Here is a 72,089-nt window from a genome sequence, read left to right as displayed (position 1 = left end):
TATGTTTTCCAATTTAAACATCTGCATTGGACACATTCACAAAATACATGTTCAGTATTTTTAAAAGTAATTTTACTTTGTACAATATAACAGTAGTGATTATAATGGTCTTTTATTAAGCAACTACTATGATATAATAATGTAATTTTTAGTTCCTAAAACAATCCTTCAATTGAGATAGCATTTGCCTTGTTTTAGAGATGAGAAAATTAAAGCTCTGAGGGATGAAGTAACCAGCCCAGTGTCACTCAGCTAGCAATGGTGCAGCAGAATTCAAAACAACATCTTTTTGGCATAGAGCCTGTGCTTTTTGGACTGTACATTTCTCATATATATGTATGAGAAAAGCCAAGAGTTTGGTTTGTACTAGTTATCTTTGCTTTGGCTCTGATTTAAGCTGAAGCTTATACAACATTTAGGGAGGAAAAAATATGTACTTTTACAGTTTTGTAGAAATATCAGTAATTAGTGAGACAGTTAACACAATGCCATGGTAACAAAGTTAGATAAATAGTATTTAATTCTTTAGGCCGGGTGCGGTGGCTCACACCTGTAATCCCAGCACTTTGGGAGGCCAAGGCAGTCATATCACTTGAGGTCAGGAGTTTGAGAACAGCCTGGCCAAAACGGTAAAACCCCATCACTGCTAAAAATACAAAAATTAGCTGGCGTGGTGGTGGGTGCCTGTAATCCCAGCTACTCAGGAGGCTGAGGCAGGAGAATCACTTGAACCTGGGAGGAAGAGGTTGTAATGAGTAGAGATCATACCACAGCACTCCAGCGTGGGCAACAAAGCAAGACTCTATCTCGAAAAACGAAGGAACGAAGGAAGGGAGGGAGGCAGTGAGGGAGGAAGGAAGGAAGAAAGGAAATTTATTTATTTCATATGGAAATATTTACTTTGTTGAGAAGGGTAAAATATTAAATAAAGAAAATAAAGGTGGACACTCTAGTTATATAACCATCTTGGTTCTTAAAACAACTCAAACTGATTTATACTAGAATCACCCCTCCATCTCCAAGTTCCTATTATTCATCATATTCATCTCAGTTTGTTGAGTTTAAGTTATGTACTGAACATTCTCTCTCCTGTTTTCTGATTCTTTTCCTCCATTTCTTTTCTAGCACCTGAGGAGATTGAGTTACATATATTTAGTCACACCTTATCCTACTACTTTTTCTGATTCTTTTTCCTCATTTCTTTTCTAGCACTTAAGGAGATTGAGTTGTATATATTTAGTCACACCTTATCCTACTACCTTCCCTTGAAAATATCCTTGGCTGTGACTGAATATATTTTGCATAGCATTTTAAACAAAAATAACAGGGAGCCATAATGACCTCACTTTCAAGACGGTTTTCCTCACAAACCTCTCTGCTTTCCTGACCCTTCAGAAACTCTCATGCAATGTGTGTTTGCCTAGAACACCTCATAGTCTAATGTAGAGATTATAGATAAGGCATTTATAAAAGTACTGAATACTACTGTCTCTAAATATACCATTGAAATCTGAATATTCGTTCAATACTTTTGTTCTGGAAGAAAGAAAAAATACAGTGTTAGAAAGCATATTATAAAATTACATGAATTATGATATTATTCTGCATATAAAGCCACATGCATATTACAGAAAGCGTTATTCGTGGTTCTCTAGAGATTGTAGAATTCTGGGTGATTTTTATTTTCTTTTGCACACTTTTATCCCAGACAATATCATTCAAATTAAAATTTATTGTTGTCATTATTGTGGTCATTTTGATGTTGATGGTTTAATATGTCCTTTAAAATCATGCAATAAGTGATAAATACAGGCTTTTTAAAGCCAGTAAATTGTAATCTGTTGCACATGTATACTAAATCAAATTGGTTATGCTTTTATGTATTGTTATTAAAGAATAGATTGATAATTTCTACTAATCTCTCACTGTTCTGAAATAGTGGGTGGGGTGCAGCTACAGATGAAACTGGTAACTAGATTCCTCATAGGAATTTTGTGGGTAGGGATAGATATTGCACATAAATAAAATATTTGATCGTACTGTACAAATGTAAAATATTACTTGAGATATATTTTAATAAAATCACGAAAAAGTGAACATGAAGCCTACCCTAAGAAAATAAAGATTAAGTATGTAATAAGGGAGATTACTTTCAAATGAAATATTAAGTTTCATGGATTGATGGAGAAAAGTGGATGAAGTTTGCCTTGCAATTGGAGAAAATAAAATGTGTAGGGCTGGGATTGGTGGCTCATGCTTGTAATCTCAGCACTACGGGAGGCTGAGGTGGGAGGATCCCCTGAAGTCAGGAGTTTGAGACCAGCCTGGCCAACATGGTGAAACACTGTCTCTACTAAAAATACAAAATTAGCCAGGTATGGTGGTGTGCACCTGTAGTTCCAGCTACTTGGGAGGCTGAGGCAGGAGAATCATTTGAACCCAGGAGGTAGAGGTTGTAGTAGGCTGAGATGGTGCCATTGTACTCCAGCCTGGGCAACAGAGCGAGACTCTATCTCAAAAGAAAAAAGAAAAGAAAATGTACAAAACCCAAAACCAAACAAATTAAAATGCTTCTAGAACAAGTATAAAAGCATGCAGATTGTCTTGCTTGGAGGTAGAATCCATATCAAATAAGTAAAATCCCTGGTAACATGGGCAGAGAAGGAACATATCAAATGGACAGAAAAACTGAGTATCAGACAGGCTATAAAAAGGCATTGAAGCAGGGTTGTATGTTTTCTACTGCTAGACTTTCTGGGCATTTGCAGAGTTTTCATTCTAGATGCATAGAGTAAGCTAGAACTTGGATGAGACATTATACGCATAGAAAACACAAGGCATCTGTGTATACATCAATCCTATGAAGGACGTTGAACATGGCATAGATAGTAGTATCAAAATTCTTTTTCTTTTCTTTTTTTTTTTTTTGAGACGGAGTCTCGCTCTGTCGCCCAGGCTGGAGTGCAGTGGCACGATCTCGGCTCACTGCAAGCTCCGCCTCCCGGGTTCATGCCATTCTCCTGTCTCAGCCTCTCCGAGTAGCTGGGACTACAGGCGCCCGCCACCATGCCCAGCTAATTTTTTGTATTTTTAGTAGAGACCGGATTCACCGTGGTCTCGAACTCTTGACCTGGTGATCTGCCCGTCTCAGCCTCCCAAAGTGCTGGGATTACAGGCGTGAGCCACCACGCCCAGCCCAAAATTCTTAACTGCACCTTTCTAATAGTAAAATAAAATGAGCATATGTCCTAATGTATATTTGGCAGTATTTATAAATTACATCTATATATGTTTTATATATATATTTGCACTTCAACATAATGTATTTGGAGATAAGCTCATGCAAATATAAAAATTGAAAAGTAGAAAATACAGATATTTTAAGTGAATTTTACCTGATAAGTGTCTTAGTCTCGTGTTGTTTTCATAATCTTTAATAAAGTCTAATAAGATTCTAGGCTTTATATTATTGTATATTTTTTGATGTTTTTATGAGAGCAATGTGATAAAATGTACTCTATTCATTCTGAAATTTTGCTTTAATATTTTGTGCTACAGATACTTGAAGATGGAGTTATAATTTCAGTTTGTTTTGGTACTGGTTTTAATGGCTATCAAAGTTGAAAAATACACCATAAAAACATGTAAATCCAACTAGAACAAGTTTACTGTGTTGTGTTTACCTTGTCACCACATTGATTTTTCAGTCCTATACACTAATTACTAAAAGCTGATGTGTTGAAATTTTCATTCAATTACTCTTGTACTCTTATCAAAAGTTTTATTTTAGTAATAGGTTTAAAATATACAGGAACTGTTTATTTGAAGACTACATTCCTGAGTTTTTCAACTAAGTGGATTTGTTTCCTAGGAGATACATGTACATTTCTCTCAGCAACAAAACCACATGATGATAGATAAACTCCCAAGTATCCATTTTCAGAATGACTTTTTTTATAATATGAATTGTTTTACCAAAAAGCAGTTATTTTCTCAATGGCTAAAATGTCATCTATACTTTAAAGGGACAAAGTATTTGTGTCTACACATCTGCTTCAAAAATATATACATGCATACAAAATTTTGTTACATAACACCTTACTGACAACGACTTTACCTAACTGGTCAGCATATGTAGAACACTGTCTTTTTTCTTAAGCTTGGCAATTCTTTCAAGTAATTTGCCTTAGACTAAGGACAAACCTCTGTGTTGTCATATGGTTTTTATAGTCAGTCCACTTCTCATTGCAAATAATGGCAAATATCTAGAATTTAAAGATGTGTGTTTATGAAATTTACCATTTCGAAAGCATCTTGTAGTATGTAACTGTTCAGAAATGCTGAAAGCAATGGTTTAAGGCATCATTATTAACCCTTTTAGATGGTGTGAATCCCACTGTTTTTATGAAAAACTCATGTATGATGGATGGACATATGGAAGGCTAACAAAGGGACCAGGGGTCTTACCCCAAAATGCAAATCTGCATATTAAAACTTCATAAACTGTATTTTTCTAGTAATGTGATAAAGCAGTGGCACACAGTAGTAGATGGATTTCAGAGATAGCAGTGGTAGGACTGCATGAAATGACTAGGACTTAGAGATCAAGAGAAAAGATGGCTGCTGGGTTTCCAGCTTTGGTGAATGGGCTAATGAGTTTTTGATGCAATATAGACATAATAAAACGAAAATATTGGGGGTAAGAAATGAGTTAATTTTGTGATTCATTCATTACTTTGATAGATACATAATTGATACATCTTATTGGCAATAGAACATTTGAATCTAAGGCTCAGCTAAGGGATGTGGACCATATGTGTGAATCTGGGACAGATCAGCCTACCTGTGGTCACTCACCAGATGGAAGGGACAGGAAATTCAGGGAAAGGGTGTTGGATAGGAAAATAAAATGACCTAGGACTTTTTCCAGAGGAGTAGGTGGGCAAAAGAAAAAATCCCACTGTGAAGAGAAATCAGACTAAGCAGACAGCCAGGAGAAAATGGTGTTAGGGACTTCAAGTGAAAATAGAGTATCCAGAAGAGAAAATGATAACTGTGCCAAATGCTACAGAGATCACAGATAACATGGTCAGAAAATTGGTCATTCATCATAAAAAGCTATTGATGAATTTCTAAAAGCAGTTTAAGCTTATCAGTGAGTGATAAAATCTAGTTGTAGTGAGTTGAGAGGAAATGAGATGAGAGCATGAAACTCAGTAAAAATGTCTTGCTCCTATATTTTTGAACATACCATTCTCTCTATCTGAAAAATAACTTTTATCTTCTCTTTTTGTATGTTTATTCCCCCTCATTTTTTTCTTCTTGTATTCACTTTTGCTGTGATTCTCCAGCTAAATGCAATTACTTAGTATTCTGCATTTCTATAGCACCCAGGTGTTAGCCTCATACTCTGCTGAAGACATTTCAGTTTATATTCATTTAACTGGTAAGAGGAGAAGCTCCTTCAGAGTCCGTGGAACATCTGGGATAGAGCCTGTCTTTCTGAAGTAGGGCCTTTCACCTTTTCCAGATTATGGCATGAGGAGTTGAAATTAAAATTGAAATGTTCTTGAAGACATCGATATCAGGCTTGGATATAGATATATAAGTGTTCGATGTATTAAACAATAAAAATAAAAATAACTACCTGCAAAGTATAAGGAAAATACCGAGTTATGAATTTGTATCAAACTTCAAAATAATTTTGTTTCAGTTTTTAAGAAGACATTTGAGATTCCTGTGCACATATTTTTGTTTTTATTTTTCTTTAAGTCAGGTTTTATGTTTCGAATGGCTAAATGGAATTCTTCATTACTTTTTATTTGCTAACTTCTCCACACTTTTGTTAGTTTTCATCTATGAAAAACTCTGTTCACAGAAGTTAGTAATAAAAATGTCAACTGATTTATATAATTATTTACTTTTCCAGATTTGAGATTATTAAACAATTTGTCTTTTTAATTGACAACTTTAAATTGAAATTTCTTGTAACAATGGGTACAGATCTTGGCTGTAATAAAAGTTGTTCATGTTGAGTATTAAAAGAATAATGATTCTTGATTTACACAACTCACATGCATTGTTGGAAGAGTCACCTCGCCGCCAACATGAAGCTATTGCAAAGCACATCAATTGCAAAGGGACAGAGTATCTGAAGATAAAATTTAGGGGTGATCAATTGAAGAGCCACCTGTTAGGAAACCCAGTCAACTTCCCTGTCCTCTGACCCTCAGTTGATAGTGCCTTGGGCTGAGTTACAAGCTCCATAGGCATCTAGAAGAATTCCTTAGAAGTTTCACAGCCCTCTTCTGTAATGGGCAGTGTTCTGCAGCTGGCTATGTGGTGGATCCAGCCATGTAGTGGATCACCTTTGTGGTTGTCCTCTGGACCTTGCAGATGAGCAGTGAGTGCTAATTATCCTTCAATATGATAACTGCCTGTGAGACAGTAGATAATGACTCCAGTTCATCCGAATCTCCCTTAGAGAAGACATGGATAATTCTACTTTAATATAGATTTGACTGACCAAAAAGTTTCTGGAAGCTCCAGTCACCATTTGTTTATCCCCAAAACTGAGGTCAGTATTCTACAACACACCTATAAGCCTTCCACAGCCTATAAGCCTTTTATTTTATTCGCAGAAGAAAAGGGACAGAGGGAAGAAGAGAGAAGGGGAGCGGAAGGGAGAGGAGAGGAGGGAAGGGGAGGGTAAGGGAGAGCAGAAGAGAAGAGAGGTACAAAAGTTTGTATGATTGTTGAACACCTACAATGTGAAGATGCTGTGTTTTGGAGGAAGATACCAAAGTGCATAAAAGCACCTGCCTAGAGATATAAAACTCACAAGTAACTGTAGTACAAGATAGAGTGCTGTAAACATAATGAGGGTAAAACTCAGTTCTGTGAGAATCCATTTAAAACTGATTAGTATGTATCTATCGAAATTAAATAATCTCAAATATGTAATGAATATATAGTATGAAATAAGGGTTTGACACTTGAAAGATTCTTTATATTTTACACAGCAAAACAATTTGTAAATTTTCAAATAGCCAACAGTTTTGTTTATAAAAGATAAATGACAAAAAGTAAAGCAATGCCTGAACACAATATATAATGTGTATTTATCTGATTCAGAAAAAAGTATTTTAATTATTTTCACTGGTTTGGTTATACTCTAGGTATACTAATAATCTAGGTATAGGAATAATATGTGTCTAGTCTATGGAACAATTATTAATTCTTGTACTGGCTTGTAAAAACATACAAAGATTGAAATTCTTCAATAATTCAGATACTCTGAAGTAGTCAAAGAAGACTTACATTGTATTAGAAGATGGCACATTGCCTCATACTCCTAAATGTTATATTATTTTCATGGAAGAGTAATACTAAATTGTGATTTCTACATGAAGGAGTGTGAACTTTACAGAAAGCTCTTCACATTTAAATCAGGTAAACTTTAAGGTACATACTACCTTCAGTATAGTGGTAAGGACATGTTGCAATGATGTAATCATTTGTCAACAGGAGACCACTGACTTCTGTCATGAAATAAATATATTGCCATTATATAAGTTTGTATATTGACTGGTTTGTTAATGAATTGCAATAAACAATAACTTGAAATGTTAAGTGGCATTTTGTGCAGATTTTTTATTATTGTTGAATGCTTTTTAATAGTTAATATTAGGCCTTCATAATTCTTTATCATAGCATTTGATAGTCATGAAATTCCCTTTGACTATATATAAACATTGATATTGGTCTTTAAAATCTACTATTAAGACAAGCACCAAGATAATTAAGAAACACAATAGAGGTACCTCTTAGACCCTTTGTGTTACTGTTAACAACGTAATAGAGATACTGCTTAGTCCCTTTGTGTTGCTATAAAGGAATACCTGCAGCTGGGTAATTTATAAAGAAAAGAGGTTTAGTTGGCTCATGGTTCTGCAGGCTGTACAAGAAGCATAGTGCCAACATCTGCTTTTTGTGAGGGTTTCAGGCTTCTTCCACTCATGGCAGAAGGAGAGGGGAGCTGGTGCATGCAGAGATCACATGATGAGAGAAGAAGCAAGAGAGATACAGGGGAGGCGTCAGGCTCTTTTAAACAACCAGCTCTAGTGGTAACTATTAGAGAATTCACTCACTACTACAAGAAAGGCACCAAGTCTTTCAGGAGGAATATGGCTCCATGACCCAAACTCTCCCATTAGGCCCCACCTCCAATATTGGAGATCATATTTCAACATGAGAACTGGAGTGATCAAACAAACTGTAACAGGTACCAAAATATTTTCTGAGTATTTATTTCATTTATAATTAAATCATACATTACATATTGAAATTTATTACATAATTAGAAACAACACTTAATATATTCAAAATATTTTGCTAATTAAAAGATATCTATGCTAGTATTGAAAATGTTTTGTAACTTAATTGCATTTCTTCCTAAATATGTAACAAACTTGAAATCTTAATTTTTTATGTATTTTTAGAGATCTAAAACTCATTGTTACGAGTTTCCATATATAATGTACTTATTAGAATATTACAGTTCTAAATACACTTAAAATTCTCATCTGCATTTTTAATGTAATTTTTGTTTCTAGTTTTAGATTTACAGAGAAATTATAGAGTACAAAAAATTTCAGAAACTCCACACCAAGTTTCTCCTCTTATTAATATTTTGCATCAGTAAGGTACATTTGTGGTCTATATTGGTAAATGTTCCATGTGCACCTGAAAAGAATGTATATTCTGCTGTTATTGGATAGAGTATTTTATAGATATCCATTAGATCATGTTGATGATAGTACTGATCACGTCTTTATTCTTACTGATTTACTTCTTGCTGGATCTATCAGTTACTGAGAGGGGAGCATTAAAAGCTCTAACTATTATGGTGAATTTGTCTATTTTTCATTGTGGTCCCATAAATATTTGCACCAAGTATTTTAATGCTTGTTGTTAGGTACATACACATACAATACTTTTGGAGATTTGACTCCTTCATCATTATGTAATGCCCGTCTTTATCCCTGATAATTTTCTTTATCTTGAAGTCTGCTTTTTCTGATATTGATATATTGATCCCCAATTTCTTTTTATCAGTTGTTAACATGGCGTATCTTTTTCCACTTCTTTATTCTTAACCTAGCTCTGTTTTTATATTTAAAGTGCGTTTTTGCGGGCAACATATAGTTGGGTCTTGTTTTATTTATGTATTCTGACAATCTTTGTCTATAATTAGAGTTTTAGATCAGAATTAAATATATAATAATCTATTTTATCATCTAGGATTTAGAAAAAATTTTGAGACAGTAAATCTAAAAGCTAAGATATAAAAGGCATGTCTATGCATATGTCAAGTGTTTCTGATTGTGAAAGTATTTTATGTGTTCTTACTATAAAAAGAGAATTCATAACGGTTTGAGAAAGTGATTATGTGCATTTAAAAGATTGATATCTATAATGTTCAAAATATTTTTACAATTCATAATTCTAATAAAGCCAAAGGAAAATGGTATAGACAGAAAATTCAGAAAACATTATATATAGTGAGGTTCTCTCTACTGTCCAGAAGTTGGACAAACAAAAATTAAAGTAACGATGAGATATGACTTTACAATGTAACATTTACACTTAGCAGTTTGAAAAAAATTAAACAGTACTAACACTTTGTACTAATGGAGATTCAGCACTCTTATGTATTAGTTGTTTAATTAAGTAATACTACAACCATTTTCAAGATCAATCTGGCCATATCTACTAATCTTAAAAGTTTACATATAATATGAAGCAATCTAAGTCCTATGGAAGTATCCCAAAGGAAAAAACGTATCAACACATCAGATTATATACAGAAATATATTGGCTGTAGTGTTGTTAGTATTAAGAAGGAAGCAGAATGAGTGGAAGGAAGGAAGGAAGGAAGGAAAGAAGGAAAGAAGGAAGGAAGGAAGGAGAAAGAAGGAAGGAAAGAAAGAGAGATAGGATAAATGTAAAGAAAATAAATGGATAAATTGTGGCATATGCATCCCGTGGAGTATCATGAATTAATAGAAAAAAATGTGTAAGGGTTTTTAGTCTGTTTCAAAAGTGAGAAAAACAAAATTTAGAGACAAATATATTATGATATTATTTCTATAATACAAATGATGAAAATGCCTTAAATATGTGAATACACATATATGTACATATGTACACACATGTAGATATTGTCTATATGTGTGTATGTATATTGCTTATGAACATATAAGCATATATGTGTGTGTGATTAAATGCATATTTGAGGAGTGGTATAGATGATGGGAGCAAGGCTATTTACAGTTATCTTGGAGTAGGAAGTTGGAAGGGTAAAAAAGGGGAGGCTGGGAGGAAAGAAGAGTGGGAGAAAAAAGCATAATATAAATATCCATGATAGAACAAAGAAGAGCATATATAATATGTACTTAAGTTTTATGTTTTTATGTAACTCATAATGAGATTTATGATAGGATATTTACCAAAACATTTATTATTTTATCAGAACTAGTCTAATTTTAGGTGATTTTAAAAACTTTTATGTTGTATAAATTATTCACAAATTATTCTATTATACTTATAGGTAAAAGTATATCATGTTTGTAATTTTTAATAAGGAAATTTTATGTGTAAAAATAAATAAAATATGAGTGATATTTTAAATGATTTGCAATTCATTGAATTTGATGAAATTTTGGATTGTACCTTGATCTTTCTGATTATTATGGGTAATTTTTAAAAACTTTTAGATTATATAGCTAATTTTTTAATTGATTATATAGTAATAGATATTTTATGATAAAGCAATTAAAATGTTTCTGTTTATCTCCTATTTTGGTTTCTGTCTCCATTTACTGACATTGTATCTTCCTTATGTAGATTTTCTGTTTCCAGTTTTTATAATGTAGTAGATATTTCTGTAACGTAGACTTCTTATTACCTTCGCCTTAATAATTGTGTCTATGTTAAAGGATCAGTAAGAAAATTTAATTAAATTCATTATTTCCTTCAAAAGTTAAAACTGGTAAAATAATTCTACCTAACTTAGGTGCCTTACTATTATTAGCAAATCCACTTGTACTTTACAATATATTTCAATATTACAACTCTTGTTATTTCATAGAGAAAATAAACTAAACAAATATTTTCAAGTTTTGATACCTCCAACTAGAGGAGCGGACTCTAGTATTTCAAACACACTATCTTTGAAAATAGAATTGCACATGAAAATACGATTGTTTTTCTGTATTTTTCTAATTCTCTACTTCTACATGTTGTACAGTATTTAAACTCAATGTACATAGGCCATGACAAAGTTATGATTCTGATTGCCAGTATTTAATTTTATCCATTTCCTTTAAAATTTTCTACCACGGCCATCTATTGGCAATGGTACCTTTCAAAATAGTCCATCTATTTTAGTTGCATGATGCGATTTAAAGGGTTAAAGTGATGGTTTCTGTTTCTGCAGAGGTAGAATTACTATATGACATGATATCAGATCCATGTTAGATTGTAATGCTCATGCTATCACAACTAGCACTAGCGTACAAAATACTGCAATATAAAAATGATTTAAAGTAATTAACTAGTTGAAAGGGCTGCCTTGTGGATGCTGTGCCATTTCATCTTAAAATCTGACACCTTTACATGAACATGATGATCGGTTTACTGAGCTGTTTCAGTCCAACAGTGACCAAAGCCCAACCACTGGGGAGATAAATGCTTTCAGTTATTTGAGGATTCACTGGAGACCCTGTGGAGCAGAGAACAATTAAGAAATAGATAAATCTAAGGCATAGAATAAAGAAGTCTAGGTGTCAAGTATAAAAATGATGGGGTGTTAGTAAATGCTAAGCACTGAAAACCTCTCCATTTTAAGCCAGCTTTGTTATCTATTCCACTTAAAATCAGATCTGTTAATTCCTACTTACAGACTTTTAAGTCACCAACTTCTGCTGCTAAGTGCTCGCTACTTTTTCTGATTTCTTAATGTCAGCGATGTCTAAACTAAATTCATTAAATCGGTGGAAATCCTTATGAATACCCAAGCAATGATTTAGATTAGCATAGTTGTTTCGTTTGTGCATGCTGAAACTGTAATGCAATAACATTTTATTCTGGAAATGGAAAAGAGTCACTCATACCTTACAATCCTTCCAGAGCAATAGTAGTCATTCTTGCATATTCTTTTTCAGATTTTCTATATATTTGTAACTATTGTCATTTTAAAACATTCTGCTGCTGGTATTTTGAATATCTGTGAAGTTCCTTTTGTGTTGTTATTGGTTATACCCACTGAACAAGAAAAGAATCCTAAAGAAAGAAATTTAAAGGGGTAAACTAGCAGCTAGAAAAAATAGCAGAAAAACCCTGCACTGTACACCTGACCCCAGATTCACATACCTATCATATACTTCTCTGCTTATTCTGCATTTTTTTCTTCAGTTAATGTCTAAAAACAAAAATCAGTGAGATTATCAAATGAAATTACATAGAAACAATACAATAAATATTAAGATATATGAATATTAATTGTTACGAGAGCTCTAACTCTGGAGGAAGCTTATAGAGACGGTGGAAGAACATCTGAGTGTGTGTGAGTGTGTGTGTGTGTATGTGTGTAACTATTGTTCTTACTAAATTTATCCATTACTTCCAAATGCAAATCCAATGTCTACTGTTAGACGACTGCTTATATTCTGATTTTGATAAAGACTGACTCTTGATCACATGTAGAAAATTGACATGTCAGTATCAATAACCACAATTGTCATCACAACCAAGTAATTGCCGGTTATGTGGCCTTCAGATTACATAAAAATGCTTTTTTTAAGCACTGATAACTATTATTTTCTTTTCTTACATTTCCTCCATTTCTTTCAAATAACAAATACACCTTACAAATTCTTACATTTATGCTTTTAATAGTTTTCTAGTGCAAATTTAATTGGTCTTGCTTAATACTGCTTGATACAGTTTTGTATAAATCCATCTGAGCCACAATATTTAAAAAATCTTCTTGAATAAAATATAATAAATTAAACTCTTTGTTAAACCCAGGAAGAAATCACTGTGTTAACACATGATCTTGATTTTAAGAAGTGTCTTTCTTTTTCCATTCTTAAAAAGAAAAAAGTTTCATCAATTGGCATTTCACCCATACTATTAATGTTTTTAAAATTCTATATTTTATCACAATGTGATGCATTTACTTTAATTGAAAAAATTACAAATAGCTTATTTGTAACTATATTTTTATAAAGTAATTTAAGAAATATAATTTTAGAATGATTAACACAATTTTCTCTATCAAACACAATGTGTTATTAATACCTTTGTATTCTGTAAGTCCTTTAAACATGGTAACTAAAAACAGAATTTGTTCTGGGCATGATAGGATCATTTGAAAGGAAGTTCTAAGAGCTTATAGTCTGTCTTCCTCAGAGTGTCTCTATTTATTTATTTATTTTGAGATGAAGTCTCTGTTGCCCAGGCTGGAGTGCAGTGGAGCAATCTGGGCTCACTGCAACCTCTGCCTTCCAGGTTCAAGCGATTCTCCTGCCTCAGCCTTCTGAGTAGCTGGGATTACAGGCACGTGCCACCACACCCGACCAATTTTTGTATTTTTTTCACAGAGATGGGGTTTCACCATGTTCGCCAGGCTGGCCTCGAACTCTTGACCTCAAGTGATCTGCCTGCCTAGGCCTCCCAAAGTGCTGGGCTTATAGGCATGAGCCACCGCACCTGGCCCCTTAAAGTGTCTTTAGATGATTTAGATGATTTAAAGTGTCTTTATGAAGGTAAGAAGAAGCAGTGAAATGGGAAGTTTAAATTATAGCACTATAGAATAAACAGTAGGAAAAACAAAAGTCATTGCTAAATAAATTCTACTTTTATAGAATGTCAGATTTATTTTCTTCAAGTCCCAGATCAGTTTTTGGATCTTTAATATTTCTTGAGGTTACACTATTATTTCAAATGCTCAATATTTTATGTGTGTGAAACATGACCGGGGCATTTTTATGGAGCTAAGTAAAAAATAGTAAATGGAGAATACTCATTTTGTCTTTTCTAAGGAAAAAGAAAAACAGTTTTGAGTTGTTAGTGTGGTTAAATTAATACTCTTGAGAAGTTAGCATTATTTAGACAGTCTGGTCAATATGATTCATTTGCAGATTTTTAAATATTCTCCTGTAAATTAGGTACTTATTTTTCTGTTTTATGCTATATGTATGTATTATATAGTATAGATACAGATGAATACACATTCTGTTTTATGCTATATGTATATATTATATAGTATAGACACAGATGAATACACATTTGTGGATGGATGTTCTGATATCTGCTTACATGGAATGTTTCTGGAAACCACTAAATGTATAATGCCTGATAATGGAAAAACATTAAGTAGATGGGGCAGCAAGTGCAAAAGGCACGAACTGGAAGGAACTGTGGTGACTTACTTCCACAAAGTCAACACAGTTCCTTCCGACTCATGCCTTTTGAACTTGCTAAAGTGTAAAAGGGCTTCTACAAAAGCCCATTCAGCTTAATCAGCTAAAGTGCAAAATGGGCTTCTTTAAAAGCCCATTCATCTACATCCATTTAAAAAGAGTTAAATAGGGCCGGGCGCGGTGGCTCACGCTTGTAATCCCAGCACTTTGGGAGGCCGAGGCGGGTGGATCACGAGGTCAGGAGATCGAGACCACGGTGAAACCCCGTCTCTACTAAAAATACAAAAAATTAGCCGGGCGTGGTGGTGGGCGCCTGTAGTCCCAGCTACACGGAGAGGCTGAGGCAGGAGAATGGCGTGAACCCGGGAGGCGGAGCTTGCAGTGAGCCGAGATTGCGCCACTACACTCCAGCCTGGAAAAAAAAAAGAGTTAAATAATTTAGCTTTGGGTATTGGGGAACCTCAGTGTTAGGAATTGCATTTTGAATCACATTTTCCTCTTTCTGTTGATTGCTCCAACATTTAAGGCAAATTGTAGCCAGACTCCAACATGTATCTAAGACTTAAGGGCATGCACTTTGTGTACAGACTTCATTCCTGGCTCCATCAGTTTTGCAAAAACTTTTTTCTTTGCTTTGTTTTAAAAAATTTATTCTAAATGTACATTATGTCCTTCTGCATCATTGGTGTTCTTGTAAGCCATCTTAATCATTTTTGAATATGTGGCATAAAATAAAAACTGATACGAATTAAATGTTAAAGAATTTATTGATTTTGCAATAAATGGTAGCAGGTAAAATAGAATACTTATTAGAATATTAGCCAAACTGGTAGATAAAACATGTAACTTAAAACACTTATCAAACAATTGGCACTGGCACAACTACCACCACTGTATGTCCATGATTAATAAACAGTTTCTCTTCCAACTTGATTGCTATTGCCACATTATCAGGAGGCCCAACACATATTTTCATCTAAGGAACAAAGAATGAGTAGTTATTTATGATATGGATTTCTGGATACTGGATATGTAAAGGTTAACAAATTATGACCTTATTCTTTAGATAATATAAGACAGAGAAATTTTGGAAGGGAGTTTTACAAATAGTGATAGTAATCACCATTGGTAGCAGCAGCAGCATCTCTCTGTCATGACATATACCGATAAAACACTACAAAACTGGCAAAGAAGAGAAGACTTGCTAAGGCCTATAGACCACGAGAATCATCCTGATACTTATCATTAAAAAATTGGCCAATCAATTGATGTCCTACCCGACGAGAAGTTTTTACTGGTATGCCAGAAAGCTCTGTTCTCAAGTTTATTGAATATGTTCACCAGTGACTTGGATGAAGAAGCAAATAAATGCTCATTAGCTTGTGAATAACATGAAGCTAGGAGAAATAGCAAAATGCAGCATGATAAATCAGTAACCACAAAGTTCTCCATATAAAATAAACTAATAAATATCTATCCAAAATAGAGCAGACACAACTTAGTAGTAATATGTGTGGTACTGGTTTGAAGATTTTATGTGATAGTAATTTGCTAAAAATAACTATATGATGTAATTGTTTATAAAATATCCAGGCATTCTTTGACTATGTTGGGTGAGTCAGACATAGAATATTGTGTTAGTTGGCTTGGGCTGCCATAGCAAAATACTACAGGCTGAGTGGCTCAAGTAAAGGAATATTATACCCACATCTAAAATTTTATACCTACATAGGATTCACTACAGTGCCATGCATATATATATATATATGCATATATCATTCAAAAACTTATTTGCAAATAAATTGAGTTGCATTTTTAATTGCTGAATTAAATAAAAGAAAATAAACAGACTGAATATTTGATCCAAATTCACAGGCTCCATTTATGTTAAGGCCACTTTATTAAGATTACTAAACTATTTCAAAAAAAGATTTTCTTCAAAATTCTATAAAAAGATTTAAATGCAATTGTCATGAAATTTAAAGTTCTTTCTTCCAATCTCCCTACTCACAAAGTTGATAGTGGCAACCTTCTTGATTAGTATTTCATTTTCAGGTATTGTAAAACAAAATGGTTCAATGAATTAAATATTGTGTAATTTGACGTAGATAGATTAATGTTTAGAAGTCTTATTTTCCTAGTTCAAATTTTTCTCCTAAGGAAACATGTTAAATGAGACCAGTGATGTTAAAGGTTTTAGATATTTAAGGGTCTAAGATTTGAAATATACCAAATAAAACATGAGAGATGATCTCACTAGCAGGGACTACAAGAAGGCACTGAACCAACACTAAAATAATAAATTTAAATGTTCTTATATAAACGTTTATTTTATCTGGCATACTTTACCTAAATATTTATTTACATATAGGATTGGAAGAAAGTCTATATTCTTTATATAAATAAGCTAGGTGCTAAAATTGTCATCCAGAAATAGTAAACCAAAATATATTTAAGTCATTCTAATGCCTTGTTCCTATTATTCATGTGTTACTTTAGAGGTATTAGTTTAATTCAATTTACTGAGAAATATAATTAACAAATCTATGTTTTTAGTTGAAATATAAACTATAATGGTTCTGGCACCTTTGTAAAGGCAATTACATTAGGGAGTGTGACAATGTCAGATTGTAATAAAACATATGATTTTATAAAATCAAAAAAAGAATCATTTGGTTGTTTCAATAAGTCAATCAAAATATTTATTAGGAGTCTACTGTAATCAGTTCTTAGCAAACTATAATCCATTTCCTGACAGTACTATTTCAATTTGAAAATAGGTTCAGGAACTATCACTGTATGAGTTATGGGAGATCAACATTTTCCACATTATCAGCATAATATAGATAAGCTCAATTAATTATACACAAAGCAACCCTCTTTTTTTATACAGGGTAAATATTTTATATTTATATAGGGTAAATATTTGCAACTCTAAGGAAGGAATTGAAATATATAGAGAACCTATATAGACAATAAAAACATATTGCCCCAATGGCACATATGCATAGTTAATAAAAGAGTATACACAAATACAAATTTAAAAATGCTTCACTTCACCAGTAATAAAAGAAATGCAAATCAAACTCACAAAGTTGTTTTCATACTCATATAATGAGCACATATTTTAATTGAGTATTCAAGACCAGCGACTTTAAGATAAGATAAATACGTCACTAGAGAGCACGTAACCAGTAAAACTTTCTGAATTATTCAATTGGTTATTCCCCTTTTTGTGATCCTCATTCTCTTTTCTAGTAACTAAATAATCAGAAAGTCAATATAATGTATACATGGAAATGATTTTCTGTTTCATTTGTGACAAAAATTTTGGAAAAGATCACATAAATGCTCAATAGGGAAATTATGTCAATTCAAGTAAATATTATGAAGGCTTTGAAGTGACGTTTATGAAGATCTTTAATGATGGGAAAATGTTTATCATATAATGTTGAGTTTTTTAAAAGAAGACAAGTTAGATAGATCACAAATAAAAATAAAGTGAACAAGAAAAAGGAGATGAGAAACAAAGATGCCAAAGTGCAAAAACTAGTTCCTCGATGCAATGAGGTTATGGGTGTTTGCTTGTTTTTTTTCTGAGTCTTTACGTGTTTATGACTTTTCCAACATTCTGCGATGAATATTGCTCTAAAAATCGGAGGGGGAACAACATAAAAAGATATTTTATATCCAGATGAAAATAAGCTTCCACTAAAGACATGGTGGGATAGTCTCTTCAATAAATTGTGCTTGGGAAGCTGAATAAACATATGCAGAAGAATGAAACTAGCCCCCCAATTCTCCCCTTATGCAAAAGTCAACTAAAAATGGATCAAAGACCAAAATGTAAGACCTGGAACTATAAAACTACTGGAAGGAAATTTACGGGAAATGTTTCAGGACATTGGGAAATAGTTTTTTGAAGGAGACCTCAAAAGCACAGGCAACAAAAGCAAAAATAAACTAGTAGGATTATACTAAACGAAAAAGCTTCTGCACAGAAAAGGAAAGAATCAACGGAGTAAAAGGACAACCTACAGAATGAGAGGAAAATATTTGAAAACTACTCATCTGACAGGGGATTAATATTCAGAATATACAAGGGACTCAAACATCTCAACACCAAATTCCCAAATAATCCTATTTAAAAATGAGCAAATGATCTGAGCAGATATTTCTTAAGACATGCAAATGGCCAACATATATATATATATGCAAAAATGTTTGACATCACTAATTATCAGGAAATGCAAATCAAAACCCTAATGAGTTATCATCTCTCACCAGTTAAGATGGCTATTTTCAAAAACACAAAATAATTACTAATGCTGGTGAGGATGTGGAGAAAAGGAAACTCTTATACATTGTTGGTGAAAAGCAAACTAGTACAGCTACTATGGAGAACAGATGCAAGTTCCTCAAAAATCTACAGATAGAACCACCATATAATCCAACAATCCCACTACTGGGCATTATTTATTCAAAGGAAAGGAAATCAGTTTATCAAAGAGACATGTACACCCCTGTGTTTATTACAGCACTATTCATGTAGGAAAGATATAAAAACAACCTAAGGGTCCAACAACAGAAGGATGGATAAAGAAAATGTGGTACATATACACGGCAAAATATTATGCCATGTATATATAATAAATATGCCGTGTATATAATAAATATGCCGTATATATAATAAATAAATATAAATTATTTATATGTAAAAGAAGGTAAAAGAAACACATGGGGCCATTAACAGTAATTATCTCTGGATGGCGAGATTATAGATGACATTTTTTACTGTATTTTATTGATATTCAAGTTTTCAAAAATAAATATGTGGTATTTGTTTGGTTATTGTAGGACATATTTTAATAACCTTTATTTTTTAGAACAGCTTTGAATTTATAGAAAAATTATACAGGTAGTACAGAAAAAACTGCCATGTGTCCACAGGCAGCTTCCCCTATTACAGTCATGTTTCTTAACGATGGGGATGCATTCTGAGAAATGTGTCCTTAGACGATTTTATTGTCATGCGAACATCATAGAGTGTACTTACCCAAATCTATATGGCATAGCCTACTACACACCTAGGCTATATCGTGTAGCATACAAACCTGTACAGCATGTTACTGTACTGGATACTGTAGGCAATTGTAACATAATGGTAAACAGATCTAAACAAGAAAAGGTACAGTAAAACACCCCATAAAAGATAAAAAATAGGCTGGGCGCAGTGTCTCACGCCTGTAATCCCAGCACTTTGGGAGGCTGAGGCAGGCAGATCACGATATCAGGAGATGGAGACCATCCTGGGCAACACGGTGAAACCCCGTCTCTACTAAAATTACAAAAAATTAACCAGGCGTGCGGGCGGGCACCTGTAGTCCCAGCTACTCCAGAGGCTGAGGCAGGAGAATGGCGTGAACCCGGGAGTCAGAGCTTGCAGTGAGCCGAGATTGAGCCACTGCACTCCAGCCTGGGCAATAGAGCAAGACTCTGTCTCAAAATAATAATAATAATAAAAAAACATTAAAAAACGCATTTTCTTGGCACAGAACTAGTTAAGACTTATTCCCCAAATAAAATTCTTTCTTTTGAGCAAAAACTTCAGAGAACTTCTAAAGTTCACCCTGTTAGATAGCTACCACAAACCCGTTTTCCCCTCTTTCTCCAAAAAAAAAAAAAAAAGATAAAAAATAGTACATCTGTATAGAACACTTATCATGAATGAAGCGTGCAGGACTGAAAGTTGCTCTGGTTGTCAATGAGTGAGTGGTGACTGAATGTGAAGGCCTAGGACATGAAAGCACACTACACTAGACTTTATAAACATTGTACACTTCAGTAAATGCATAAAAAGAAATTTTCCTTTCTCAATAGTAAATTAACCTTAGCTTACTATAACCTTTTTACTTTATAAAATTTTGCATTTTTTATACTTTTTGACTCTTGTAATAACACAGCTCAAAACACAAACACATTGTGTAGCTGAACAAAAATGTCTTCTTTCTTTACGTCCTTATTCTAAAAAGTTTTACAAGTTTTATTTATTTGTCTTTACTTTTAATACTTACTTGTTAAAAACTAAGACACAAGCAGACACAATATTAGCCTAGGTCTACAGAGGGTCAGGATCATCAATATTGCTGTCTTTTACCTCTATCTTTTTTTCCCACTGGAAGGTCTTTAGGGACGATAACATGCATGGAGCTGTCATCTTCTATGATAACAACACATTTCCTGAAATACCTCCTGAGGGAGCTGCCTCAGGCTGTTTTACAGTTAACTTTTTTAATACATAGAAGGATTACACTCTAAAATAATGATTAACAGTATAGTATATAAATAAACCAGTAACAGTAGTGTATTATTATTGTCAATTATTATATGCTGCACACAATTGTATGTACTATATTTTTATATGACTGGCAATGCAGTTTACACCATCACCACAAATGTGTGACTTTTTTACACCATCAACACAAACACGTGAGTAATGGATTGCTTTACAACATTACCACAGCTACTACAAAGTCACTAGGCTGTAGGAATTTTCCAGCTCCATTAAAATCTCATGGGGCCACCATCATACATACAGTTCATCATTGACCAAAGCCTCATTATGTGGCACATAACTGTATTAATATCCTTCATTTGTATATTACATTTGTTACCATTAATGATACTGATGCATTATTATTAACCTAGGTCCATAATTTGTTAAGATTTCTTTAGCTTTTCCCTAATGTTCTTTTTCTGTTTTAGAATCTTATCCAGGATACCACACTGCCTTTAGCATTTATATCTCTTTAGAGTTCCCCTTAGCTGTGACAATTTCTGAATTTCCCTTGTTTTTGATGACCTTAACAATATTTAGGAGTGCTGGTCAGATATTTTCAGAGTACTCTCAGAGGTGGCATTTGTCTGATTTTACTTTCACAGCTAAACAAGGAATATGAGTTTTGGGGAGGTACGTCATATAGGAAAAGTACCATTTTTATCACATCATATCAAAGGTATATATGAGGGAGTGTTTGTCAGCTTTTTCTACTGTGGAGTCATTTTCCACCCAACTTTGCCTTCCCATACCATACTCTTTAGAAGGAAGTCTCTATGTATAGCCCACATTTAAGGACTGGGAAGTTAATTTCCACCTTCTTGAGGGCAGGGTATCTACATAAAATATTCCAAACTCTTCCATATGGGAGATTTATCTCTTTGTGTGTTCTTTTTTACATACAAAATAAAATATAAAATTAATTCAAAGTTGAAATAACATCAGATAATTTTCTGAGAGATAAATATGTATCCTTAAGATCTGCTAATTACTCGTGTAAAGTACAATTTCAAGTACGAACATATATTTATTATAATTTTATTTTGTCCTTGAGAAAGAAAAAATATTACTATGTAATACTTTTTAAGTTTTCAGGACTGGGTAAAACATACATAGGAAGGGAAATAATTTTCCCATTTTTATTTAGCTACCTAGAATTTCCCTTAGAAGGATGATATCAAATGTTTTACAAACAATATAAATACTAGTTTTTCAAGAAGAACCATATACATATAATTTTTTAAAATTATATATGATCACATGGATATTTAAAAGCTACTTTTGATTATTCTCTATAGTATTTCAAATACATTTACAATTTCTTCTATATCATATCTTACAAATAATGAGTCCAGAGCCTTATAATATGACCAAACAAAAATGCAATTGTTCTATTAATGATTGTATTAATCCCTGTTTCCACATAAGAATGTTTTTAAAGATTGTATTATTATTTCACCATTTATAACAAAAGTAATATATTTAAAATAACAAAAATTAAAAATCGCAAAAAAATGGTGAATAGGAGGCAGGACTAACCTGCAGCTCCCACTCAGACGGACAGAACAGCATGTGGAGACTCACTTTGTGAAGTTTTGCTCCAAGAACCACCCCAGGAACATACCAAGAAAACCCAAAGAATTTACAGGCACTTTGAAAGAAGTGGCTTTCCACTGCAAACTCCGTGAGATAGCTGAAAAACTGAGTGCCCAAAGTGTGAGAGTGGGAAATTCCACCTCTGAACAAACATCCTCACTGGGGAACCTGAAAATCCAAATCTCAGGCAAAGGATTTAACCTTTCCTAGAGCTGAAACAGACTTAGGGAGCCAAGCAAAACATAAAAGTAGGAGAAGCAGCAGGAAGAGCCCTGTAGGTAATCCCAGTACCCAGGGAAGCCATTTCGGACTTTATCTCACAGGGTTCCTTGGGGACAGCTGCCGCTGGAACTGGGGAAGGGCCACAGGGAAAGAAAACTTCCAGCTGAACTTTGTAATAATTTTGACAGAGTGTGAATTTTCCTGGGCAGAATCCGGCAGAGGGGAGGTGGGGGTGGTGAACGGGAAGTGCAGATACAAGCACAAAAGTGGCCACAGAGGCAGGCATGAAAGCCCTGCTTGCTTTCTCAGCAGGGAGGCTGAGATATCAGCTCTGCCCACCAGCTGCCTGGATGTTAACTCAGTGCTACTGGTGGGGCATGGTGGGATGAGATTGACCTTGCTGGTTGCGTGGGAGCTGAGTGAGGCCTGTCACTGCTGGCTTTCCCCCATTTCCCTCGCAACCTGTGTGATGCAGCAGAGGCAGCCATAATCTCCCTGGGAATATAACTCCATTGGCCTAAGAACCACATCCCCATCTCCTACAGCGGCTGCAGCAAGCCCTGCTCAAAGAGAGTCTGAGCTCAGACACGTCCAACCTGCCCCCATCTGGTAGCCTTTCTCTGCCAACCCTGGTAGCTGAAGACAAAAGACATAATCTCTCGGGAGCTCTATGTTCCTGCTCATTGCCTGAGGCACCCAAATACTTATCCAGGCAACTGCAGGGCAAGCTTGTGTCCCCTGTATATTACCACAGCTCATGCTCTCTTGAAAGTGCCACTTTGTGGTTGGAGGCCAACTAACTCAAGCCATTATAGCAACTCATAGAAGAACAACTCAAGAAAGTAAAAAAAAAAAAAAAAAAAAAAAGCTAATTCCACCATCTGTAACATCCTGGCTAACCAGAGGTCCTGAGTCTGTCCATGTGACAACTTCACTGCTAGCAAAACCAGTATTCAAGAAAACCAGTGCTCTAAAAAATACTACAACCAAGGACCCTCAAAGAGTCCACTTCATTGCCCCACTACCTCCACTGGAGCAGGTGCTGGTATCCAAAACTGAGAGGTCTAAAGATGGATGACATCACAGGACTCTTTGCAGACATTCCCCAGTACCAGCCTGGAGCCCCATAGCTCCACTAGGTGGCTAGACCCAGAAGAGCAATAACAATCACTGCAGTCCAGCTTCTCAGGAAGCCCCATCCCTAGGCGAAGGGGAAGAGCACCACATCAGGGGATAACCCTGTGGGACAAAAGAATCTGAAAGCAACCCTTGAGTCCCAGATCTTTCCTCTGACATAGTCTATGCAAATGAGACAGAACCAGAAAAACAATTCTGGTAATATGACAAAACAAGGTTTCCTAACAATCCCAAAGACAATATTAGTTCACCAGCAGTGAATCCAAACCAAGAAGAAATCTCCAAATTGCCAGAAAAAGAACTCAGGGCCGGGCGCGGTGGCTCACGCTTGTAATCCCAGCACTTTGGGAGGCCGAGGCGGGCGGATCACGAGGTCAGGAGATCGAGACCACGGTGAAACCCCGTCTCTACTAAAAATACAAAAAAAATTAGCCGGGCGTGGTGGCGGGCGCCTGTAGTCCCAGCTACTCGGAGAGGCTGAGGCAGGAGAATGGCGTGAACCCGGGAGGCGGAGCTTGCAGTGAGCCGAGATTGCGCCACTGCACTCCAGCCTGGGCAACAGAGCGAGACTCCGTCTCAAAAAAAAAAAAAAAAGAACTCAGAAGGCTGATTATTAAGGCACTCAAGGAGGCATCACAGAAAGGTGAAAACCAACTTAAAGGAATTAAAAAAAAATACAGGATATGGACAAAAAAATTCCAAAGAAATAGGCAGCATAAATAAAAAATAATCACAACTTTTGGAAATGAAAGACACACTTAGAGAAATGCAAAATACACTGGAAAGTTACAATAGAATTGAACAAATAGAAGAAAAAGCTTCCAAGTTCGATCACAAGGCTTTCGAATTAACCCAACCTGACAAAGACAAGAAAAAAGAAGAAAAACAATGAACAAAGCCTCCAAGAAGTTTGGGATCATGTTAAACAACCAAACCTCCTGAGGAAGAAGAGAAATCTAAATGTTTGAAGAATGTATTTGAGGGAATAACCTAACTTACCAACAATGGATCCAAATAAAAAATAAATCTCTGAATTGCCAGAGAAAGAACTAAGAAGGTTGATTATTAAGTTACTCAAGGAGGCATCAGAGAAAGGGGAAAAAAGACATATGTCTTAAACCTTAAGACATAAACCTCACAGGGCCTGTAAAACAATAACACAATGAATAAAAAAATACAAGGTATTCAGGCAATGACCAGCATGACGAATAGAATAGTGCCTCATATATTGAAACTAACATTGCATGTAGATGGCCTAAATGCCCCACTTAAAAGATAAAGAGTGGCAGAATGGATAAGAATTCACCAACCAAGTATCTGCCGTTTTCAAGAGACTCACCTAACACATAAAGACTTACATAGGCTGGGCACTGTGGTTCACGCCTGTAACCCAGCACTTTGGGAGGCTGAGGCTGGTGGATCATTTGAAGTCAGGAGTTTGAGACCAGCCTGGCCAACATAGTGAAACCCTGTCTCCACTAAAAATGCGAACATTAGCTGGGCATAGTGATGCATTCCTGTAGTCCCAGTTACTCAGGAGGCTGAGGCAGGAGATTCTTTTGAACCCAGGAGAGGGAGGTTTCAGTGAGTAGAGATCACACCACTGCACTCCTGCACTCCAGCCTGGACAACAGAGTGAAATCCTGTCTCAAAAAAAAAAGACTGAAATAAACTTAATGTAAAGGGGTGGAAAAGGATATTTTATGCAAATGGACACCAAAAACAAGCAGGAGTAGCTATTAGACAAAACAGACTTTAGAGCAACAACAGTTAAAAAAGACAAAGAGGGACATTATATAATGATAAAATAACTAATCCAACAGGAAAATGTCACAATCCTAAATATATATGCACCTAGCACTACAGCCCCCATATTTATAAAACAATTACTACTAGACCAAAGAACTGACATAGATGGCAACACAATAATAGTGGGGGACTTCAATACTGCATTGACAACACTAGACAGTTCATCAAGACAGAGAGTCAGCAAACAATGGATTTTAAACTATATCTTGGAACAAGTGAACTTAATAGATATTTACAGAACATTCTACCCAACAAATGCAGAATATATATTCTATTCATTAGCACATGAACATTCTCCAAGATAGACCATATGATAGGCCACAAAACAAGTCTCAATAAATTTAAGAAAATCAAAATTATATCAAATACTCTCTAGGACCACAGTGAAATAAAATTGGAAAGACCCCTAAGTCTTATCCTTTTTATATCCTTGATTCCACTTTCTTTGGGTTTATTTTACTCTTTCTAATTTCTCAATATGAAAATGGAAATAATTGACTTTCAGTCTCTTTTGCTTTTTGGTATAATTATTTAAAATCATAAATTTCTGCATAAGCACTGCTTTAGATGGGGCTTACAAATTATAATACACTGAGTTTTTAATTGTCATTTAATATATAATATTTTCTCATCTTCCTTGTGATTTTTTATTTGACTCATGGATTATTTAGAGGTGCATTGTTTAATTTTCAATTTTTTTTGGCCTTTCAAGATATCTTGTTAATAATTTAAAATTTTATGCCCAGCATATAGTCTATTTTGATGAATGCTTCATGTGAAAATAATGTGTATGCTGAAGTATTGGATATACTGTTCTGCAGTTGTCCGTAAGAGCAAATTTTTCCAGAGTGTTGATTAGATTTTCTACATACTCATTGATTTTTCAAAATTACTAAGATTATGGTCTTAAAATCTCCAATATTTATTGTAGATTTTTTGATTTCTCATTTTGTTTCTGTCAGTTTTTTAGTGTATTTTGAAGCTTTGTTATTTATTGCATGCTCATTTAGGATGGCTATGTATTTGTGTTAGTTATCATTTAATCATTACATAATATTCTGTTTACACCTACCAGCTTCCTTGTGTTATGGTGTACCTGGTATATATTGTCCAATTCTTACTTTCAATTGATTTGTATATTTATAGTATGTATCTTTTGAGCAGCATATCACTTGGCTTTTTTTTTTTATTATTCTGACTACCCATACTTTTTTAAAATTATACTTTAAGTTCTGGGGTACATGTGCAGAACGTGCAGTTTTGTTACATAGGTATACCTGTGCCATGGTGGTTTGCTGCATCCATCAACTTATCACCTACATTAGGTATTTCTCCTAATGCTATCCATCCCCTAGCCCCTGACCCTGCAATAGGCCCTGGTGTGTGTTTCCCTCCCTGTTTCTGTGTGTTCTCATTGTTCAACTCCCACTTATGAGTGAGAACGTGTGGTGTTTGGTTTTCTGTTCTTGTGATAGTTTGCTGAGAATAACATTAAGCCATAAAAAAGGATGAGTTTATATTCTTTTCAGGGATATGGATGAAGCTGGAAACCACTGTTCTCAGCAAACTATCACAAGAACTGACTACCCATACTTTTTAAGTGGAGTATTTAAGCTTTTATGTTTAATATAATTATTGCTATTGTTGATTTAAAGGTTTTATCTTTGTTTTCTCTTTCTCTCTCTGCCTCTATTAACTATTTCTGTTTTTCTGCCTTCTTTGGAGTAAATTAAACATTTTAAAGATCTTATTTTACTTTATCTATTTGTTTTTGATAGTTATTTTTTCTTTCTTTATGCATTGAGATAGAATTTACACACAATAAAATTCACTTAGTTTAAGTATAAAATTCAATGATCTGTTATACATTTTAGAGTTGTGCAACTCTCAACTTAATTCATCTACAGAATATTTTCCTTATTCCAGAAAGTCTCCTTATGATTATAATTAAATCATGCTTCTGCCCACAGTTCTAGACAAGCAATCTCTTCTCTGTCTTAGTAGATTTTTCTTTTCTGGGAATTTCATGTAATTAGAAACATACAATATGTCTTTTATGTCTGGGTTAGCATAATGGCTTTGAGGTACATTCATAAAATAATATACATGAAGTTAACACATTTTGTTTTTTGTTCATCAGTTTACAACATATAGATTGTTTGCAATTTGGGGTTAATATGAATCATTTTGCTATGAATATTTGCATATTCATATCAGTTTTTGGGTAGATTCATGTGATCGTTTTTATTAAGTAGATTCCTAGTGTGGGAATTGCTGGATCATACCAAGTTTATGTTTAACTTTTTAAGAAACTCTCAAACTGTTTTTAAAAGTGGATGTGCCTTTCCGCAATCCTACCAGCAAGGGAAGAGTATATCAGTTTCTGGATATACTTGCTAACACTTGATATTATCAGAATTTTAATACAGTCATTCAGAATTTTTATTATAGTCATTCAGTATTGATTCATTTTGTGGTTTTAGTTTGTATTTCCCATATGACTAAAATATTAAGCATCTTTTCATGTGCTTATTAATTATTTGTATATATTTTTGGTAAAATATCTATCCAGATCTTTTGTCAATTATTAAAATTGGGAAATTGGGTTGTTCTTATTATTGGGTTGTATTCTGGATATAAGCACTGTAAAAATATGTGATTTGCAAATGTCTTCTCCCACTCTGTAACTTGCATTTCATTTTTATTTTCTTAGTGGTGACTTTCAGAGCAAAATTTTTAATCATAAAGAATGTGCAATTAATCATTCTATGCTTTAAAGGATTATGCTTTTGGTGTTATACTAAGAAATTATTGCTGAACCTAAAGTGACAATTATTTCCTCCTGGAAATTTTTATTATTTTGGCTGTTATATTTAGGTCTTTGATACATTTGGAATTATTGTATTGTGTGAGGTAATTTTAAAACATTTGTTTGAAATGTACATTTAAGAATTTTTATAGGCTGATATATTTTTTCATCAACAAAATTATGCAAATAGAAATGTTTTCAAGATCTTCTATTTTCAACATTTCTTTCAAAAAGTAATGTGTTCATATATATTTTAAAATAATATTTACATAATTACTTGCTTAGTTTTCTGAAACTACCGAATGGTGTACTAATTGCCACCACTGATTATCATAAAAAACTGTAAAGTTTTGAACATTTTTCCTTTTAAATAAGACAAATATGTAAGCACTTCCTGTAAGCATTTGCCACAAGATAATCAGCAAATCTTTATGTGACAGAAAACAAATTATAATCAGTATTCATCTCATTTAAAAGATTTGTTAATATTCTCCTATATGCTTAACTGTATTAAAAATAAGTTAGAATATCTTTATAGACAATGGAATCACTGAATCACTCATTTTCAGTTGATTGCAGCAGACGTTGAAATTAAAAGTGCCCGTACGTGCTAAGTTTCTTCCCTTGATTACTTTTTATTCCAGTCAAAGAAGGTGGTCTATCGATGGAGAAAATTAAATTTTCACTATAAAATATTTTTATTCAAATTAAGGAAGAAATTTAGAGTTGGATAAATGTTTTCTCCATAAATCTTTCCTTTTGTAGCTCTGAGAGCTGAAAATAACTTGTTTGTGATTAATACCCTGAATAATAGTCTGACAGAGAAGGACTTAGCTTCCTGTTTAGCAGGACCATTTGTGAGCTGAAATTTTCTCTATTAAAACTGACGACAACCATTGCTTAAGATAGATATCCAGTGTAAACAGAATGATGAGATGGTGAATCAAGGCTTCTGAATACTGGTTTACCATACTATACAACTTCATCAACAAGGCTTGGAATCCAGTCTCTGATTATACCATTAGAGGGACTGATGTACACTCAACTAAGTATAATGAAGTGGCAGATAAGGTCAGTGGTCTCACTGGTCTGCCTTATTACACAACAACAAATGGATGATGAAACCCACTGCCTAATCATTTCTAGAGGAGGCCCCGGTATTTCTGCAGCCGTAGATTTCATAAGCTACATAGTCAAAAGACTAGGGCCCTTCTTCCAAAATCTGACATCCAACTTGGATAGAGAACTCTGTATCTGCGATTTCTCTGGTTTTTGTATGTTTTTTTTTCTGGATAAATAAGTACTACTCGGTATGTGTCATTTGATCTGATATGCTTGGAAGGCCTGTGAACACAAACAATTTGTTCTTATTCTATTTTGTTGTTGAATCAGAATCTAGTAAATAGAATAAGCAAAGAGATTTTATAAATGCCTGCACGTCCATTATATTGCCACATTGCGTGTTTTTTCTAATACTGTTTTCTCATACCTTCAGTAATGTTTTATACAAGCTTCCTGACATTACTGGCTGAGACAGGAAGCCTGACTTATTGTTTTCAGTGTATATTTTCAGTCATTTTTATTGCAGCAGAAAGAATATGCATTTCTCTGATTGTGTCTTTCACTATTAAGTAATAAGCTTCAAAAAAGGTTTTTAAACACTTATCATTAAATGCATTGAAACTTCATAAAATACTGGACTGAGTAGTACATGACTTTCAGCATGGAAGAAAGAAATGCGGAAGTTTGTATTATTCTGGATTCCATTTAGTTATTCATAATATTATAAATTATATGCGTGTGTTTTTATGACATATGTGTGTATATATATGCATGTGTATATATGTATATATGTGTGTATATATGCATGTGTATATGTATATATGTGTGTATATATGCATGTGTATATATGTATATATGTGTGTATATATGCATGTGTAGATATGTATATATGTGTGTGCATATATATATGCATGTGTATATATTTTAAGCATTGCAATATATTTTATATATATATGCATGTGTATATATGTATATATGTGTGTATATATATGCATGTGTAGATAGGTATATATGTGTGTGTATATATATGCATGTGTATATATTTTAAGCATTGCAATAAATTTTTATATCTATATTTATTTATAGAATATAGCTCATGCTTTTCTGTCTCGGCTATACTGAATGCCAGTCTTATTAAGGATGAATCCTGAAGAGAATCAATATCCTCATATAAGGAAAATGCCCTAAGTGAATTCATTGTCATGTTTTTATGTAAGAGAAGCTAAATTCCTTCAGGATAGGGAGGAGTTACTTCTGATGAAAAAGTAGGTTCAAGAAAATTTATGGAGTGCAATGATTTTAGCCTCATCTCTGTCTGCACAAATATCTCTATCTGAAGTCTCAAGGTCTCATTCATTCCCAGCTAGTGCTCTTAACTTACTACAAAACACCTGGTAGGATGGTACATTGAACTGATGTTGCAACATGCACATTTAAAAATCAGATTTTGACCTGATCTTTATCTATTTCTACCCAAACAGGTGACGGCCTTAGAAAGTCTCAAGAATAAATATGAACGGCCCAAACAATTTCTCTTTACAACTTAAGTGCAATTTGATACAACAGGCTTGGTGCCATCATGCTCATCACCAAAGAACACCCTTAATTGAGATTCCTGACACCTTACATAGTACTTCTGGGTTTGAAGGAAGTTTATGTTGTTTTAACTACAATTGTAATAATTACTGGAATTACCTCATCTTTTAAAAATTAAAATGTAAGCCCCAAATATTATCCCATCTAACCCTCCTCATTATTATTATTCAGTGAGGTAGATATTATTATTCCATTTTTATAGGTCAGGGAATTTGGCTTTAGAAGGCAATATTACTGTCCAAGATCACACAGCTCACAGGCAGGCCCTTCGTTCCAAGCCTTTGCTTTCTCACATTATTTCATAGTTTCTTAATTGTTTTAAAACTAGGATGAAATAATGCTTGCAGGTTGAGAAAAGTAGATTTACGTGTGTCCCTGGGAGTACTGCCTCAATGACTAGGGTGATTATTCCAAATAAACAGCAGTGGAGAAGTTTCGTGTATATTCTTTTGATTATGCAGTGATTGATATAGAAATTATGCATTTTATTGCTGCAGCATTATGTACAGTGTTGGGTCCTAAAACAGATTATGCAAGATATCAATGACTCAGCTTTTCTCCTGAGTTACAGACTTTTTATTTTTATAGGTCAAGCACTTTATGCATATGCATTGTTTTACTTTATATAGCTGTGATTTTTCTGTCTTAACTAGCATTTCATTTTGTGATCTGAGCATTCCAGAATTGATATGCTTTAGGACTGTGAGATAATCACTATTTGATTGTAAATACTCTTTAAGTGAATGTATTTAACTTCTTTTGTTAAAAAACCATATGCCAACATTTTGATATTTAATGTACAATTTGCATATTTATCAATTAACAAAGCATTAAACCTCATTTTTTATTTTTTTCCAAAAAACTTTCCTACAACAATCTTTTTAGATTTAGAGAAAACCTTTGGGTGCAGCATTAGTCATTATTTTTAAGTATTACAATTAGTTTACTTAATTTTGTTGACATATTTGCCTTTTAGGAAATCGTTTATTTGGTTAGTTTTGTAGACATCACTTCAAAAGTAAACAACAAAAAGATTGATTAATATGTATTTTCAAAACACACATAGATATCTCTGAAATCTGATTTAGGACATTTCTGTCCTAGTAGAATACAAACTAAGTCATTCTAGTGATTATTTTCCCTTTATGTATGTGTTCCTCCTCACAAATTCTCCCCTAGGTTCAGCAAAAGCGATGCCACTCAAAAAAAGCAGTGAGGAACAAAGGAAGATAAAGTTAACTCTGACATATTTTCTCTACTCAGAGTTCTTTGGTCCACCATGGTGTAACCTCCAATCCTTAAAACTTCAGTGGAAGGTAGTATCGTAAAAAAAAAAAATCATTCTGATCACCCAAATTGCCCCTCTGGTGATGAAGATCCTGAAGCTATAAAGAACCAAAAGAAATGAATTGATTTGCTTCTAGTGCTTCTCCAGAAAATCTGAAGTCTAGGTATCTAGAGATGCCTAAAGCAGTTGAAAACAACCTTTTTACTTGTGTTAAGTAGAATTTACAGGAGGTTATTGCTTTAGAATGAGCTCCTGCACTAGGCTCAACAGACCAAACCAAAATGGAGTTACTCATGCTGAAGTTTCATATCACCAAGCCAAAACTGTTTTTTATCTGACTTTCCAAGAAATTAGGAGAGATAAAAAGATAATATCCAAATCCCCAAACAGGCCAGTTTTAGCTGACGTGATAAGGAAATCCCCGGGCTTTAACGTTTACAGTGAAAGTAATTTTAAAACACCCAATCCACTTTTGTTCTGTTTCTACTTTCTGTGGCCCCTTTCTGCCTATAAAGCCAAACTCCTCTACTCACTCAATTCACTGGAGCACTCATTTTATTTTATAAGAATAAAGCGTTGTGTGATTCTAGAATCACAAATAAAAGCCAGTTAAAATCTTTAAGCTAAATTTTTTGTAATTTTATCTCCGAAACCTAGATGCTCTAAATCTGACCTAAATCTGCTCATTGTACCCCTTTGTTCAAGATCAACTACTTGCTTTGTCAAATGAATTAGTTCTATGTTTTGGTTTTCAAACTTTCATTTTTTTCACTTAATGAATTTCAATAATGCATGAATAAGTCTTACATTTAGGACAAAGAAGGTGAAAGTTCTTACTTATTCCCACTGGAAAATTTACAATGAGAATGCAGACATGCTTGATCACAAAAGTTTGTCTTTGGGGTATAACATTGTATGTTTATATAAACATACATAAATTTATACTCGAAAGTTGTTCTGCTCAGGAAAGTGTGTCACTTATGAAAGAAGCAGTTACTGTTTGAGATAAAGCAAATGCTGCTATTTGTGGGTTGATTCTTTTCTAGTAGGTTATTACTAGGCCTCTGTGCTGCCTCCTTAGAGCTGGACTTGCTTTTAATCTCTTCTCTGGGAACTTCCTTGGCAGTTTTATTTCTTTACTACAAAGACCAATTTCCAATAGCTATGCTTAAATTAATTTTAACATTGCAGGAAAAGAACCCTTGTATCAAATTTCTCTCCCACACACAGTTATCACATTGTTACTGACATTTTTGAGGTCATTGTACATATTTGGATTCCTGACTTAACTTTAGCAAGTTGGAAATGGGAAATACCCTGTCTCAGCCTCCAGTTAACTCTACTCTCCCAGGGCTGCATGTTTCTATTCATGTCCTTATTTCATTATTCATTTTGAATAATAATAAAACAAACTTAATTTTAATGACCAATACAACTTAGATTAGATACTGTTTAACTTCAATTAATTACCTCAACTGTAGATACTAAGATGTTCCCTAAGGAAAAAATAGTACACCGTATCTCTATAGGATAGACAAAAATAATAGTTCTACATTGTTTCATATTTTCATATGAAATATCATAACACTGCCATGCATTAATAGTTAACTTTCAAGTTTTTCTCATCTATTAAGATGCTATCATAGGCCAGGTGCAGTGGCTCATGCCTGTAATTCCAGCACTTTGGAAGGCCGAGGCTGGCGGATCACTTGAGGCCAGTAGTCTGTGACTAGCCTGGGCCAACATGGTGAAACCCATCTCTACTAAACATACAAAAATTAGCTGAGTGTGGTGGTGCACACCTGTAATCCCAGCTAATCAGGAGGCTGAGGCAGGAGAATCGCTTGAACCCAGGAGGAAGAGATGGCAGTGAGCTGAGATTGCACCATTTTACTCCAGCCTGCGTGACAGAATGAGACTTTGTCTCAAAAAAAGAAAAAAAATTCAAAAAATAAATAAGTAAAAAGCGAGTTTTCATTAAGAGCACATAGGCTGGAAGGAAATGTAGTTTATTGCTGCAATTGTCTGGTGTTAGAATTTTACTCATGGAAGCACAATCAGCACAGATTAGAGAAAGATCTGGAGGAGAGACAGTGGCCGAAGAAACTAGGCTGTATCATAGTTCCTTCAACTGCCCCGTGATCCTGGGTTCATCAAAATACTGTCATGATAACAGCCACTCTATGCTATAAAGGAGGGGGTTTACCAGTGGCTTACTGCAGGCTTAAAAATTGCTGAAAACGGCTTTCTCTGACAACATATCAGACATAAATATGCTCTTTCGCTGATTAGGTATGAAACGTAATCAGGCGCAATCATTCCACAACAGGTTCTAGAACCTGCAGGGGTTGACTTCAGTGAGTTCCCTCCTGTCGTGGGTATAATCCTCGAATGCAGCAAATACAAAAGATTTGGAAATTATGCAGTAACTAGAAAAGTAATTCTCAAAGTATAGTCTACAAAGTCTCCGTTCTGGAGCTTTTAATAAATTTGGAGAAAGGTTACATGTCTACATCAATTTGAGAGAATTTTGCTTAAATTGTTACTTGAGTATCTGTAAAGACAATTTTTCTATATGGCAGTATTTTTTAAAAAAACGTTTCGGCGGGATGTGGTGGCTCACCCCTGTAATCCCAGCACTTTTGGAGGCTGAGGTGGGCGGATCACGAGGTCAGGAGATCGAAATACGGTGAAATCCCGTCTCTATTAAAAATATAAAAAATTAGCTGGGCATGGTGGCATGCGCCTGTAGTACCAGCTACTGGGGAGGCTGAGGCAGGAGAATCACTTCAATCTGGGAGGTGGAGGTTGCAGTGAGCCGAATTCGGGCCACTGCACTCCAGCCTGGGTGACAGAGTGAGACTCTGTTTCAAAAAAAAAAAAAAAAAAGTTTCAGCATCCTAATATGTATAGATTGATTAAAACTGCATTTGAGCTTTGGCTGCATCTTTCCTACATTACTGTTATTTATATAAAGAATTTCTTAATTTTAGTTATCTGGGAAACACTCATTTAGAGAGACATTTTCTTAAATCGGTGTTACCCATTGTAACCACTCAGGGGCAACAACCTCATATCGCCAATACCAAATATGATCCTGGTGGCTTCTACCCCACCCAAATCTACTTCTCCCATTCTTGCAGAGTAAGAGAATAATAGACTCCCTTCACCAGGCTCCTCTAGAGCTAGGTTTAATGACATAACTGCATTGTTGCCAGTGGAATATGAGTGGAAATGGTAAGCACCCTTCCAATTATGAGTCTTTTTTTTTTTTTTTTTTTTGAGATAGAGTCTGGCTCTATCGCCCAGGCTGGAGTGCAGTGGCGTAATCTCGGCTCACTGCAAGCTCCGCCTCCCGGGTTCACGCCATTCTCCTGCCTCAGCCTCTCCAAGTAGCTGGGACTACAGGCGCCCGCCACCATGCCCAGCTAATTTTTTGTATTTTCAGTAGAGGCGGGGTTTCACTGTGGTCTCGATCTCCTGACCTCGTGATTCACCTGCCTCGGCCTCCCAAAGTGCTGGGATTACAAGCCCAATTATGAGTCTTAAGGCATTGAATGTGCACTTCTCCATACACTTCTGTCTTCCAGCCATCTGGAGGATGACCATGTCTGTGACCCACTTTGGCTTTGTAGACAAAAACAAAGCCCTCAGGAGTGACAAAGAAACATGATGTAAGGAGCCTACCTCACTGAATTTCCAGACCAGCTTGGACCACTGTCCTTGGAACATTTATTGAGCATTTGCTATGTGTAAAGTAGAACTATCATATTGCATAATTGCACAACTGTATTCTGAGTGATTTTTAGGTATTAGATCTTTAATCTTCAAAATAATACTTTGAGTTATCTCCTTCTTACAGATAAATTAACTTAGCACAGAGAGGCTAAGTAACTTCTCCGATGTGCTGCAGTGAGGAAGTGGCCAAGGTGGGATTCAAACCTCCTCAGTCTGGCTCTAAATCTAAACACTTTATACTCTACTGCCAATCACTTGCAATAGTCAAAAGAAATTATACTTGGCTCATGATTTATAGAGCATTTATATATCAGCTCATTTCATAGAATTATATGCATGTATTTCAAGCCATATAGTTATAAATATTTAAATTTATCAATAAATTTGCAAACATATATTGATCACCTAATTTCATTCAGCATTTTAATAGCATGTGTATGAAATTTCTAGATTATTCAGTTGTGAGGTGGGTAGCTAATATATTCATAAAACTACAAATGCAAAGGAAACCAATGATGAACAATTTTTGACTATGAACAAAAATTAAAATATTAATATATCTTATGAGGTTAAAATAATGCCTAAATAATAAAACTAATCAAATCATAAGTAACATGGGTATATTACACTTGAGCCTAAAAAGAAAACCTGCCCAACATAGAATTAAAGGCAGAAAATGTCATTAGGTAGCAGTTTAGGTGAAGAAAATGACAGGGTGACTACAAAGTCTGAGACAGTAAATGGCTACTTAAAATCAAATAAATTTTAGTCTGAATATAATGAGGTCAGCATCCAATATAAGGGAGATACTAGTCACAGTATAATGGTTAACTCTTATAAGTGGCCTGAGTTAAGATTTCAAGAGTAAATTTTTAAAAATAAAACATGTTAATTATATTCATTTGTATTATTATAATAATTTTAAAAATCCTTGAGAATGACAAGAGTTACTAATTGGAAGCAATGTCAGTAGGCATGAATCAGAACTGTCCTAGGAAAACCAGCAGATGTATGCATTCCCTATTCTTTGGCTATTTGGAAATTTCTTTTTATAAATTGTTGTCTTCTGTTTATTTGCATGGATTTTGACAAGTGTTCCTAGTTTGTTATATGTATGGTATTTCTTTGCACAATCTGTGGCTTTTATTTCTCTTATTCATTTATTTTTTGATATGGTCTCACTCTCACCCAGGCTAGAGTGCAGTGACATGATTATAGCTCGCTGCAGCCAGTCTTGACCTCCTGGGTTCAAGGGATCCTCCTGCCTCATCCTCATGAGTAGCTGAAACTAGACGCATGTGCCACCATGCCCGGCTAACTTTTTAATATTTTGTAGAGATGGGTTCTATGTTACCCAGACTGTTCTCAAATTCCTGGCCTTAAGGCATCATCTCATCTCAGTCTCCACAGCACTGGGATTACAGGTGTGAGCCACTGCCCCTAGCTCATAATTGTTTTTGAATCAATATAATCAATATATTTGAATCAAGATATAATCAATATAATTGTCTTTGAAGAATGTAAGTTCTTAAATTTAATGTTGCCTAATTTATCAATTTTTGTTTATGGTAGTGCTTTCTACATTCTGCTTAAGAAATATGTGTCTATCTTGAAAAAATAAATTTGTTTTTCCATGTTATCTCCTATAGACATGATTAAACTATCTATTACATTTAGGTCTGGAATTCACCTAGAATTGACTTTTCTGGTTTCTGTGAAGTATTGGTAAAGATTTATTTTTTCTTTCAATATTGAGAGCAAATTGATCCATTACTGTTTATTGAAAAGACTGACTGTTAACCACTGCTCTAGAGTGACATCTTTATCATATATGTAGTATCTCTATGTATGCATTGCTATATATGTTTGTTTCTGGACAATATTCTGTTCCAATGTTTTATTTGTCTAGCCTTGAACATTAATACTATTTTAATTGTAGTTTTATAATGAGTGCTGATATTCAGTATTGTGCATCCTGCATTTTTTTCTTCTTTAAGTATTTTTAAGCTATTCTTTGAATAAGCTATAAAGCATGCACCTTTACAGTTTTAAGATTAGCCTGTCAATTTTCACACATAACATAAGCACACACACAAATGTCTACTAGATTTTGATTATGACTGCATTGAATTTAGATACATTTGGAAGACTATTTTTATAATGCTATTTGTTCCAATCAACAAACATGGTAGACTGGAGGTAGTTCACTGATTTTTTAAAAAATATATTTGTATTTTATTGTTTACCTTTTGTTATATTTTTTCTTGGATATTTATTATTTCTAGTGCCACAGTTGTTATCATTTAAATATACATATATTTAAAATATACATTATAGATAGCTGCTATAGATAAATAAAATTGACTTTTTAAATATTGCCCTTGTATGCAATAAATTTATTTGCTCAATGTACTTATTCATTTTAGTTTATTTGTAGATTATATTGAATTTTCTAAGTTTATAATAAAATTATAAATACTGATAACTTTATTTCTCCTTTTCTTAAGCTCACATTTCTGCATTTTTCCTCTAAGTACATTCGCCAGGACCTCCAGTACAATATTGAGTATAAACAGTGATATTTCTTGACCACTGATTGAAATTTTTCATATTTTATTATTAAAAGTATAATAATTACTGCAGTTTTTGCTGTATGTTCATTTTGAGAATGAAAATTTTACTTCTATTTCTACTTTGCCAAAATCATAAATTGGTATTGTATTTTATTAAATGCCTTTCTGCATATATTGAAATAATCATATCTTTCTACTTCATTCAATGAATGTGGTGATTTGCATTGATGCATTTTTCTAATGGATTGTGTTTCTAGAATATACATTTTTTGGATATGAAATATTATTCATTTTATACTTTGCTGAATATGGATTGCTATTCCTTTGTTCAGGATGATTATATCTGTTTGTGAGAGATTGCCTGGTAATTTTCCTTCCTCGTACTGTTCTTGTCAGATTTTGATCAAGTATGCATTGCTCATAAAATGATATGGGGGTTATTTTATCTTTTTATTCCCCAGAGATTGGATAATATTCTTCCTGTAAATGTTGAAAAGAATGAATGATTAATGCCATCTGGATTTAAAGTTTTCTTTCTGAGAAAGTTTAGATTGCAGATTTCCATCTTCAATAAAATTAAGACTTCAGTTTTTTTAGTGCTTCCTGTTAATATTGGTAAACTGTATTATCTACCAAATTTTCTGATTTCATTTAAATTTTCCAATTTTCAAAATGAAGTTTTAAATAGTATTCTCTTATAAACATTTCAAATTCTGACTGTGCATGGTGGCTCACACTTGTAATCCCAGCACTTTGGAATGCTGAAGTGGGAATACTGCTTCAGGCCAGGAGTTCAAGACTTGCCTGGGCAACAAAGCGTGACTCTATCTCTATAAAACATAAAAAAAAATTAGCTGGGCATGCTGGTGAATGCCTGTAGTCCCAGCTATTCAGGAGGGTGAGGCAGAAAGAGCTCTTGAACCTAGGATTTTGAGGCTGCAGTGAGATATGGCCACACGGCTGCACTCCAGCCTGGGTGACAGAGCAAGACTCAGGCTCTAAAAGAAAAAAAAAAATCTGTGGGATCTATACTGATGTTCCCTTTTGCATTTTTGATATACAATATATTCTTTCTTATTTTTTAACATACTAATATTGTTAGAAGCTTACCATTTTAATCAACCCTTTTGAAGAATCAAATTGTGGCTTTTTTGATTATCAATTTTATATTTGATTTACTTGTCATTAGTGACTTTGCATAAAATTTGCTGCTTTTTCCCTAACTTCTTAAGGTAAATATTTACATCACTGACTCTTAGGTGTTTTTTAAAGTTTGATATTAAAAATTAATCTCAAGTTAAAAATTAATCTCAAAAAAATAATTTTTTTATATTTTGAGATTAAAAAATTATTTATCTGTGAAGAGTTTTTAACTGTATTCTACAAGTTTTAGTGATGCATTTTCACATCAGTGAATAAGAAACATTTTCTATATTTCATTGTGGTTTTGATTTGAGTCATAGCTATTTAGAAGTTATTGCTAATCTTTTTTTTTTTTTTTTTTGAGATGGAATCTTGCTCTTGTCACCCAGGCTGGAGTACAATGGTGCTATCTTGGCTCACTGCAACCTCTGCCTCCTGGACTCAGGTGATTCTCCTGCCTCAGCCTCCTGAGTAGCTGGGATTACAGGCGCCTGCCACCATGCCTGGCTAATTTTTATACTTTTAGTAGAGATGGAGTTTCGCCATTTTGGCCAGGCTGGTCTTGAACTGCTGACCTCAGGTGATCTGCCCACCTCGGCCTCCCAAAATGCTGGGATTACAGGCATGAGCCACCACGCCCAGCTGGCAGCATACATTTTTTATAAATCTTCCATGTGCACTTGACAAAAACTGCTTTCTGGAGTTGATATATGTGTATTTTACACATGTCAATTATATTACATTGCTCAATCATGTTATTAAAGTCTTCCATATTTTTCCTGATTTTTTAATCTACTTGTGATGTGAACTTCATGTTAAAATCTCTAATGGTGGTTGTAACTTAGCTACATCTCCTTTCAGTACTTCAATTTTTCCTTCATATATTTTGAGGCTACAATATTGTGCACAATCAGAAATGCTATATCCTTCTTTACATTGAAACTTTAATACAATGTTCCTCTTTAGCCAAGTCATGCTTCTTGTCTTAAATTATGTTTATATTGATATTAGTATACCTGCTGTGACTTTCTTCAAATTTGTTTGCAAGTTATATCTTTTTCTACTTTTAAATTTCAGTGTTTTTCTATTCTTATATTAAAAGTTATTTCTCATCTTCATTTTTCAGTTTGACAATATTTGAGTATTAAGTGGGTTATTTAGTTAATTCATAGTTAATATAATTATTAATATATTCTGATTTAAAAATGCCTTCTTATTATTGGTGTTAAATTTGTTCTACTCATTGACATTCCTCTTTTGGTTTGAACAGTTTTATTGAAAGATAATTTAATAACGTTGCTATAAGGTTCACCTATTTAGCATGTAAAATTAAGTAGGATGGTCTCAGAGTTGTGTAATTATCAGCACAATCTAATTGTAGAACATTTTTTATTACCCCAAAAAGAAGCCTGTACCCATTAGCACTCATCTTACCTCTCTGCTTGCCCAAACCTAGACAACCGCTAATCTATTTTTTGTCGTTATTGCCTATTAGATTGTCTTTAAATGGAATCAAACAATAACGTGGTCTTTTGTGACAGCCTTCTTTCCAGTAGTATGTCTTTCAAGTTTCATCCATGTTGTAGCATATACAAGAAGTTCTTCATTTAATTATATACCTGAATAATACTCCATTGCATAGCTATATAATATTTTATTTATCTTTTCATCAGTTAATGGATATTTGGGTCCTTTCTACTTTCAGCTATTTACAATGATGCTGTAAACACTCATGTATAAATTTTGTATGAATGTATGTTTTTATTTCTTTCGGGTATTTATCCAGGAGTGGAATTGCCCAAACATATGATAACTCTATATTTAGTATGTTGAAGAACTACCAAACTGTTTTCAAAGTGTCTGCACTATTTTAACTTCGCACCAGCAACATACATACAAACATTTCAATTTTGCCACATTTGCACCAATGATTGTCATTGTTTTTAAAATTATAGCCATCCTAGTGTGTATAATATAAAACCATGTTGATTTGCATTTCCTAATGACTAACAATCTGTACAATATTTCTTGTGTTTATTGGTCGTTTATATTTGAAGAAATATATATTCCGACACTGTGCCCATTAAAAAATTGAATTTTTATTTTATTATTAAGACAGTTTTTATATATTCTAGATAAAAGCCACTTATAAGATATATATTTGCAAATATTTTCTCCCATTCTGTGGGTTGTCTTTTGAATTTTTTGTTGCTATTATTAGCAGCAATTTTTTTTTTTTTTTTTTTTTTTAGACAGAGTCTTGCTCTGTTGCCCAGGCTGGAGTGCAGCGGCATGGTCTTGGCTCACTGCAAGCTCCACCTCTCAGGTTCATGCCATTCTCCTGCCTCAGCCTCCCAAGTAGCTGGGATGACAGGCGCCCACCACCATGCCTGACTAATTTGTTTTTTTTGTTTTTTTGGGTTTTTTTTGTATTTTTAGTAGAGACAGTGTTTCACCATATTAGCCAGGATGGTCTTGATCTCCTGACCTCGTGATCCGCCCACCTCAGCCTCCCAAAGTGCTGGGATTACAGGCGTGAGCCATCACACCCGGCGGCAAAATGTTTTAAATTTGATAAACTTACATTTATCTATTTTTTCCTGAGTTTTTAAGTTGTAACTAGGAAACCATTAACTAACATAAGGTCATTAAGGTGAAATCCTATGTTCGTCTAAGAGTTTTGTAATTTTAATGACTACACTTAGATGTATTATCCATTTTGAGTTGATTCTTGTATATGGTTTGAAGTTGAAGTCCAACTTTATTCTTTTCATGTAGACATACAATTACTTTAATTCTTCATATATAGATTATTTTTGTTCTTTGACTGTATTCATAATAACAGACTTAAAATATTTGTCCAATATGTATAGGAGCTGACTTCCCTCAGGAACAGTTTTTATTGACTCTTTTGTTCCCCTATTAGGGACTATACTTTCCTTTTCACATGCCTTATAATTTTGCTAAAACCTGGAAATTTTGGATAAGTTAATGTGGCAACTCTTGAAATTAGAAATGAGATTGTCTCCTCATTTTGTTTTCTGTTTATTTAGTGAATTTTCTGGGCTAATTCTGTAACATTAGAATTAATTATGTTCGTTTAGCTTAGTGGTCAACTAATGATTGGTCAGAGATTTCTTGAATGTCTTGAACCAGCAAGTCTTCCTTCTGTCCTTTGTCAGTCGGCTTGAAATGGTTTGAGAACACAGTATTAACACTCAGACAGTTTAAAACTCTGCCTTGGCCTTTTCTCTTGCTTGCATGGGGTTTCCAGGTCAGACAATGGAGAGAGGCTGGAGTGCATTTTGGATTTTTCCGAGCCTGCACAAAGCCCTGCACATGTGCACAATCTTCTAAGTCCCCAGAAATATGTCAGAATTTTGCAAAGCCCCCATGGTTACCACATTCCCCAAATCTTCCTTTTAGGGGCTTTCTTATTGCTCCGACTGGTATCATAGTCTCAGTCAGCTGCAATATTACATAATTGCTGCTGATTTTTTTCTATACATGCCTGGTGATAGGGCTTTTTTTTTTTTGGTGGAACAAACTGAGTCAGGCCAGATAAAAAACAACACCCTGTGAATGGGCCTTTCTCAGGGACCAGAAATCGGTATGAAATACTGACAATGCTCTGGGATGGGACTTTTTGAAGACCTCCTCATGCAGACTATTCCTTCCTTTAGCTGCAAGGCTGCAGTTGTTCACAACTACTGCGATTGTTAGACTACTGTCTTTCCAAGTTACCACAGGCCTGGGAGAGGAAGATAGGAGTACATCAAATTAATAATATTACCAAGGCCAGGCAGGGTGGCTCATTCCTGTAATCCCAGCATTTTGAGAGGCCGAGGTGAAAGAGTCACTTGAACCCAGGAGCTTGAGATCAGCCCAGGCGACATAGTGAGACCCCATCCCAACAACAGCAACAACAAAAAGAGCTAGGCATGGGGGCATGTGCCTGTGCTCCCAGCTACTTGAGAGGCTGAGTTGGTGGGATTGCTTGAGCATGGGAGGTTGAGGTTGCAGTGAACCATGGTCACACCACTACACTACAACTAGGGTGGCAGATGGAGACACTGCCTCAAAAAGAAAAATAAATAAAATAAAATACTACCAATCCTGCTCTTTTCACTCAGGTTTAGCAGAGTTTTTTCTTTCGTTTAGTTTTGCTTTTGAATGAATGATCTTCAGAGGGCAACTAGCCTTTACTTAATTTCTATGGCTCTGAAAGTGTTATTTCTAGCAAAATTTGCCAAATGTTTTCCTTGCTTTTACAGAGGACAAGTTTAACAGAAGTCTTCACTTCACCATTCTAGAAGTGTTCTTCACTCTAATTTCTTTTTATTTTTTACTTATTATCATATTGTGACTAATTAAATATTTTGTTGCATGCCATTTCCACATTCATTTGCTAATTTCAAATATTTTCTGGCTTTCATTTAGCAGCCCTTCTTGCAATTATAATAGATTTTAGACTAATGTAATTCGGTAATTTTACTTTTTCTCAGACAATTCAGTAATGTTACAATATTTTAGTGCCATTTCACCTTATGCGTTTTTGTTTTGTTTTGTTTTTTGAGACGGAGTCTCGCTCTGTCCCCCAGGCTGGAGTGCAATGGCGGGATCTCTGCTCGCTCACTGCAAGCTCCGCCCCCTGGGTTCATGCCATTCTCCTGCCTCAGCCTCCCAAGTAGCTGGGACTACAGGCGCCCGCCACAACGCCGTGCTAATTTTTTTTGTATATTTAGTAGAGACGGGGTTTCACCGTGTTAGCCAGGATGGTCTCGATCTCCTGACCTCGTGATCCACCCCCCTCGGCCTCCCAAAGTGCTAGGATTACAGGCTTGAGCCACCGTGCCCGGCACCTTATGCGTTTTGTGTCATTTTTACTTTGTACTTAAATTTTCTATATAGAACATTGTCTTTATAGTCATTTATCATTTAAATTTACCCACGTTACCATTTCTTTTGTATTATATTTCTTTGTGTGCTTCTATCCTTGCATTTGGGATTATTTTTCTTCTGCCCAGAGTATTACCTTATTTTTGTAGTTTCGGTCTATTGGTGGTAAACTTTCCCAGTTTTTAAAATGTGAATAAAGAAACCTTTACTTTTTAATTTCTGTTTTGGGTATGTTCACTGGGCAAGCAAGTCTAGATTGATAAGGGTTTATATTGTTGTTGTTTTTAGTTTTTTAATGATGCCATTCAGTCATCTTCTGGATTCTATCATTTCATTGAGAAATAAGTTTCATTCTTATTGTTTCTCCTTTGAAGATCACATGTCCATTTGTTCGAGATACTTTTCAGATTTTCTCTTTCTCTTTGGTTTTCAGAAGGTTGAAGGTGTGTATAGGTGTGATTTTCTTTGTATTTATTCTTCTTCGAATTTGTAGAATCTTAATAACACTTGAAAATGATACTTCAATTTCATTCTCCTGCCCTTTGCTTGTGGGACTTCAATTAAATCTATGTCAGACTTTCCCTAAATCTCATATTTTTTACACTCTTTTCTATATTATCTATCTTCCCCCAACCTCTAGCCTTAAGTCTAGATATTTTCTGTTGTTTTATTTGACAACTTAATTGCTTCATCTTCTGTGTTCGTTGTTCTGTTAAAACTATCTACAGAAACATCAATTTCAGTTATTGAATTTTATAGTTCTATAATTTTGAATTGAGTATATGTAGATTCCATTTCTGAGTTTAAATTCTTTATTTTGTTATGCATTTCCTTGAATGAATTTATCACAATTAGTTAAATATCTGTTCCTAGATACAGAAATATCTTTCATTCCCCTGTGATATTGTTTGGATATGAGTTCTCTCCAAATCTCATGTTGAAATATAATTTCCAATGTTAGAGTTGAGGCCTGGTGGGAGGTGTTTGGATTATGGGGGTTTATTTCTCATGAATGGCTTAGTCCATCCCCTTGGTGATGAGTGAGTTCGTTCTTGGGAGATCTGGTTGTTGTAAAGTGTGGCACCCCGGCCCACCGCCATCTCTCTTGCCTCTGCTCTGCCATGGGAAATGCCTGGTCCCCTTTAGCCTTTCTCCATGATTGTAAGCTTCCTGAGGCCTCCCCAGAAGCAGATGCTGGTACTATGCTTCTGGTGCGGCCTGCAAAACCATGAGCCACTTAAACCTCTTTTCTTATAAATTACCCAGTCTCTGGAATTTCTTGACAGCAATGCAAGAATTGCTTAATACACTCTTCATGTTAATTTATATTTTATAGCCTTTCTCTCAAATATTTTCAGTCATTTGGTCTTCTAGTAGGCTTCGTAATTTTTTAAATTAAATTCCAGCCATTTGGTATGAAAATATAGAGTTATTTTACTGTTATTTTAGTCCCGTTGATGTTATATTTATTTAAAGAGGATTTGTATTTTTATTTTACTTTATTTTTTGAAAGTCAATCAAGGAAGGGCCAGATTACATTAATACATACTTCTATTGAGGTTATTCATTTCAGTTTTTGTGAGAGTTGGTCTTTTTAAATATTGTGTTTTCTGCTGTTTATAGACCTTCTTGGGTTCCAATGGAAAGATTGGGGTTTTCCTAACCTTGGCTAGTTTGAACTGCACTTTTTCTCCTCAGCAACATGCAACTGCCTAATGCTCTGCACAACTTCTTGGTTTCTTAGAAACCCTCCTACTTTATTTTCTCCTCAGCTTTAGGCTTCTTGGCTAAGACTCAGCAGTGACAATTTCCTTGATGAGGTTTTGGCTCACCTGTTTATATACCTTTCTCTTTGTGATACTTTTCAGTATGTCCTTTTGCCTTTGTAGATCACAACAATCTTCCAACAGTGATACAGAAAATATTTTATTCAGTTTTTCTAGTTGTCCTCTTTAGAAACAATCTGCCAATACAAGCTCACCTTCCATAGCCAAAGCAGAAGTCCTGGCACTATTTTTATTTTAGGAGAAGTATTAACAATTCCACAACAAAATCCTGTAGTAAGAAAAATAAAATAGTGAAGTTTCTAAATGAATGCCATTTAAGAAACAAATAAATCCATTATTGATAGCTGGCCTAGAAGAGAGAAAATATAGATGTGTCATAAAGTTTTGAGATATTTAGATGATTGTTTGTTGCAAGAAACAATCATTTTATTTAATGTATATTTATTAGATTTAACTTAAACTGATAGAAGTAAATTTTACTTCCATTTAAGAAAGTCTATGCTGATAATTCAAACACTTACAAATACAACAAACTGTTCTTTTTTTTTTTGTTTGAGACGCAGTCTCGCTTTGTCACCCAGGCTGGAGTGCAGTGGCGCGATCTTGGCTCACTGCAAGCTCTGCCTCCTGGGTTCACACCATTCTCCTGCCTCAGCCTCCCGAGTAGCTGGGACTACAGGCGCCCGCCACCATGCCTGGCTAATTTTGTTTTTGTATTTTTAGTAGAGACGGGGTTTCACCGTGTTAGCCAGGATGGTCTCCATCTTCTGACCTCATGATCTGCCTGCCTCGGCCTCCCAAAGTGCTGGGATTATAGGCGTGAGCCACCACACCAGACCAACAAACTGTTCTATATAAAGTACAATTCTCTCTAGCACAGGGAATGGAGTTAAAGTGCCATGTTGAATCCATTTTAAGAATGTTATAAGAGGCTATGAAATTAGAAGAAAGCTAAACTCTAAATAGTCTTTGAAGAATATTTCAGGTTAATAAATACATTGGATAGAGTAAATTTTCCATACAGGAAGACTGTCCTGTTTAAAAGATGTGATTAAAAAATACAAAGTTTTTTGAGTGAAGAGGGCTAATGGGTAGCACTGTCTAGATGAAGAGTTTGCATTGGTCAGTCACAAAGCTAGTCTCTACTAGAAATAAACTTCTATCAGAGATCCTTTAGAAAGGCCAGGTGTGGTGGCTCATGGCTGTAATCCCAGCACTTTCGGAGACCGAGGTGGGAGGATTGCTTTAGTCCAGGAGTTCGACAACAGAGTAGGCAACATGAGGAAACCCCATTTATACAAAAAATATCCAGGTGTGGTAGCTTTTACTTGTAGTCCCAGCTACTCGGGAGGCTGAGGTGGGAGCCTGGGCGACAGAGTAACACCCTGTCTCAAAAACAATCCCAAAAGGAAAGATTCTTTAATAATTTATTGTACTGTAGAAACCAAGGGAGAACTTTCCCCTTGGCCCTCTGAAGATTCTCTGAAAATGAAATTGCAAAAGACAGATTAATAAGATAAAAGGCACACAAATTTATTTAATGTGTATACATGAAAGACTTCAGGATGAAGACCCAAAGATACAGGGAAAATTGCCCACTTTTATAATTATATTCAACGAAGTATGGACAGTTGCGTTGAAATATGACTGGACAAAAAGAGTATGATTTAATGTTAATAGACTAATAAATTGAGTCTGTTTAGATTCTTCTCAGCTTCTATGAGCATGCATTACTTTCATATATGGGGAAGAACCCTCTCTGGACTGAGGGTTTTATGACCTGCAGTCAAACAGGTAAGTCAGATAATTTCTTTATGGCCAGTTTTTACACAGAAAGGCAGGGGAAAAGTTATATTTTTAGATTTTATGTTGGCTTTTGGGAAAAGAGGTGCTGGTTTCTATGACTCTCTCTAGGGAAGAGGGATTCTAGTTTTGGGGGCCAGCTTTGGGGGTCAATGGGACTGAGAGATGGGAGGACAGGAGAAGGTGAGAGAAAACTTTTACTTCTAAGGCTGCTTTGGAGGACTTCATTTTGGGGCATTGTTTTTGAACCCTAATAGTATTTATGTTTGTGGATTTTTTTGTACTTTCCTACCAGACTGTAAGATCTTATAATATAATAATGTTTTTCCTCCCATCCTTCTCTTCAGGTCGTAGAGATTCACAGAAAGTTTTGGGAAGGAAAGAAATATGTTAAAAATCAGTATTTTGAAAATATTGTATTGAGGGTGACCAGAGGTAGAACAGAAATCCATGCAGACTGAAAGTGGCAAGTCTCACTAGGAAGCTTTCTGTAGCACAGTGGGAAAAAAGATGAAGGCATGAAAGAACATGGCAGAATAACTGACATAACTCAGTAGACATACTGCAGAAAACTTTAAAAAGAGAGACATGATTCCCAGTCTATCAACCGGTAGAATATTGATTTTATTTGCAGAAACTGGCAAGGAGCATTCCCTCAGCGTGTGATATTTTGCATCACAGTGTTCTGAATTTTTCACCTTCATATCATTTATTATAACATAATCGTATTTTCACTGTAATCTAATATCCACCCCCTACAGGATAATTTCAGAGACATCTGCATCTCTCATTGAAACCCCTGTGTTCCCATAGTGAAACTGCCTTTGCAAAAATTATAACAGTGAGAAAATGTTGACAGTGAAAGAGATCTAACCAAACCAGCTCCATCTAGCCTTTCATCTCCAAACTGCCCATGTTCATTCCTGGGCATAGGCCAAGCTAACTCTACGAGGAGTTTACTTTACAGTTTAACTTTGAAACAAACAAGATAACCACCTTTCCTGAAACAAACTCTTTCCTGGCATGGGAACAAGACCACCTTTGTAAAACTAACAAATTAGCAACTAGATTAGAAATGATGGTTTAGGAGTCACACAGCTAGATGCCTCAAGATTCCCAACCTCCTCAATTGCTCCTATAGGTAATATTACTATTGCAAACCTAAAATTGGTGTTTGGGATATTTTTAAGACCCTATATTCTGATAATCTGGCTCAACTAGTTCTGCGATCCTACCCAGAAACAGCAAGAAGCAAGACAGCAAGCCCCGCTTCAGCCCTCTATGATTTCATCCCAGACCTGACCAATCAGCACACTCCATTCCCTAGCCTGCTGTCCACCAACTAGTTATCTTTAAAAAACTCTAGCCTCTGAATTTTCAGGGGCGGTGATTTAAGTAGGAATAACTCTGGTCTCCTGTTTAGCCGTCCCTATATGGATTAGATACTCTCTGTATTACAATTCCCTTGACTTGATCAATTGGCTTTATCTGAGCAGCAGACAAGATGAACCTGCTAGGTGGTAACAATAGCATTGAAGTCATTGACACATCTTTGCATCATTATTACCTGATGGCATTTTGTTAATTACTATGTTAAATGTTGATATCTCCCCCAACTAGCCTATAAGTTTGTAAATGCTTAGAGCTGATTGTCTAAATCCTATCTGAATGACAAATCTTTCATTTAAGGATAAAAAAATCTTATTTTATCTTTGATGTAATCTATTCTGCTAGAATTGGGCTAAAATGAACCTTACAATGAATAGAAATAAATGAATAATTTATTATCATTCCCATACAAAAATATAGCTATTCCTGAAGCTTCTCAACTTTTAACTTAAAACCAAAATGACAAACACTTAGAAATGTTAGCTTTAGGCCGGGCGCAGTGGCTCACGCCTGTAATCCCAGCACTTTGGGAGGCCGAGGCGGGCGGATCACGAGGTCAGGAGATCGAGACCACCCTGGCTAACACGGTGAAACCCCGTCTCTACTAAAAATGCAAAAAAAATTAGCTGGGCGTAGTGGCAGGCGCCTGTAGTCCCAGCTACTTGGGAGGCTGAGGCAGGAGAATGGCGTGAACCTGGGAGGCGGAGCTTGCAGTGAGCCGAGATTGCACCACTGCACTCCAGCCTGGGCGACAGAGCGAGACTCCGTCTCAAAAAAAAAAAAAAAAAATGTTAGCTTTAGTAAATTTGCCAAGAGTGCTCTTAGTTCCTAATTATAGCTAATATTCACTCCCATCATCCAATTTGTTTTCTGCTGCAGCTAACCTAAATGTAATCTCCTGAGTGTCTGCAATTTGGATCCCCTTTCCATTGAATTATAAAGGTCAAAGAACTGGATTTTTAAGATATGATAAAAGCCCATCTGAAACTGATTTAATCAATGCAGAAATGCATTATCTTGTGAGGAAATGGGTAGCGGTCAGGCAGGTTCCCCTTCTAGCATATCAGGGGTCAATCATCCTCTATGGGATGTGTATAGGAAAAGCAAACTATTTTATTCTCTATACACACAACACTTCTGACACCAAATGTGTGGGAGTTTTCCCCACACCAAACAATTCTCCAATTCTCTTTAAACAATAAGCAGTGTTACACAATTCAATTAAATTCTGATACTATTTACTGAGAGCTATTTTAGACTTCACAGGTTAAGGGCTCAGTTGTACAATACTGACACCCCCACCTCCGCATTTCAGATGCCAATCACAAGTCCAGGTTGTCACCTGTATTTCTAACCCATTAGCTATAAACTGGGGGTTTACACAACCCCCACCTTGCGTTTGATCATTTGTAAGCAACGCTCATAGAACTCAGGAAAACCATTTACTTCCTATATTATCAGTTTATTATAGAAGGATAGAACTCATAAACAGTCAAACACAAGAAATGCATAGGGCAAGGTATGTGGGAAGAGGCTGAGCTCTTCCATTCCCTTTGAGTGCACCCCATGCCCAGCATCTCTGGGCAATTGAGAGGTGACAGTGTGCTGGCAGTCCTCACAGCCCTCGCTCGCTCTTGGCACCTCCTCTGCCTGGGCTCCCATTTTGGTGGCACTTGAGGAGCCCTTCAGCCCACCGCTGCACTGTGGGAGCCCCTTTCTGGGCTGGCCAAAGCTGGAGCCGGCTCCCTTAGCTTGCAGGGAGGCGTGGAGGGAGAGGTGAGAGTGGGAACCCGGGCTGCGTGCGGTGCTTGCGGGCCAAATGGAGTTCCGGGTGGGCGTGGGTTTGGCGGGCCCCTCACTCAGAGCAGCCGGCCAGCCTTGCCAGCCTCGGGCAATGAGGGACTTAGCACCCGGGCCAGCAGCTGCGGAGGGTGTACTGGGTCCCCCAGCAGTGCCAGCTCACCAGCGCTGCACTGAATTTCTCACCGGGCCTTAGCTGCCTTCCCGCGGGGCAGGGCTCGGGACCTGCAGCCCACCATGCCTGAGCCTCCCACCCCCTCCATGGGCTCCTGCCCGAGCCTCCTCGACTAGCGCCACTCCCTGCTCCACGGCGCCCAGTCCCATAGACCACCCAAGGGCTGAGGAGTGCGAGCGCACAGCGCGGGACTGGCAGGCAGCTCCACCTGCAGCCCCAGTGCAGGATCCACTGGGTGAAGCCAGCTGGGCTCCAGAGTCTGGTGGAGATGTGGAGAACCTTTATGTCTAGCTCAGGGATTGCAAATACACCAATCAGCACCCTGTGTCTAGCTCAGGGTCTGTGAGTGCACCAATCAACACTCTGTACCTAGCTGCTCTGGTGGGGCCTTGGAGAACCTTTATGTCTAGCTCAAGGATTGTAAATACACCAATTGGCACTCTGTATCTAGCTCAAGGTTTGCAGACACACCAATCAGCACCCTGTGTCTAGCTCGAGGTTCATGAGTGCACCAATCGACACTGTATTAGCTGCTCTGGTGGGGCCTTGGGGAACCTTTGTGTGGATACTCTGTATGTAACTGATCTGATGGGGACGTGGAGAACCTTTATGTCTAGCTCAGGGATGGTCAACGCACCAATCAGCGCCCTGTCAGAACAGACCACTCGGCTCTACCAATCAGCAGGACGTGGGTGGGGCCAGATAAGAGAATAAAAGCAGGCTGCCAGAGGCAGCAGCGGCAACCCGCTTGGGTCCGCTTCCACACTGTGGAAGCTTTGTTCTTTGGCTCTTTGCGATAAATCTTGCTACCGCTCACTCTTTGGGTCCACACTGCTTTTATGAGCTGTAACACTCACCGTGAAGGTCTGCAGCTTCACTCCTGAAGCCAGCGAGACCACGAGCCCACCGGGAGGAACGAACAACTCCAGATGTGCCACCTTAAGAGCTGTAACAGTCACCACGAGGGTCTGTGGCTTCGTTCTTGAAGTCAGTGAGACCAAGAACCCACCAATTCTGGACACACAATCACCAACCTGGAAGTTCTCGGAATCCTGTCCTTTGATGTTATTATGGAGGCTTCATTACATGGACATGATTGACTCTATCATTGGTTGTTGGTGATTAATCTGTAGCTCCTCTACCTTCCCCAGAGGCTGGAGAGTCCCAAGGAAAATTCTAACTCTCTAGTCACATGGTTGGTTCCCTTGGCGATGAACAGTCTCCATCCTGTGTTTATCTAGGGCTTTCCAAAACTCATCTTATTTACATAAACTCAGGTAAACATTTTATGAATAACAAAAGACACTCCTCTTACATTTATCACCCCCATAATTTAGGAAATTCCGAGGAGTTTAGGAACTTTGGCCAGGAAGGAGTAACAGAATCAAATACATATTTCCCATTACAAATCATAGTATCACAACATACTGTGATACTTTAGTTGTTCTCAGCAATTGCAGATGTCACATCTGTATAGAATAATACCCAAAGTACGAGGCAGACTTGTCTTTTTAACTCTTTATTAGGAATGAGTGATTCTTCTTAGCACTCTCCCTTTACATTTGTCCTGATGTTTCATTGGTCCAAATCACATACCCAACCTTAAACAATTATTGCTGTAGGAGACTAAAAATACGCCACCCAATGCAGGGCTGTAGGAAACCCAAATATGCCACCCCAAAATATGTGACTTTGGCATAAAGATCATTTCGAGCCGATTATTTTGAGAAACTGCAGACACAGGAGAAACTGTAAGAGAGTAGAAGTTGCCTCATTAGGAAAATGTATATCTATTAAAAAAAAATTGTAAGGGTTTCTCAGGTTTCTGTACCAGGAAGAAAAGGATGACCCTAAACCACTAGAGACTTCTATCAATGAAGCAGGCACCAAACCTTGCTCTTGTTTAGTTCTCCTGATCACTTTCCCATTAGTGTGCTTCCTCACACCCTTCTTTCTGTTTCAGTTGAAGATTGTATTTCAGCCTGAACTATTTCTTTGAGATTTACTCATTTCTCTGAGTATCTCCCAATATATAGGAGGCATACATCTTATTTAGCTTCTGTTTGTTTCTCTCTTGTTAATTTATGTGTTGCTACAAGTGTCAGTCCTACCTAGGAACTGTGAAAGGCAGAGGGAGAATTAGTTTTTCCTCTACTACACTGCAAAATAGAGTGGAATCTCTGTAACTGTCCTAGGCTCATCATGATCCACTGTCTGTTTTTCTCAATGGAATCCTTTCCTCGTTAATCATGTGGAAGAAAAATCAAATAACAGAAGAAAATCTAGACACTTTTAGAAAGAAGGGAAGACATGGGTTTGTCGTAGCTATCTAACAGGGTGAAATTTAAAAGTTCTCTGAAGTTTTTGCTCAAAAGAAAGAATTTTATTTGGGGAAAAAGTCTTAACTAATTTTCTGCCAAGAAAATGCGTTTTTTTTTTAATGTTTTATTAGTATTATTTTTTTGGAGACGGAGTCTTGCTCTGTCACCCAGGCTGGAGTGCAGTGGCGTGATCTTGGCTCACTGCAAGCTCCGCCTCCCGGGTTCACGCCGTTCTCCTGCCTCAGCCTCCCGAGTAGCTGGGACTACAGGCACCCACCACAACGCCCGGCTAATTTTTTTTGTATTTTTTAGTAGAGACAGGGTTTCACCGTGTTAGCCAGGATGGTCTCGATCTCCTGACCTCATGATCCGCCAGCCTTGGCCTCCCAATGTGCTGGGATTACAGGCGTGAGCCACCATGCCCTGCCAATTGAGGTTTATTTTTTATGTATATTAGGTGTAATAAGATTTTATACGATAAAATTAAGAAACAATAAAAATCAGCTGGGCACGGTGGCTCACGCCTGTAATCCCAGCACTTTGGGAGGCTGAGGTGGGCGGATCATGAGGTCAGGAGATCGAGACCATTGTGGCTAATACGGTGAAACCCTGTCTCTACTAAAAATACAAAAAATTAGCCAGGTGTGGTGGTGGGCACCTGTAATCCCAGCTACTCGGGAGGCTGAAGCAGGAGAATGGCGTGAACCCGGGAGGCGGAATTTGCAGTGAGCCGGGATAGCACTACTGCAGTCCGGCCTGGGCGAAAGAGTGAGACTCCGTCTCAAAAAAAAAAGAAACAATAGAAATCATCAAAATTCCCTTAAGAATAACATTTATTCCAAATGCCAGTTACACATATAATAAACTCAGAATCATGTTAGAATATCACATGGAATTCTGGCATATCCTCTAAAAGATTGAATTTTGTACCCATGAATCATAATGTCATGTGCTGATAGTTGTAAGAATGTTGCTGAAGGTTTGAAACATTCAGGTTTAATATTGACTAAATGGTTTTTCCAGTTTGTTTATCAGTAGTATTGTAGGGAAGTTCAAGTTTTTCTGCTGAAGGTTTGATAACTTGAGTTTATAACACAAACTGATAATAGAGAGATTAAAAGGAACATAAGGTAAACAAATTTATTAACATGCACATGGGAGTCATACAAAATACAAAAACTCAAAAATGGGGCCAGATTGTTGACACTTCTTTTTTTTTTTTTTTTTTTTTTTTGAGACAGAGTCTTGCTCTGTCTCCCAGGCTGGAGTGCAGTGGCGTGATCTCAGCTTACTGCAAGCTCTGCCTCCCGGGTTCACGCCATTCTCCTGCCTCAGCCTCTCTGAGTAGCTGGGACTACAGGCGCCCGCCACCACACCTGGCTAATTTTTTTTTGTATTTTTTTTTTTAGTAGAGACGGGGTTTCACCATGGTGTTGATCTCCTGACCTTGTGATCCGCCCGCCTCGGCCTCCCAAACTGCTGGGATTACAAGCGTGAGCCACCGTGCCCGGCCAATTGTTGACACTTTCACACCATCTTAAGGTTATAGTAAAGAATAGGGTTTGGAGCATGGCAAAATAGGTTATGGAGACAAGACAGTGAGAAATAAAAACCAAAACCTAAGCTTCTCCAGCCAACTGAATGGACCCCTCACTTGTTCAAAGGGACCCCAGAAAAACTTTAAAAACTAAGTCCCCGGCCATGATGGGATGAGAGGTTTGACATGCCTCAATATGCCCCTTATTAACCTTTAACCAAATTTCTTTCTTAAGGATTAAACAGAAGAAACCAGCTCTGGAAACAAGTAACAGAAGACTCATTCTTTCATTGCGTTGAGCCAATCATCTGGGCCACAACTGGACTCCTCCTGTTTTGTTGTCCAGACATAGCAGCTGACCAACATTCCTTCCTGATAACAGACCATCAACCTGGGAGTGGTTCTGGCCAGTCTATGGAGGATGCGCAGTAAGGGTTTTCATGTCCTTTATTCACCTTTTGATATCAGAGACTCCACCCTTGAATCATGCTAACACCACCATTTTTTGAACATGCCATCCATGAAGGGGCATGAAGCTCCATTGTGCATACACGTTTCGCCTTTAGTAAATATTCATGACTCCTATGGCTTATTAAATACATACCTTCAGCCACCTACCCTGCTAAGCATACATTTCTGTTTCCTTCAACCCTTCCTTAGGTGCTTGCTTTCAACAGAGCCAAAGGCTACCTACACCTCCCAGCCTGTCAGAGTGGCCACCTTATAGACTTCAACGCTTTATGAAAACTAATGCTCTCCTTTCCAAATTTATGAACCTTGCAATTCTTCAATTGACAAAAGGTTAGTAGAAGTAGAGAAGAGGAAGAAAAGCATGGAGCAAAGGTGCTCTTTTTATGCAGATGAAATTTCACAGGTAGCCACTTTCAGAAAGAAACCCTATCCTGTGGCAAACGTTTCTCTGTCAGAGCTTTAAAGATGTCAAACCCTCTTTTAGTCTTTCCTAGATTTGGACAAGAGGGGAGAGCCTCAGAGAAAGCCTGGCTGTTTATTTATTTATTTGTTTTATTTTATTTTTTTGACAGTCTTGCTCTGTCACCCAGGCTGGAGTGCAGTGGCGCGATCTCGACTCACTGCAAGCTCTGCCTCCCAGGTTCACGCCATTCTCCTGCCTCAGCCTCCCAAGTAGCTGGGACTACAGGTGCCCGCCACCACGCCCCGCTAATTTTTTTGTATTTTCAGTAGACACGGGTTTTCACCGTGTTAGCCAGGATGGTCTTGATCTCCGGACCTTGTGATCTGCCCGCCTCAGCCACCTAAGGTGCTAGGATTGCACCGTGCCCAGCCTGTTTATTTCATTCATGCATATTTTCTCCACAGATGCAACTCTCCTCCATATAAGGCAACTTTGCAGGGCTACTCTTGTCTGTAGCCTCTTTGAGTAGCCATCTGAAAATATGTCAAAAAGTATATTTTAAGGTAAAATATTTTAAATTTCCTTTAATGTTATTTTTCCCTTGGGAAAATGATAGGAATTACACTGAAATGCAAATATATGTTTTGAAAATTAAGATAATCCATTTAAAATCACACACAAAGGAAAAAAGTTTCAAATGTTACAGACAAAATTACCTATCATGTATCTATTATCTGTCTGCCATCTATCTATAATTGTGTCTATATATCAATCTCATAACCATAGCCACCACCTGCAGTATTTTTATTTTTATTTTTTTTTTTAATTTTTATTTATTTATTTATTTTTGAGACGGAGTCTCGCTCTGTCGCCCAGGCTGGAGTGCAGTGGCGCGATCTCGGCTCACTGCAAGCTCCGCCTCTCGGGTTCACGCCATTCTCCTGCCTCAGCCTCTCCGAGTAGCTGGGACTACAGGCGCCCGCCACCACGCCCGGCTAATTTTTTTTTTTTTTGTATTTTTAGTAGAGACGGGGTTTCACCATGGTCTTGATCTCCTGACCTCGTGATCCGCCCGCCTTGGCCTCCCAAAGTGCTGAGATTACAAGCGTGAGCCACCGCGCCTGGCCCACCTGCAGTATTTTTAGAATCCAAGTCCAATATTTGTCTTTTCCACCCAATCTTTTCCCTCAATTCTTCTCTGGCATTTACTTTTATAGAGAAAATAATGTTCTTAGATTTCTGAAGCTAAGTACACAGAGGCTTGGTAAACACTAGTTGACCAAAAAAAAAAAAAAAACAAAACAAAAAAACGCAATTATCCCTCAACAGCCCTTCCATTCAGCAAACCCTATCCCCTGAGTATGTAACAGGCACTTGTGAAACTAAGCTAACCTAACCAATGCCATCTTGCTTCTAACTATCAAGCTGTCCTTGTCCATTCCTGGGCATAGGCTGAAATAACGTTGGGAGGAACTTAGTTAATAGTTTAACTTTGAAACAAAGATGATAACAGTCTTTTCCCAAAACAAACCCTCTCCTTGCCTGGAGACCAGATTGCCTTTGCAGGACTAACAAATTAGGCACAAGATTCGAAATTACAGTTTAGGAGCCATGCAGCTAGATCAAGGCCACAAGATTCTAAAATCTCCCCAATTCCTTCTATGGATAACATCACTATTGTAAAATCTAAGATTGGTGCTTGAGATGGTTTTCATACCCTGCATTTGATGGATCAGCTGGCACCACCCAGATCGACAAACTGACTCATCTGGTCTTGTGACCCCCACCCAGGAACTGACTCAGTGGAAGAGGAAAGTTTTGATTCTCTATAATTTAATCTCTCACCCAACCAATCAACAGTCCCTACTTCCCAAACCTCTGTTCACCAAATTATTATTTAAAATCCCAGTCCTCATCCAGGGAGGCTGATTTGAGTAATAATAGAACTCCAGTCTCCCATACAGCTGGCTCTGAGTCAATTAAACTCTTTATTGCAATTCCCTTGTCTTGATAAATCAGTTCTCTCTAGGCAGCAGGCAAAGATAACCCACTAGTTGGTTACAGTTGGATCTTTGGGATCTGCTTGCTAGCTCCTTTCTTTTTATTAACATACAGTTTTTATCTTTATCGAGATCTGTTCCTATTTTTAGATAAGATAGACTCAGTAAATACCTAGGGAAAACAGAAAGATCTTGGAATTAAGTCACATGATGAACATTTACTCTTTTTATTAGAATCAGGTAGCAAGTAGGTTCTTTGGTGGACATAGAAGATGATATTTTAGTCTTCCTAATTTCTTTAAAACTCAGCAAGAGTTTTGGTGGTGGGAATGGTCCCAGGCTGATGAGATATGAAAGAAATTTTCTTGTACACTCCTTGAGAAATTTTGAATTAACTTGTGGTGTCTGGTCTTACTATGTGGCTTAGATAGAATCTGTATCCGAAAACAATGTAAATTTTTATACCATTTATGGATAAGCAGATCTTCATTTTAAGGAACTGCAATTTCTGCATTTTATCTCTTGCAGTGGTGAGGGTGATAGCAGTGTGTGATAGTGGTGATGGCAGTGGGGCTGAGGGGGTGCTTAGAGACAGATATGGAAGATAGCTAAGATGGTAAATGTCTAAGTATTGAGTCCGTGGTCACTAGAAATTTCAAGGGGTAACACAGTCACTATAAATTCCAAGGGATAGCATGGTCCCCACTATTCACCAAGTCTGAACAGCTAGGTGAGAAAGACGATGACTGGTATAAAGTATGGCAATTGTTTACAAGGTGATTAGCTAATCTGAACTTCTGGTAAGGGGAGAAGTATCAGTGTAGGCACTAACAGCTTGATTAGGCTGGTAAAGTAGAATCAGAACATGACAATTTTGTGGCAGCTGACAGCTCTTCATCATTAATGAGAAAAACTCATTTTCCACTGTATGAGAAAAGGGTGTGAACATTCTTACTTTTGAAAGTCCTGACCACCATCAGCCCAATCACATCCACAGAGGGCCTGTTGGGGCTCAAAAAATCATACCTGAAATTATGATACTTGGGCGTTCTTTGAACTGAAGGATATTGGAACGGCCTCAGAAGCAAAGTATCCTTCAAAACTTCTCCTGCTCTTCTTTCTTTTGCTCCTCCTCTTCTCTCAATGCAAACCATATAAACTGGAATTCCTCTATCCCAAGGCAAGTCTTAATCCTAGAAATATTACTGTAACCTTCCCCCACCTTTCCATGTAGGAGCTGGCCATAAAGGAATTCTCTGGCCTTCCTTGTCTAGTGGTAGGACACAAGATCCTCAGTCCAGAAGACCTACTGCCCTATATCTAGGAAGAAGGGATGCCACAGAGACAGACCAAGAAAGAATCAACACAGACAGGTCTTGCTGTGTTTCCTCACTCAGTCTCTTACCAGGAAATAATGCTTTTTTAATCCAGTCACATTTTTACATGGCTGCCCATTTTTCATCACATTTAAGCATTAAAATAGACAATTTTTCCTGAGTCTTTGGGTCTTTATTTCTGAATACCCCCACGTAACATAAAACTTTAATTAAATAAATATCTTCCGCTTTTTCTTCTTAACCCATCTTCTGTTATTGGAGCGTCAGCCATGACCTTTATGATGAGTGAAGAAAAGTATTATACCTTTTCTGCCCCTACAGACCAAACAGGAGTCAGTATGGAAGGGAGGAGAGAAAACTGCAAGTTACATCTGCTGAGGGAATAGAGGAATTCTGAAGCAAGGCACAAAATATGTGCATGTAAATTTTAAAATAAATATTTTTATTTCAAGCCAGCATCCAAAATCTATTGAAATAAAATTTAACAGAAAGGAATTTAAGCAGTAATACTATTTATTGAGTCTATAATGTATAGCATTGAATTAAGAAACCTGGAACACTTTCTCTAATATGTGTTTGACTAAATAGTAGCTACAAGTCCTTGAGAACTTACTGACAGACACTATGCTATGTGATTGACATATATCATTTAATTCAAGTTTAAACAATCATAAAATGTAGAGGCTTTAATTATCTCCATTTTACATATATAACAACTGAAGCTCAGATGGGTTAAGAACTTTGTCTAAGATCCCCAAGAGTTGTAGCTAGAATTCTTATCAATATCTAACTCCAGAGCTGACACATGTAAGTAGTTTACTATACTGCTCAAGTAGTTTAAGGAAATAATAATGTTAAAATCGAATTAGATTTGTTTCCCCTAAACACATGAACTATTTTCTCATTCAATTTCCAGGCAAATTCTCTAATAAGCTCCTACATATCTACATTTACATGAAATTCAGATTCAAATGTAATGCAGTGGTCATGCTACTTGACAGCAATCTTGCCAATTAAGCAGCAGTCCTAATTGGAAGAATTTTGTACTGTGCATACACATTCGCTGTATTCTCAGTGAGCTTGCAGCTGCTGGCATAGACATCATTAGAATCTAGGAAAACAACTATTTCCAAGTGAACATCAACATAATGCAAAACATGGTAAGTCAGGAAGTGAATAAATTTGAATAAAATTTAGCAAATGGGAAAACAGACTGTAATAAGACAAAGTGAAATCTTTTCTGAGGTCCAATGTCAAAGTTGCTCATGAAAAAGAGGAAGTTAGATATTTAACAGAAATGAATAATGAGAAATTTTGTTTCACATTTTATGTAACAGAAATTACAAATATGTTGCCTATTTTACTTTGGTCTTATTTTATTTGAGGGATGTTTGTGTGTGCACAGTTTAGTACTTAGATGACAGAATACTCTCTCATATGTTTCATGGCTTTTTCTAACTTCTCTCAGATAATATATCACTTGGTGGGCATTGTACATGAACTTTTATTTTTCTCAAAGCAACACTATCATAGTTCTTCCCTGGATGACAAGGTTGTTCATTTTATAGCCTGAGGTGAGTAGAGAAGAAAATATATGTTTAAAACTTTTTTTTATATTTAGTGTGCCCATTTAAAGCTTAACTGTTTCCCGTTCTCCCTATTTCTTGATTTTTTTTGCTGTGGAAACTAGGCAGGCACTAAATGATATTTAATAGAGTTTTTATTCATAGTATCTATTTATAATACATTATTTTTGCTGATATTTATTCCAGCAAAAGAAAACAAGCTGCATCACTCTTTTTCCCCCTATTCTGCCTCCTACATCCCTCCCTTAGAGTGATTAATCTAAGAAAATGCTGTCATATTTCCTGTGATTGGTGGTGAAGATGCACTTCCTACTGCTTCATTTATTGCAGATTGTAAATATCCCCATTCATTTTTTCACTTCATTCCTTCTAAACATTTATTCCCAGCCCACACCACGGAGACCTGTTTTGATCTACCCCTCTGTTTCCTCCTGGCTTTCTTCCAACGTTAACACAGCTTTTTTTTTTTTTTTTTTTTTTTTTTTCTAATTACCTTGCTTTCTCTCTCTTCTATTGTTAGTTAAAATATCTTGAAGAGCAGTGGGAATTCACTGCCTCCACTTCCTCAGCTCTGGTTCCTGTCTCCTGCAGTCTGATTTCTCTACTGAAACCTGCAGGTGAAGCTGCTCTTGGCTCAACAATGGCCTCCACCCAATAAAAATGTTTCAGTAATTGCAGGTTTCCCTGACACATTACACTCTATTGAACACTCTATTTATTGACATTTTTCATTCACTAGCCATCAATATTCCTACACTCTACTGTTTGTTCTCACACATGATCAGTGGTATACACTAGCCAAGTGTTCTCTGTCTTGGTAGGATTCTCTACCTCTTTTCACTCTGCAATTATGTTTGCTCCTGTGTTTCTATCCTTAATATATTTTTCTGTCTCCATATTCCCTTTGTGCAGTCTAATTCATTCTCATGTTTTATGTACCTAACATGCTTGAAAAAATATAATGATGTCACATACCCATAGTATCATCATCCTGTCAGCCACACCACACAAATTAAGCTCTTATTATGTGAAGAAGTTATACATGGCACCAAGAAATTTCATATTTTGACTGCTTATTATTTGTTGGACACAGTATTAGTCTCTTTAAATCTTTACTGTAGCCCTCTGAGAAAGGGTTGATAATTCCCAATGTTAAAAATAAAGAAATCCAATCTCAGAGAACACAAGTAAATTTTTAGATAGTATCACTGGTTATTGCAAAGACAAGATTGAGAATGAAATTGTTCTGACTGCAAAATTCGTAATCTTTTCATTATACAATTTTTATCTTTCTAGGCTTTATGATCAAAGGGCTTACATTCTTGCTGAGCAGCTATAGCATATAATGACTTGGTATTCGAAGGCTTCCGTGAGGTATAAGCTACGCCTTCACTGATCTCTACACAATCATGTTCATGCCAACCTTCAAATCTTTGCCTGAGAAATGGTGAAGAATTATTCAAAGCTTATGAAATTTTAAGTCAGCTCACGTGTTCATCTGTCATAAAGCCTTCTCTAGCTCTTTCTACTATTATTGAGTACTTGCTCCCAATTCTGAATCCTTATAAGCATCTTCTTTCAGCCCAAATTCTAGAATGTCTATTTTTGATGCTCTTCCATTTCTTGCTTTTTTGAGGGGAGAATAGAATTTTCATAAAATTAGAAACCTGTAGAAGCTTGGATGGTTAAAGACTTTGTCTTTGCCACTATATCTAGAAAAGGGCAAGCAAAGAACTATCACTCAATAAATATATTGTTAATTTTATTAAATTTAAAATTGAACTAAATTGCTTTCTGACCTCTTTTAATGCTGGAAGATGAAAGAAAAGCTTAGTAATGTAAAACTAATGCTGATGTGCAAGGGAAAGCAACAAATGATTGATTATGCAAGTCTGTAAGAGGAAGTGTTTTTGCAGCTATTCCTAGCTCAGTAAATCAAAAATAGCTTGCCAGATGTGACTCTCAGTTTTCCATAAAATTTATCATTTTCTATATACATTTAAAAAGCAAAGAAAGAATTTTATAGATGTGTAACAACCTCCAAAAATTAGACCGGCCATTTTTCTTTATTTCCTTCTTTCTTTTCTTCTTTCCTTACTACTTATCTTTATATTTGTGTAAAACAAACTTGAGTTTGGACATTTAACTAAGTTGGGCAACTTTTCAATTGCTGAACAAACAGACTTCAATATTGCAAGGATTTGTAATGCTGATTCAATAACAATAAAGAGTTGAACTTGGTGAATTTGGAGGTTCCTTTCAATTCCATGGTCCTATAATTTTGTTAATGCAGTTTTAAGGTGCAGAGAACAACACCTGAGAGTGTTGGCATGCTGAATGCTTTGAATTAAAATAAATCAGAAGGCCACAAATGCTGCCTCAGAAACAAAAACTTTCTAAACTTTTATTGTTTCCTTCCCACCCAAGAGCAGGAAGGAATGCTCTCTGGATATATATATATATATATATATATACACAAACACATACACATATATAATTTATACAATTTTTTTTTGAGACAAGGTCTTCCTCTGCCACTGAGGCTGGATTGCAATGGTGTAATCACAGCCCATTGCAGTCTTGACCTACCAGGCTCAAGCAATCCTCCTGCATCAGCCTCTTGAGTACCTGGAACTACAGGTGCATGCCACCATGACTGGCTTTTTTTTTTTTTCTTTTTTTAGAGACAAGGTCTCACTATGTTGCCCAGGATCGTCTCAAACTCTGAGGCACAAGTGATCCTCCCTTCTCGGCCTTCCAAAGTGCTAGATTACAGACATGAGCTACCATGCCAAGCCTGGATTTTTTTTTTTTTATCTGACGAAAATGCCTTATTTGTAAAATAAATGCAATTGCCTAGAGACCCCCATCATAGGAATCTCATGAAATAAGTAGGAAGGATGAACTACTACAGAAAATAAACTAAAAGCTGTCACCAACTGCAAACAGACTTTTCATCTATTATTCTGAGGGCAATTCTGATTATCTGGGAGTCTTTATTTGCATAAAAACACAAACTTTCTTCACAGTGAAGTCTACCCCTCACCTTCCCACCACCTGCCCCAGAGTGCAGAAGAACTTTGTTTCTGGCCATTGTTCTTTGGACTTATTCATTTTATCTGAAAATTATTTACTACCCCTAAAATTACTGACAGACCCCCATTTCACTCTAAGATGGAAGAGGGGATTTAAGCCTCAACCATCTGGACTTGGTTTGAGTCTCATATTTGCAGGACTCCATGTCCATATATATGTAAATACATTTATATGACTTTATCTCCTATTCATCTGTCTATTGTCAGTCATTCCAGTGAACCTTCAGAAAGGGTCAATGGGGCTGGGCCTGGTGGCTCACACCTATAATCCCAGCACTTTGGGAGGCTGAGGCCTCCTTGAGCACAGGAGTTTGAAAAAAATAGCCAGGCATGAAGATATGTTATTATACTTCCGGCTACTCAGGAGGCTGAGGTGGGAGAATCACCTGAGCCCAGGAGGTCAAGGCTGCAGTGATCCATGACTGTGCCAATCCGTTCTAGCCTGGGCAATGGGGTGAGACCCTGTCTCAAAAAACAAAAACAAACAAACAAACAATCAAAAAAAGAGAGTGAATGGGAAGCTTTTCCTCTGCACCTACATTTTTAATCACCATATGCTAAATATTCCAAAAAACCTAAATTCCAATTTGAACTTAATGGTTGTCAGTATTAGCAAACTTTACTTTGCAGCTTATCTGTATTTTCAATATCCATATATTGATTAATTTTTATTTAGTCCCTCAGGTAATAGTTTCTTCCCCTCTACAGTGCCTTCTGCCTGGACAAAACTGTTTTGCTTCTGCCACAGGATTATGCACCTTCAAAATAATATTATAAGATGAGAATCATCCATAAAAGTATTTTAGTTCTTTACCTTAAAAATCTACTCACCTGAGTCATCATTTTTGCAGTCAATTTGCTTATGTTCTCATATATTACCCTCAGCTATATTTTAGTACAATGAGTTTCAAAACAGAGATGTTTGCAGAATTCATCTAGGGCATTGGTAAAAAGACAGGTTCTTAGGCAATCCTAAATATTTCTAGCCAATAGCTCTTAGGAAGAGTGAAAATGCCTAAATTTTTATTAAGGACCCTGTGTAATTATGATGCTGGTGATAGTATTTTCTCTGGAGCAAACTTTGGAAATTTTTGATCCTCACCATTTATCCTTCATAACTCTTTTCATGCAATAGAGTCAAGAATTTAACTTTAAATACCACAAAATATCAAATATCACAGTGATAGGTGTAAATTCACACATTTTTCTTGTGTGTGGTGACATGATACTCTTATCAGTGCAAACCCTTATTCCACCCCAAAATTATACGTTGAAATTCACATTGAGAAATTATATTACTTATAAAATTGTTCATGATCTCATATAGTACACTATTCATTATTAAGGATTTAATTGATATGCTGGCTAATTATGATATTACATAATTACTAATTAATGTACCTATTAGCAATGGATGTCTCTGAGATCCTGATGTCAACGGAGATGACAACTCATGCTGGAATACCGCCTTACAAGATAAAGTACATTAAGCCAAGGTCCTTTTGGCAATTCAGAATCTAAATGTTATTGCCTAGAATCCAAGATACAATTGCCTTATTATAGCAAACTCTGGCCTGTAGTAAATCCAATTAAAGCATATTTCTAGTTTACTTTAAGGCTCAAGTGTAGTGCATTTAGTTATAAAGCTCAATACGTCAAAGAATCAAAGTTCAAAACAATAAAACCAGAAGAAGGACAAAAAAATGATAAAAAGGATAAAAATACAGCTCTTATTAGGAAAGATTAGACTAATACAATCTTCAAATTGGAAATCACCTTTGTGGTTGTCCAGTATCATCTGCTTTCCAAAGAAAGAATTTCCTTTTTGTAGTAATCCATTTTCTAAACATGGCCAGATGCTAGGAGGGATATAATCTATGCTTCTCTTGAAGTAGTCTTATCTCCTGGTAGATAGCAATAAATATTAGACCTATCTCCCTTATATTTAACCAAAGTTGGCATTCCTATACTTTTCTAACTGGAATTGATCATGAAATAACTCTGTATCCTATTTCTTATGGCAGGAGGGGCAGAGGTGGGGATATGTGGAGTGGGCTGAAATTACATTCATATTTTATCTTGTGTACTAGATATTTGAAATGTATTGAGAATTTTTCTTTTTATTTGATTACTATGAAGAAGATATCCCCAACCACCTCCAGCCATAATTTAGAGATACAGAGGCTATGACTTGGAGAAGTTAAACAGCGTGTTCATGGTCGTAGCTTACAGGGATGAGAGTCAGACTAGAACCTGGATCAATTTACTTAATCCTTTTAGTTAATCCTTTTAACGTCTTCAGTTACTAATGGATTGAGAGCTGTCAATCAGCCTTTACTTCTCTACATCTGTTATATTATTGGGGCTCATAAGATAATACCACAATGCTGAGCACTTTTGAAATAAAACTCCCATCCACCCCTAAGAATCTCATTAAATAACCAGGAAATATTAACCTCCAGAGAAGACAAAAAACTAAAAGTCCTCACCATATCCAGGTAGACTTTTCATCTATTCTAAGACCACCCCCAAGAGATTATCTGGCAGAGTTTATCTTCATAATAAGACCTTTGTTCACAGTGCAGTTCCACCCCTCAGCTTTCCTATAACTTGTAGGTCCCATTCAGTCCAAAGAGAATAATTTAAAAACTATTGTCTGCTCTTTGGGCCCATTCATCTCTTTTAAAAATCATTTAATACTTCTCAAAAACGGCTTACATTCTCCAATCTCCCTCCCCCCATGAAGAGGGTTCGACTTAAGTTTCATTCATCTGGGCCTTCTTTGAGTCTCATATTCTGTATTGCTCTTCTGCTTACGCACATTAATGCATTTGTATGCCTTTTCTTCTATTAAGCCATCCATCGTCAGCTTATTTCAGCAGGCTTCAATCATCAGAGTAGGAGGGAAAATTCTCTTTACCCTTAAATTGTACCATGCACTATTTTAAGTACTGAATATGTACTGGGGAACAAATCACATGGTTTCTAATTTCAAAACATTTATTATCTAGTGGAATAAACAAATATAAACTATGTATAAAATATATGTGGACAAAGATCATATAAATGCATCAGTGATAGATACTATGAAGGAAATAAAGAATGAATAAGTGGGGAAACATTTAGGTAGAACTCTCTAGGAGTTTTTTCACAGAAAGTAACATCTGAGCTGGGGCCTCAGGGAGGAAGTTGGCTGGAGGAAGGAGTAAGAACATTCTGTGAACAATTTCAAATGTGAAACTTTGTTTCAAAGTTTGAAAGCTGGTAAAAACCATGCTCAAGGAATCGAAAGACCACCAATGTGGCTGAAACAAAGCGCCTGAAGGGGAGAGTGGCTAGGAAGGCAGGCTTCCTAAATCAGGGAATTATCTACCACTCACTCTCCTCCATACTACTTTTCTTAAATTTGTCTATGGCAGTGAATACGACGTAGCCCAGCGCCTGGCCTTCTGGGAGTCACACAGCCTTCTTCATAATCAACACTCATTCTCAGAATCTCAGTGCCATAACTCTTCTGTTCTGGGCAATACCAGATTCAATTTTAACGAAGCTCTTTTAGTTCCAAGAAACAGACACAGCCAGACCAGCCTGAAAATTTTTATTTTCTGAAAAATATAACTTGTAAGAACACACGTAGAGCAAAAAGGAGAAACTTGGGAATTTTTACGCAAGTAAGCCAGGCTGAGCCTCCTAATGGCTGAGACTGGGCTGGTCCTTGTTTCACAGGGTGGACTCTAGAGTCGTCCTTGCATCCCAGAATTTGAGACCTAATCCATGATTAATCTTGAAACTGCTCCAGTGTGTTTGAGAGAACAGGCATTCTCTAACTGACGCAAAGTTTTATGTATGTCCATTTATATTAAGCTTAATTATATTGCCCCAAATTTTCTATAACTTTCCTAATTTTCTGTATTGTACTTATCAATATTTAAGAGAGAGGTTTATTGAAGTCTGTCATTCCAATGGTAGATGTGTCAATTTTCCAATTTAATTTTTATTAATGTTTGCTTTATATCATATGAAGCCATTTTATTATTTGGAGATATTTAGAATTGTTTTAGTTTTACAGTAAGTTAAGTGCTATTATAATCTAATAACTTTCTTTCCAATATAGATTTTATTTAAAAATTGAAATATGTAATATTAATATTCCCATGCAAGTCAGTGTTTGATTAGTATTTCTGTATAGTATCATTTTCCTCTATAATTTTCTTTTTAGTTTTTCCATGTGTTTATATTGAAGGTTTGTATTTTGTTAATATTGTTAGTTTTTATTTTTTAAATCTAAGAATCTCTATTGTTTAACTGGTAAGTTTATATTTATTACCATTATTGATATATTTTTCTCTATTTAAAATTATTTAACAGAACCCAAAATCTTAAACTAGTTTTAATGTAGGTATCATTGATTGGTAATGGGGAGAAAAGAGGTATATTGATAGCTTTGTGTTTTCTGATAACTCTTTAAATTAATATAATTATTAAATTTATCCAACCTTTTTTTTTTGGAGACAACCTGTCACCCAGGGTGGAGTGCAGTGTTGCAATCACAGCTCAACCTCTCAGGCTCAAGTGATCAACCCAATGTAGCTGGGACCGCAGGTGTGCACCACCATGTCCTGCTAATTTTTTTTTCTTAATTATTTTGGTGGAGACGTAGTCTCATCATGTTGCTCAGTCTGGTCTCGAATTCTTGGGCTCAAGCAATCCACCCCCGGCATGGCCTCCCAAATTGTTGGGATTATAGGTATGAGCCACTGAATCTGGCCTATTCAATCTATTTTTAAGTTCACCTTTGTCTACTTAATAAAGCGATTAGTGTTTTCAAATAATTTTTATTTCACTTAATTTATCATAATTTTTAGTCTATGAAAAAGATTGAACTATGTTCTGGGGCTATAAAGGGGAAAAATGCAATGTCATTTCCCTCGAATAGAAAAAAGATGTTTGTATTCTAATAATACTTATAATTTATATACAAAAGGTATTTATAAATCAATGGGCCATTATTATAAGGTAGTTTCTCTAAGTACTTTTACATTTACTCTTTAGAGAGTTTTAGCTGCAGTACCTTTAAAGTGGCGATTTGATTTCATTAATTTTACATAAATAATGATATATTTCAGGGATTTTTTTAATGCAAAGTTATTTGATAGCGTAATCACTATAATCTCAATAGACAGTGGGCTGGCTGCTTGACACATGGTGTTAAACATGACAGGTACATTCTATGTTCTCATATAGCTAAGAGAGTTGGACAAAAGCTTCCAGATCAATAAATAACTGTAGGAGTATAGTGAAACTATGGGAACATGTGACACGAATCATTTACCTAGTTTGAAGTTTAGGGAAGGCTTTCTGAAGGAGCTGCTAAGTAGACTCAGGTCTAAATAATGAAAAGAAGTTAATTTAATAAAAATTGGGGAGGAAGAGCATTCTAGGCAAGGAGACTAGGCTATGTGAAGACTGGAGAATGCAAAGACCATGGGAAATTTGAAGTAATAAATAGAGCCCAGTGAAGAGAAAGATGGGGACAAGCTAAAATGGGTGAGGTAGACAACAGAGAAATCATGGAGGGCCAATCAGAATCCGTGAAGGATTTTACATCGAAACTATTTCTCCATTTTTAGGGTGCTACTTATTTTCCAGGGCTAATGCAAATGTAAAGATGAAGAATCCTGGTAATTCATATACACTGTTTTCGACCCAGCCAGAAAAATAATCAGCCTATGGAAGGAGCTGGCCCCCTTGAGTCAGGCCCAGTGGGTGATGGTTAATAGCTATGTCTTCCTCATGGAACACTGGGGTTCCCATTTATTTGAAAGACATAAAACGAATCTCACATACAGATATTACTATCTGGCTACATAAGTTCTCCCCCACTGCATAGATGCTTTCTTGGCCTCTGAGATGTTTGCCTTAATGAACTGCTATTCTTTCAACAGTTCTGGTTTCTCAGCAATTATTTCACCCAAAAATTGGCTCTTAAAGTTCAATAATTCTCATTTCCACAGCATGTGTTTGAGAAGCAAAACACACTCTCACACTAGGCTCTGACACCGTATCTTTCTAGCAACATCGTACCAGGCAGCAATCTCGTCAGCACATATGTTAGATGCTTGTTTGGCAGCAGGACACAGCATTGTTATATGCTGAACAGTCACTTGACTTGGCATGCATTTCTCAGCACATAAACGCCCTTCTAATGTCTTTTGGCTTGCCAATATGCCTACTAGAATTCAAGTTTTATCAGTTACTCAAAATACTATGCATTCATGGTTATTTCACAATAACCATGAAAATCAAGGAATTCATTTTTATATGTAAAATTCCACTTAATGTGAATAGAGACAATGACTTTATTTGGAGATAGGTTGTTGCAGATATAGTTAGTTAAGATAAGTCATATGGCAGCATGATAGGCCCCTAATCCAATATGACTGATATCTGGTATCTACAAAAAGGAGAAACTTGGAGACAGACACACGGAGAGAGAAGATGATGTGACGAGACTCAGAGAAGACAGCCATCTACAAGCCAAAGAGAGATGCCTTGAATTCATCCTTTTCCTAAAGTCTGCAGGACAAACTAACACTGCCACCACCATGATTTTGGATTTCTAACCTCTAGCACTGTGAAAAAATAAATTTCTGTTGGTTAAGCCATGAGTTTGTGATACTTTGTTATATTAGTCCTAGCAAACTGATACAGCAGTATTGTGATTTCCGTTTCTAAATTCACGGTGACAATCTTTCCTACAGGTATCCAGTGATTCATACAATCTGAATCTCTCATTTCAGAAAAATAATCTATGGGCTGTTAATTTGTACCAAACTATAAGCTATTTTAGTAAATGTTGCATTTTTAAAAGATCACCTGGAAAGCATTATTTTTAAGAATTGTCAATATCAGTGAATTGTTGTGATAATTTTCTTGGAAGAGGAATTCCTGATATTCCTCAATCAATTCAAGTCACAATGTATGGTTAATACTGAGGTTTAGTTCAGGACTTCAGTTGTTGAAGGAATATTTCAGGGCGAAGACTGCAGGGGCAAAGCAATCTCTTTTTGATACATAATTGATGCCAGTATATTTACATAAACATGTCCAGTTGGAACAGACTTGGGAATAAATTAATTCCAACCAAAAAAAAATTTGTCACTAATTATAAAAACAATTGACAGAAAGATTGTACAGCCTGCTGCTCTCATATAAACAGTGAAATTACCTTAGCTGTGACAAGTAAACAATGAGAAAACAGTAGCTCTAATTAGCATTTTGACATCTATGCATTATGGAAAACTCTGAGAATAATATAGTGCTTTAATAAGGTATATTTTGGATTACTCATACTTGAACTTATCAAGCAGTATTTTAGTGTTTAATAGCTTCATTGCCACAGTCACATTAATTTATTGGAAAGAGTCAAAATACATATACCAGATTAATAGCACATCGCAGGATTTTGAAAATATCTTCTAACCAGCAACAAAGAAACATACACATACACTTCTGATTTTTGCATGAACATCTACACAGATAGAGATTCCACAGTGGCTCTTAGTAACCAACGCTGATGTTAGTAAATTTGAAGTTCAACCATCAGAAACCTCATGGATCTTATATCCTACTTTCCTTTCTTCTTGTCCCTGCAGGGTGGAAACAACTAACAAAATGTAAACACAAA

At 36.0% G+C, this 72,089-nt stretch overlaps 1 long non-coding RNA gene across 1 annotated transcript; it reads right to left on the bottom strand.

The window, feature by feature from the left end:
- Positions 1 to 12,271: 12,271 nt before the first annotated feature.
- On the bottom strand, positions 12,272 to 34,591 carry LOC131384556 (uncharacterized). The gene is made up of 3 exons (XR_009215527.1): positions 34,552 to 34,591; positions 12,436 to 12,484; positions 12,272 to 12,345 (listed from the first exon to the last, which is right to left on the bottom strand). It is a non-coding gene; the product is annotated as an uncharacterized LOC131384556 (long non-coding RNA).
- Between the last annotated feature and the right edge of the window lie 37,498 nt (positions 34,592 to 72,089).

This window comes from Hylobates moloch, unplaced genomic scaffold (genome assembly GCF_009828535.3).
Source record: "Hylobates moloch isolate HMO894 unplaced genomic scaffold, HMol_V3 SCAFFOLD_11, whole genome shotgun sequence".
NCBI classification, from domain to species: Eukaryota; Metazoa; Chordata; class Mammalia; order Primates; family Hylobatidae; genus Hylobates; species Hylobates moloch.
The sequence above is the reverse complement of the archived record's forward strand: the minus strand, read 5'-3'. Positions and strand labels throughout refer to the sequence as shown.